Consider the following 72,089-nt stretch of genomic DNA (forward strand, 5'->3'; position numbering starts at 1 on the left):
CTTCACTCCTGCTTACTCATCACACCCGTGCATGTCAACGACTTTGGCGCAGTGAAGAACCTAATATTGTTCATTTCCGTGCTGAAGCCAACAAAATTCTCTTGGCCATAACCGAGGAGTGTCCCAGTGAGACCAGGATAAGGAGAAACCACTTAAGATAAGCTATTATCAAGCATAGCATAAGAGATTCTGCAGACGCTGGAAATCCAGAGTAACACACGCAAAATACCGAGGGAGCTCAGGCCGAGATGTATTCCCCTCCATAGATGCTGCCTGACTTGCTGAGTTCCACCAGCATTTTGTGTGTTGCTCTCTGTTTAAGATAATGCGTTGTGGTTTACAACTCCAGAATGTATGCCAATGAAACAGAAAGAATTGGTAAACTAATTGGAAAGCACACTAAGTCGTTTCCTCCCTGCTGAAGAACGCGATTGTCCTCAGATAATCAAGCTCTCCCGTGACTCAAGCAATTTACCTAGCCCGGGGTTGATCCCTGCACAGAGAAGAGTTGGCCGAGCGGGCGAACTACTTTGAACTTTGACTGCGCTCCGCCATAGCTTTCAGGTTCAAATAACCTGTGACTGCTCACCATTAAATGCCAACTCCGTTTGCTCTTGAGAAGGCAGTGGAGAGTTTGCCTCGAGATAAGCAGAAAGCCGTGAGATCTCCGTTTAGTATTAAGTCCGTGAGAAAGATAAGGGAGGTGGTTGGTGAAAATGGCAAACACGCTCCTAGTTATATGAAGCGGCCAAGCCACTATCTCTGTATCATATGATTTGATGAACATAACATTCCAATCATCTATATAAAATGAGAGTAAACTGGAAGAATTATATGAACATAAATAGTTGACCCCATACTTAGACCCGAATTCTGCAGTGCAGGTTAAAGGGGATTGCAATTAATGGACCTTGCGCCTATCTATCCTGCATATCAAATTAGGTAACACAGTAGAACTGTATATCCATAGCTATGTTAAAGTGACTTATATCATGCAAAAAGTAGAAGAAAACGATATTTGATTTCCCTAACTTTTAGGTAATAGTACATCCTCGTTTGTTAACAGGCATTTCTTTTCAAAATACTTAACTGAAAATGCTACACGTCTTATTGATATAATCAAATTATTATAGAAACCACCATACAGCTATTTGTAAAATGCAAGAGAAATTTAGAATCCTTCGGGAAGTGTAAGTAACAGTTTGTTACATCAGAAACCCGCAGCAGGTAGAAGAGACACCAAAATAATTTAGATGCCCCTTTAACCAGTGCCCATGTGCACCAACCCGTTACCGTGATATTGATCCTCTGTAGGTATCGAATATTTCCTTCTTCCAAATAAGCCCTGCTTACTACATTCCAAATTACAAGGACTGCTTCATAAACTCAGTGGAGCCATTGCCACCAAGATTTACAAACAGAGATAGGTACTGACCAGAGCGATTAACTCTGTCATTGACAACCAAATGATAATCAAGTTTATTTTCTTTGAATCGAATTGAATGCCATCGCACAATGACGATTCGTCCTGAAAACAGCATTGGATGAATATGTTCGAAGAATAATTTATGAACAATCCACTCACACGAACTTGATTTAAAAAAAGGGAAAAGAATCTAATTAACCTGTGACCGAACTCTCGAGCTAATTAACAGTATTAAATAAGTTCAAAGCAGAAATAAAGTTAACGTTAATTGACTTATATATAAATCATCACCGAATATTTCACCGGCTGAAATCATCCATTTGAAAAATGAATTATTTAAAAATAATAAATAATAATTTATCATTAACATAATTATTAGCAGAAAAATAGATATTAAAAAAACAATCGAATGTAAAAAGGCCAAATTCTCACACATCTTTAAACTTGCCAGATTAGAGAAACATATGATGAAATTCTAAGGTTCAATAAATATAAGTTTTAAAATATCTTGAACTATTCTTTCTGCTAGAGAAAAACAAGAAGTAATGATTAATGTTAATTGTGGCAAATAGACTGAAGATAATAACTCACATTCACGTTGTACCTTCCTCTGGGAAGGAACCCCAGTTACTCAGCACCAAACCTATCTGAGCACCTGTCAGCATCGATTGCACCAGACGTCACTCCCCTTCGAACCATAAAAGGATAGACAGGGGCGTTGCGCCAATAACCAATCGAAATAGAGGGAAAACGGCTGATTGACAGGTATAAACACTAATTGCCCGGTTCGGAAAAACCATTATGATGAGAGGGAGAAGCAGAGCCCAGAATGAAATTTCAAACTAATTCTTTCCCCACTTATATGAATCAATATAGTTTTAGGTACCCTTTATCTTGAAATATTAAAACATTATTAATGGCAACCGTAAAGAGATAGTAATGTAAATTCTTCCTTTTTTAAGATTAGTTGCTGAGACAACTTAAATTCCCAAATATGTTTTATAATGATATCCTTCCCTTAGTGTTGTAGTTTGGCTTGGCGTCGGTAGTAAGAGCTGATCGCCTCCCTCCTACTCCCCCCCCACTTCCGGGCTGTTGGCGTGCCCCAGCTGACTTCCGCTCGGGGTGCCCTCGCACCGCAGTCGCATCATGTTCGCCCGATCGCGGTGGCTGCCCCGGAGCTTCAGCCGCTTGGCCGCGGCCCTGCAGGTGAGCGAGTCGGAGGGCAGCAAAACGTCGACACGGATGTGGGGGCGGGCGTAAGAAGATGGGGGCTCTCACCCTCACAGGGGTCTCCTGTTTGACGGGGAGATAGGCCCAAAGCCTTGCTCAAGGACAGACATTGGGAGCGGGCAGTGTCTGTTTTGACCGGCTCCACACCCGCCGGTGAGATATTATTCACGGTAGCCCGAAGCCCCGCACCCTTCCGAATCTCTTCCCCTTCCACCATGTTGTAAGACTCCTTTATATCCTCCAAGCCTAACTTGCTCTTTGCCCCTTGATCCTGGGTTCAAGAGCTTGGACTTGTAATGAACTCAAAGGACGCAAATAAAGTCTTGAAGGGAAGAACAAAGGTGGGATTTACTTCATCATATGGAAGGCTAACCTTGCCATCGAAGCAATCAATATCTTCATTCACTTATTATCATCTATCGTCTTTCATATTTCCTGTGAATTCCTACGTAAGTTAGTAGATTAGGCTGTCATAATGTCTTTGGCATGTATAAGGAAACACGCAGGCTCCAAATAGCATTGGACGTTATATTCAGTTTTACATGATTGTATACATCATGGTAAAATGAAATTTCTTGCTTGTATAACGCCATATATTCATCATTATTATCGTCATCGTTATGTCCCGTGTTGGTGATCTTAGTGACCAGGACTGTTCTGGGCAAATTCTTCTACAGAAGTGGTTTACCATTGCCTCCTTCTGGGCAGTGTCTGACCCCAGCCAGTATCAATACTCTTCAGATTGTCATCAGTGGTCGCATAACCAACATTTGTGATCTGCACCAGCTGCTCATATGAGCATCCACTACCTGCTCCCATGGCTTTACGCGGCCCTGATCCGTTTGTGGGGTAGGGGTGCTTGGTGTGGCAAAGCAGGTGCTACACCTTGCCCAAGGGTGAACTGCAGGCTAGTGGAGGGAAGCAGTGCCTTTGGTGGAGACATATCTCCTCCCTACCACCCAAAATAAAATAGTGCACATGGTAATTAATACAACTACATGTACAAAGCAACAGATAGGAGCATAAATCTGAAGTAGTGCAAAAAAAAAAGGCTAAAGTGACAGGGAAGTTGATAGATGTCATGTTTGAACTTGGGTCACTGATGCACCGAGGCAGCAATGCCACTGTACTGATTCTACCTGCATAATTTGCATTGAAATAGTTAACTTAAACCAAAACCAATTTTCTTTTCCATGAGGTTCCTTAAGGTTGTTGCCTGGGGAGGGAATGGGGATAAGCTCCCACTACCTATTAAAAGCTCCTCAAGGTGCGTGTCTCAAATGGTCTTTGACAACGAATTCCAGATCCTAGCCTTCACGTGTAGCTTAGCTACTAAATCCGGTGGAAAATTTTCTACTGGCGGGAGAAGCGGCAAAGGCAGCTTACTGGCACCTTAAAACCAGTCACTTTGGACAGATGGGGTTCATCAGCCATAGATGGCAGCTCATTCAAGAGAAGAAAAAACTGATCTCAAACCTCTGCTGCCTCGCAGCTATCCACTCACGGGGAAGGCTTCAGAGTAAATCTTGAGAGAGATTCCAGAGCTGGAGTCCCTAATGCATTCCTTTCTTGACTGGCAACTCCTTTGATGTGACTGGTGCTAAACTGCACTGGTTTCTGCCATACCTTTGGATTTGTCAGTTGCACGAAGAGGAGGAGGCTGCAGCATGGGCAGCAGCTTGCTCTCCATATTGTACTGTCTTGGATGATGTACTAGCTTGCGTATTGTGTAGACAGCTAGGATACGGTATCTATGGTTTACCCCAGCCAATGGAGGGCCTCATTTCTGCTTGATTTGTAGAAGGGTTTATATTAATTTATTTTTGTTCTTGTGTTGCACAATATTGAGAATGATATGATGGCTTCTTGGGCTTCTGCTTGTGTTTGTCTCTTTGTCCATGAGCATCTGTCCGCTTGACAATTGACATTGGTGGTGATCACTTTGTGGGATAAACTAACTTGTAATTAGAAACCTTTATGACTGCATATTGAATTCTAGAGGTTTATGAAGTTCTTAATTTTTTTATGTGAGTATACATGAATAGCAAAAACGTAAGACCTATAAGCTATAATACCCTTAAGTAGAATTTGTGTTCTTAATAGAGGGACTATAAAGAATTTCCAAAAAGTCTTCAGTTTCTTTATTCTAAAGGCAATGTAGAAGTTCTTTCTTTACACACAGAGTACCATCTGCCAGGACATGAGGTAATTAGCCTTGTTCCAACTTGCAGTATCCACTGTTTTCTGAATTGCATACCTCAGAGACTTTCATTGCATAGGTTGATCCTAATCTTTAAATGGCTTCATGTTCTCATATTGCTCCCAGGTTCGGTGAAGAATTAAATCCTGATCCCAGGATCCATCTGTATGAAATTCCTTCTGTTCTTTGATCAGACCGTTTCACATGACAGTTCAGTCTAAATCCAATGCATTTAGGGTCTCTGTTTTATAGCAGCTGGATGTTTGGTTGACATTCCGTGTGTAGCATCCTAGTTATTGGTACTTGAATTGGTGGTGTACAGAGGATTGTGGAATTGCTCCTGACTCTTCCTGAGGGTCCAGTGGTGTCAATCCTCATTACTAGTTGTCTCTCTGTCTTGGTTTAGCCTCCATTAATTTTAGCTACCATGGAAGTGGCTAACTCCATGATTCCTCAGTGCTTCTGAGATCTCACGTGCCAGTGGAGAAGTCTGAGGTGGACCCCTTATTTCTTATCTCACAGCAGCCAGCTGGGCATACTATCTCACACACAAAATGCTGGTAGAACACAGCAGGCTAGGCAGCATCTGTAGGGAGAAGCGATGTTGACATTTCGGGCCGAGACCCTTCGTCAGGACTAATCGAAAGGAAAGATAGTAAGAGATTTGAAAGTAGAGGGGGGAGGGGGAAATGTGAAATGATAGGAGTAGACCGGAGGGGGTGGGATGAAGCTAAGAGCTGGAAAGGTGATTGGCGAAAGTGATATAGAGCTGGAAAAGGGAAAGGATCATGGGACGGGAGGCCTCAGGAGAAAGAAAAGGCGGGGGGGAGCACCAGGAGATGGAGAACAGGCAAACAACTAAATATGTCAGGGATGGGGTAAGAAGGGGAGGAGGGGCATTAACGGAAGTTAGAGAAGTCAATGTTCATGCCAACAGGTTGGAGGCTACCCAGCCGGTATATAAGGTGTTGTTCCTCCAACCTGAGTTTGGATTCATTTTGACAATAGAGGAGGCCATGGATAGACATACCGGAATGGGAATGGGTCATGGAATTAAAATGTGTGGCGACTGGGAGATCCTGCTTTTTCTGGCGGACCGAGCGTAGGTGTTCCATGAAACGGTCTCCCAGTCTGCATGGGGTCTCGCCAATATATAAAAGGCCACACCAGGAGCACCGGATGCAGTATACCACACTAGCCAACTCACAGGTAAAGTGTCGCCTCACCTGGAAGGAGTGTCTGGGGCCCTGAATGGTGGTGAGGGAGGAAGTGTAAGGGCAGGTGTAGCACTTGTTCCGTTTACAAGAATAAGTGCCAGGAGGGAGATTGGTGGGAAGGGATGGGGTGGATGAGTGGACAAGAGAGTCGTGTAGGGAGCGATCCCTGCGAAAAGCAGAAGGGTGGGGGGAAATGTGTTTGGTAGTGGGATCCCATTGGAGGTGGCGGAAGTTACGGAGAATTATATGTTGGACCTGGAGGCTGGTGGGGTGGTAGGTAAGGACAAGGGGAACCCTATCCCGAGTGGGGTGGCGGGTGGATGGGGTGAGGGCAAATGTACGGGAAATGGGAGAGATGCGTTTGAGTGGTAGAAATTTACCATACCCACAAATTCCTGAAGGCCTTTGGTTTTGTTCGGTCGGGGGAAATGGCGGACTGCGTCTACCTTAGCAGGCAGAGGGGTTGCCCCGTCTTTAGCAATCCTGTGGCCCAGGAAGTCGATGGTGTCGAGCCCGAACTGGCATTTGGCTGGGTTGATTGTCAGGCTGTATTCAATCAGTCGGGCGTAGAGTTGGCGGAGGTGGGACAGATGCTCCTGATGACTGCTGCTGGCTATGATGTCGTCCAAATAGATGAAAGCGATGTCCAGGTCGAGTCCCACCGCGTCCATTAACCGCTGAAAAGTCTGTGTGGCATTCTTCAGGCCGAAAGGCATTCAGAGGAACTCGAAAAGGCCAAAATGGGTGATGAGTGCCGTTTTGGGGACGTTGTCCGGTTGCATCGGGATTTGATGGTATCCCCAGACGAGGTCCACCTTAGAGAAGATCCATGCGCCATGCAGGTTTGCTGCAAAATCCTGTATGTGCGGCACAGGGTAGCGGTCCGGTGTTGTAGCCTCGTTCAGCCTGCGGTAGTTGCCGCATGATCTCCAGCCCCCTGATGCTTTGGGCATCATGTGCAGGGGGGAGGCCCATGGGCTGTCGGACTGCCGTATGATCCCCAATTCCTCCATCCCCTTGAACTCCTCCTTCACCAGTCGGAGCTTGTCTGGGAAAAGCCTTCGAGCACGGGCATGGAGTGGTGGTCCCTGTCTCAGGATGTGGTGCTGTACGCCGTGTCTGGGCATGGCTGCCGTGAACTGCGGTGCCAGAACCGATGGGAAATCCGCCAGGACTCTGGTGAAGTCGTTGTCGGACAGGGTGATAGAGTCTAGGTGTGGGGCTGGCAACTGGGCTTCACCCAGGGAGAACGTTTGAAAGGTCTTGGCATGGACCAGTCTGTTCCTTGGCAGGTCAACCAGTAGGCTGTGAGCCCGCAAAAAATCCACTCCCGGGAGCGGTTGGGCTACAGCAGCCAGTATGAAGTCTCTCATGAACTGGCTGGAGCCGAACTGTAGCTGCACCGTACGGGTGCCGTAGGTCCTTACTGTGCTGTCGTTTGCGGCCCTCAGGGTGGGACCCTGTGCCCTGTTGCAGGTGTCTTAACTCGTCGGAGGTAAGATGCTGATCTCGGCTCCAGTGTCGACCAAAAAGCGGCGTCCTGACCGCTTGTCCCACGCATACAGGAGGCTATCCCGATGGCCAGCCGCTGTAGCCATCAGCGGCGGCTGGCCTTGGTGTTTCCCGGGAACTCGCAGGGCGGGCTACAGCGGTAGGCTTCTGCACCCCACCGCTGGTGGTAGAAGCACCATTGTTCATTGGTCTCCTCACCCCTCCCTCTGGGGTTAGTGGGCTCTACTGCCGGGCCTGGTCTGGTCTGCTGCTGGGAGCATGGCCTGGTGATCTGTGCGACGGACGCCCCACTCTCCTTCTTGGCTTTCCACAGCAAGTCCGCCCGGGCTGCCACCTTCCGGGGGTCGCTGAAATCCGTGTCGGACAGCAGCAAGCGTATGTTTTCGGGCAACTGCTTTAGGAATGCCTGCTCAAACATGAGGCAGGGCTTGTGTCCTCTGGCCAAGGACAGCATCTCGTTCATCAAAGCCGATGGTGGTCTGTCTCCCAAACCATCCAGGTGCAGTAAGTGGGCAGCTCGCTCACGCCGTGAGAGTCCGAAAGTCCTTATGAGCAGGGCTTTGAATTCCGTGTATTTGCTGTCCTCTGGGGGAGACTGTATGAACTCCTCAACCTGGGACGCTGTTTCCTGGTCGAGGGAGCTCACCACATAGTAGTAACGTGTATCCTCCGAGGTTATTTGCCAAATGTGGAATTGGGCTTCTGCTTGCTGGAACCATAGGTGAGGTCGCAGCATCCAGAAGCTTGGCAGTTTTAATGAAACTGCATGAACAGATGCGGCGTTGTTCATCTTCGGCTCAAATATCGTTTGGGCCGTCAGGGTCACCAATTGTAGCGGTGTGCTACACGCAGCGCTGAAATAACAACACGTAGTCAATGAGCTGCAGTTGCAAAAGAGATTTATTCGAACTTCGCAGCCTCGCTTTAAAGCCTTCCTGATCCCGCCCTCCCCGGGGAATGCATATTCACAGTCCCGTCCCGCGCACGGGCTTTTCCCCTTGCTGGTGAAGCATACTATCTGTTGCTGTGCTTAGATCTTGGTATCAGTGAGTCACACTGGCTTTCTATTTTATTGCTGCATCTTTGTGAAAATGAGAGGATGTAACAGTGGGCATATTATCTCTCATCCTTCATGGCTGCTCGTGTCGTTCCAACCTGGAGTCGTGTCTACTTCACAAACCTTCATTGTCACAAATTGATTCTCAGAATTTTTGCTGACTTTGGAATATCAGGCTGTAAGGAAAGAAAACTCATTTTAGCCTTTTCAGAGAATTTGTGTTCAGGAGTAAAGAAATGTTAAAGCATGTAAGGGTCTTGATATACCTCTCTTGGACAATTATATCTGTAGTCTGTCTAAAAAGAAAATTGTGTATTTGGAATGGAGGGATTGTAGTACTATTTTATCAAACTGATTCTTGAAATGGGAGGATTGCATGACGAACGATTCATCAATTGGACCTTTACATCAAAGAATTTCAAAAGAATTAGAGAACATCTCATAAAGAAATAATGTTTTTACAGGGCTTCACAGTTTAAATGAAGGAGTGATGTTTGCCTGTTGCTGGGATGTGTAGAACCACAAACACGAAATTAGTGGACGGCCATTTGGAACTGAGTTGAGAAAAAAACTTTGTCCAGTAGATGGTGGATCGTAAGCATTCCTGAGGTCCATGGAAGCTTGTTGTGAGATGAGTGGTTTTGGGATGTAAGGGACTAGAGGGATGTGACGCTGTTTCTTCTGTTAACATTTTTTGTTAATTTGTTAATTTGCTCAATCATATACATTGACACCAATAGTTTTAAGGAGGTTAGAATTGGAGTGTTTTCAAGGTACACAATTTTGATAATGATGCATACAAAAGCCATGCCAGGCAAATGGGACTGGATGATGTATTTTGAATATAAAAAATATTTAAAATAAAATAAAATTTGGTTTTAATTTTCTTTAGTTTGAATGAAAGTGAGTAAAGGTGCCAAAGCATTTAGACATAACTTTCCCTTCAATGACACCCACCCACTATGTTTGAATTCAGCTTTATTAGCTTTGAAACTCTTGATCCAAGCAATGTTTTAACAGTATCATAAATTATGCATGTTCAAATATTACAATTTTTTAATATAATTTAATACTGCGCACTCCAGATGATAAAACAAACATCTTCAAATGCTAGAATCTGAAACTTAAAAAAACCAAAATATTTGAAATACGCTGCGGTAATGGAATAATTAACCATTAAAGGACTATGACAAACTGTTGATAAACAAAAGTTGCCCTTAAGTCGCGTATTTCTTTGAAACACAGATTGTTCAGTTAGTATTGTTTAGCATGTGTGGGGTTGATGATTGGCTTGAAATTTGTATTATCAGTTGGAAGAGTAGTTTGGAAGTAACAAAGATGTATTATAAGGGATAGAATGAAGCAATACCTCAAGCTTGGTGTATGATGAGCTTAAGTTCAAATGGGTTGTGAATATTACGTGTTCCTTATCTATTCTGAGAATAATCAGATATGAATAATACAATAGATTGTCAGACATATCCTGAAGTATCTTGTGTATGAACTTCATGTCAAGCTTGTATGGGCAGAGTGCAGGAAATGCATTCTGGAGGTACCTCCCTCTATTCAGGATAATGAATTTACCAACGTTGGTCAAGTTGAGGAGAATACAACTTTTGAATTAAATATTTCAATTTGTTCATAAGATTTTGCATAATTTTCATTTTGTTTAGGTAAAATGAAAGTGAGTAAAATTCCCTAAACATTTGGACATGACTTTCCCTTCAGTGACACCCATCTACTATGTTTGAATTCAACTTTATTAATTACGAAACTCTTGATCCAAGCAGAAAGTAGGAGTAATTGATATAATAGATATTATGATTTAATAGTATCATAAAGTATTCAAGTGTTGGCTCGTGGCCACGTGGTTAAGGCGTTGGTCTAGTGATCTCAAGGTCACTAGTTTGAGCCTCAGCTAAGGCAGAGTGTTGTCACTTAACCACATATTGTTCTGCGATGACACCGGTGCCAAGCTGTATTGGCCCTTGCCCTTCCCTTGGACAACATCGGTGATGTAGGAGAGAGGAGACTTGCAGCATGGGCAACTACCGGTCTCCTATACACCCTGCCCAGGCTTGCGCCCTGGAAACTTTCTAAGGCACAAATCCATGGTCTCTCGAGACTAACGGATGTCTATATTAGTTTTTCAATACAATTTGAATACTGAGTCACCCAGATGATAAAACAAAAATTTTTTAGTCTATAGGAATTGTTCCTGTGTTTTAGAAAACCTTTGAGTTTAAGAAATGATTTGTGTTTTAGAAGCTGTCCGTAATTGGGAAATTAACAAACATTTAAGATAGAAATTCTCAGAGTTTTAAATGTTTTTCAAGAATGTGTGGATTCAAATGTGTATCACTAAATAAATGAACTGTGATTTAACCTGCAAACACGAGGAAATCTGCAGACTCTGGAAATTCAAGCAACACACACAAAATGTTGGTGGAACACAGCAGGCCAGACAGTATCTCTAGGGAGAAGCGCTGTCAACATTTCGGGCCAAGACCCTTCATTAGTCCTGACGAAGGGTCTCGGCCCGAAACGTCGACAGTTCTTCTCCCTATAGATGCTGCCTGGCCTGCTGTGTTCCACCAGCATTTTGTGTGTGTTGCTGTGATTTAACCTACTTTGTTAGATGGAAAATCTTCTCATTGGTAGGGAGAGGGAACCCACCACAAATAGTGGGTATTGGCAGCTAAGACTTGCTGCGGAGAAGAAACAGGGAAGTAGAGTAGTTTTTGAAAACTGGGGAGTTACAGTATTATCCCCCTTTGCTTAATGGTATTGGCCCATAGCATAAAAAATGGTTGTGAACCCCTGCTTCATTGAGAGTATTCATGGCTATTTAAATCTGATAGGGCTTAAAATCTTTTGAGTTCAAAGTAAATTTATTATTAAAGTATACTATGTCACCATACATAAGCCTGAGGTTCTTTTTGTTGCAGGCATACCCAATAAATCCATAATAGAATGATAACCGTAATAGAATTACTAAAAGACTGCACCAACTTGGGTGTTCAGCCAGTGTGCAAAAGACAAACTTTGGATATACTAAAAGAAAGAATATCCCCTTTGGTTCAAGAGCTTGATGGTTGAGAATAACTGTTCCTGAACATTCTTTCTGATGGCAGCAGTGAGAAGAAAGCATGTCCTGGGTGTTGGAGTCCTTGATGATTGATGCTGCTTTCCTGCAACAGTGTTTTGTATAGAATGTTCTCAGTGGTGGGGAGGGCTTTACCTGTGATGGACTGAGCCTTATCCACTATATTTTTTTAGGATTTTCTGTTCAAGGGCATTGATATTTCAATTATCAGTCTGTGATGCTATCTGTCAATATATTCTCAACCAAATATCTATATGAGTTTGTCAAAGTTTAGATGTCTTGTCAAATCTTCGCAAACTCCAAGGGAAGTAAGGATGCTGCTGTGCTTTTTTTCATAATTGCACCTGTGTGCTGGGCCTCAGGACAGGTCCTCTAAAATAATAACACCAAGGTATTTAAAGTTGCTGACCCTGTCCAGCTCTCATCCTCAGATGAGGTCTGGCTCATGGACCTTTGGTTTCCTTCTCCTGAAGTCAAGAATCAGTTCCTTGGTCTTGCTGACAGTGAGAGGTTGTTGTGGCACCACTTAGCTTGACTTTCAATCTCCCTCCTATATACTGATTCATCACCACTTTTGATTTGGTAGCGGTATCCTCAGCAAACTTCAATATGGCATTGGAGCTGTGCTTGACCGCACAGTCATAAGTGTAAAGAGAGTAGAGCAGGGGGCTAAGCACACAGCCTTGTGCACGTGAATTGATAGAGTTCGTGGAGATGTTTTTGCCAACTTGGACTGACTGGTGTCTGCAAGTGAGGAATTTAAGGATCCAGTTGCACATGCAAGTATTGAGGCCAAGGTCTTGGAGCTTATTGGTTAGCATTGAAGGGATGATGGAATTGACTGCTGAGCTGTACTTGATAAAGAACATCCTGATATATGCATCTTCGTTATCCAGATGTTCCAGGGTTGAGTGAAGAGCCAATGAGATGGAATCTGCTGTGGACCCATTGCTCTAGTCTGCAAATTGGAGTGGATCCAAATTGTTTCTCAGGCAGGAATTGATATGTTTCATCACCAGTTTCTCAAAGTGGATCACTGTGGATGTAAATGCTACTTGACGATAGTCTTTGGGGCAGGTCACCATGTTCTTCTTATAATTGAAGCCTGCTTGTAACAGGCGGGCATCTCACACTGCTGAAGTGAGAGGTTAAAGATCTCAGTGAACACTTTAGACCTGTCTGGGGCAGTCTGTTTTTTGTGGGTTTGCCTTCATGAAGGCTGCTCGCATGTTGTCCTCAGAGACTGATATTATAGGATCATCAGGGGCTGTACGAGTTTGTGATGGTTCCTCCATGTTTTGAGGGTCACAATGAGCATAGAAGGCATTGAGCTCATCTGGAAGTGAACCCCTGTTGTCACCTATGTCACAACTGTTGAGCATCCTTCGTTGATTCAAGTTTAATTTGAAATTGCCATTTCACCAGTGAGATGACTTTCTGGAGATCATACTTAGACGTCTTGTAGCTTTCTTGATCACCAGACTTGAATGCCTCTGATCTGGCTCTCTGCAGATTGCAGATCTCATGGTTAATCCAATACTTCTGATTTAATAAAGTCCATCACAACCATGGAGTATTCATTCAGATCATAGATGAGTCCTTGCACACAGTCCAGTCCCCTGACTTGAAGCAATCCAGTAGCTGCTTCTCTGTCTCCTGTGACCACCTCTTTGTTGTCCAAATTTCTGGAGCTTTGCTGTTTTGCTGCTGCCTGTATTCGGGTAGGAGAAACACAGCCAAGTGATCTGATTTACCAAAATGTGGTCTGGGCATATAACAGCAGGCATTCCTTATCTTCGTACAACAGTGGTCTAGTGTTCTGGTGCAACAGATTATATGCTGATGGAAACTGCGCAGGGTTTTCTTTAAACAAACCTGATTGAAGTCCCTTACTATGATTTGAAATGCTTTGGGATGGAGTGTTTTTTATTTGGAGAGGATATTGTTCATTAACTCAAGCTCTTGATCATAGTTGGTCACTGGTAGTATGTAAACTGTGGTCAGGATTATGGAGGAAAACTCCTGAGGTAAATAGAACAGATGACATTTGACTGTTAGGTGTTCAAGGACGGGGAATCATGAGGTTGTCAAAACCACCACAATGGAGCATCACTGAGAGTTTATCCTGAAACACAGGCCTCCACCTTTTGTCTTCTCTGAATCAACAGTTCAGACCATATGGAAAATTGAGAAACCTGGTTTGATTGCTGTATCTGGCGTGCTGGGAGAAAGCCAAGTTTTGCTCAGACATAGAACAGAACAGTAATCTCTGATACAGCAATCTTGCCCTCAGATCCTCAATTTGATGTGGTGTGGGGGCACATCGCTCTGCGTTTCAGCCTGGCTTAGATTCTCCCCTTGTGCCACAATTCTGGCCATAGTGATGAATTTTCGTAGGAATAGTAAATAGTCTGTTAAAGGCTTTGAGATTGTAAAGAAAATGCAAGCAAGTAGATTGATTGTGACTTAGTTGAGGGACTGAATTGCTACTGAAGATTGATCGCAAAATGACCGAACTGGTATGAGATAAGGGACAACACCTCAATGTGGCATTCTCTAAGCAGCAACCATTAATTGAGAAGTTAACTTGTTTTATTAAGACCTAGGGTCTTTGGGATCTAATAAATTGGAAGTAACATTACAGTGGCCATCTCTTTGTAATGAGATAAGAAACAACAGGTCCACTCTAAGACATCTCCAACAGCCTCTGCAGCCTCAGCAGCAGGTTAAGAGTTGATTGTTATACTATGGTAAATGGAGTCTAGCCTTTAAACCCACAATTCCTGGTAACCTTCTCATCACGATTTGCAGCATTAACACAAGGGAAATTAGACTTGCAGTTATACAGCGAAAAAAATAGCCAGCTGATGGAATGGAGAGGGTGAAGAGGAGTATTTTATATATAGACCCTTTGGCAAGTGAGGTGCTTTTGTAATAATAGGACATCGGTAGAGTGAAAAACAAAATATATCATGGATATTGAAGGCAAACTATCACGAATCACGAGGGGTGCAAGTCCATAGCTGTCTCTGAAAGTGGTAACACAAATAGATAGGGTGATGAAGATGGTGAGTGGCATACCTTTTATAGGGTAAGTTGGGAACTATTGATCCAGCTGTATAAAACTTAGGTTAGGTCACATTTGGAGTACTGTGTGTAATTCAGGTCACCATGTGGAGGCTTTGGAGGGGTGCAGAATGGGACTATTTCGGATGGACGTTGGTGAGCATGGGTGGGTTGAGCTGAAGGGCTGCTTCTGGGCAGTATTACTCTTCAACTAAAATGATTTTTAAGTGGCTATAATGAACTATTTTTATATTGAGAATAAGCTCTATTGTTTCCTTTTATCTCTCTTTACAGGGTAATGGTTCACAAGGACCAAGAGGTGTCTCTGGTAAGTTTTATATTCTTGCATGTAAATGTGTCTATAGTTCAGTTACCTGCCATTCCTTAAGTTATGCTGATTCTTCATTTATAATATTTTGATATCTTCTCACCTACATAGTCAATGTCCCAACTCGTATTTTGTACCACTAATTAGAGTAAACAAAAACGTCAATATAGAAAGGTTTGCTGAAGTAAAAAATTGTGATTTAGTCTAGTTGAGTGAAATGGCCTGTTCTTCTCAAAGGTGCACAATAATCAACCAGTTCTATTGGCCTGGTTTAAAAAAAGAAATTTCTAGAAATGGTTAGCAGATCAGTCAGTATCTGTAGAAAGAAAACAAAAGAGTTAAAAACACAATACTGGAGCAACTCAGTGGGTCATGCTGAATCTCTGGAGGGAAATGGGCACTTGATGTTTTGTGTTGAGACCTTTCATGCAGGTGAGGGCTGAATCAATAGCAGTTAGATGGGGTGTGGGAATCTGCATTTACTGCGGATAAAAATGAAGTCTAGTGATCAGGAGTAGAAAGTGGGATCTGATGAGAGGGAGATAGAGGAACTGAGAGAAGGAAATTTTTTCCTTCAAGTGATAAGGTGGGAAGAGATATAGTCGAACTAGCTCTTGACAGAGACATGGTGTTTCTGATTGAAGATCCTTTGTCAGAACAAAGGCTCAAGTTTTACCTCCATCTTTTTATGTTGGTTGAATGTTCGTAATCAGTGTAATGGCACTTATCTGGGGTGTTAACTGACACCAGCACTGTGGTTGGTTGTGCTGGTCGGAAAAACTGGTCTTCTGTCTCACAGTATTTTCAAAAAGGACTGAAGATAGCAGGAGAATTCATTGACTTTTGGAAGGTCTTTAGAAAGTATGTCTCCATGTTTGCAGGTTATAAAGATCTGGAAGTTAGAAGGTTAAATGGTTACTTTTTAGTAAGACAGCTGGAAGTGGATATGGCTTCATAAGTTAAGCTTTTGGATTGAATATTTCTTACTGAATTTTCAGATGATGACTTGCATTGTAGGTTTTGATATTTTTCTTAACTCTTCATTCCTTTTTGATATAACTGGTTCTGAAATTTTAACTTCTATGTTGTACTGTTTGAGATATTCTGATAATCCGTAAGAATTTCCTCTTAGTTTCAGAATTAGTGTAATAATGAGTTGTGTAACGTTTCTGTCAAATAACTGAATATACTTGTATCCTATCCTAAAAATTGGGTGAAAATTGCTCCAGCTTTTGGTATTAAAAAAGATACCATGCTTGCGCAAGGTGTAATCTGAGCATGTGGCACAGGTGAATTTCTCTCCCTTTGTATTGGGAATGACAGTGAATAAGAGCCTGGCTACTGCACATTGCATTCTGAAAAATTCACAGTTTGAGCTTCAGCCATCAAAGTTGATGCATCTTCACAGGAAGAATTTATTAAAGGATTTTCATTTTGGGGAGAGTTCAACTTCACTAAGTCAGATGAAAAATTAATAGTTCAAAAATTAGAAAGCCAAATATGCTACTGTATGGAAATAAACTGAGGTAAAATGCATGAATGTTGTATGATGGGAGTGTGAGAGTGACCAAAAATTGACAGAATCAAGTTTTGTCATGTACCTTACCTAAAGGGGAATCACCACGATGGGGAGCTTTTACAGAGCATAAATCACTAGGTCTCTTGCAGTGTTGTTAACATTGTGTGCGTGTGTGGCATCCGTTAGTCTCGTGAGACCATGAATCTGTGCCTGGAAATTCTTGCTTCAGGAGAGTCCTCTCCAGGACGCAGGTCTGGGCAGGGTTGTATGGAAGACCAGCAGTTGCCCATGCAGCGAGTCTCCTCTCTCCATGCCACTGATGTTGTCCAAGGGAAGGGCAAAGGCCGATACAGCTTAGCACCAGTGTTGTGGCAGGAGTTGCCAGAACGAGTTTGAAGGCAATGTCGGACTGCCTTAGTGACTCCAGCTCCAGATTCATACTCGGGGTTTACTCCTGAAGCCTTTCCCATGAGTGGGTATGGCCGCAAGGCAGCGGAGGTTTGAAATCAGAGTTTTCCTTCTCTGAGATGGACTGCCTTCCCAGGCTGACGAGCTCCATCTACCCGAAACGCTGAAAGTATGGTAATATTCTAATAGCACTGGTCTCCATTATTTTCTAATCTTACTTGCAGGTTGCACTTATCTTTCTCTAAATCATAAGTGATCTCAAGTTGTATAATGCATTCTACTTCCATCTAAAATGTCGCAAACCTTTAATCACTTTACAAATGCTTGCTGAAATGAGTAGCCAAATATCCATTGACAGTTGTTTTCCATTTTTCATGTGTTTTGATACATGTTTGCCACAACTAAATGTGTCTTTTCTAGGTCTTTTAGTATGTCATCGATCCATTTATGATAAAAGCAGGCAGCTTCCGTAAGTACAAAAATATAGATTGAAAATGAAAGCTGTTGCTTTCAGTTTTAGTGATTTTTTTTCTATTTGTGATTCTATTTTTACCAACCCTCTTCCTCCCCTCCCCCATTCCAAATTTAAGATGTTCCTTCTGATCAGCTGCATTTGTCAGGCATTTATGAAGCAAACTCTGAACTGATTAGTTTATTTGTTATTAACTTTTGTCATGTGGTCTGCCCAAAAGGATATTGATCTTTTCCTTAGGTTTCTAAATTAAAGAGAATGTTTTTCCCTGTAATAAGAATGCTTTTGGATATTTTCCCTGTAATAAAAGCTTAGTTCTGTGTACTATGCACACAAAAATATCCAGATAATTCTTGCACTGCTACTCACATATTGTCCACTGATCCACTCATAAACAAGAGAAAATATTTACCAAAAGAAGCAAGCAGGGCAGGAAATACAAATTTCTAAAAGCAATTGGTACATGTATGGAATAACAAAATAACAATACTTTGCATGGCTACATTTGCATTAGTTACAGGACTTCCACTTGTAATCTTTGTATGTTCAGTCTGTTCAGAGATTGTGGAGAAGAATTTGGCAGGAGGATGGCTACCAGAATGACGAGACTCAGAATAGGATGTGTGGTAAAAAAAACAAAGTTTGTGTCCAGTCAGACTATCAGGATGGGACAAAATTGCAGCCTGTTGGGTGAATACCAGTGGATTAGGGATGCAGAATCAAAAAGGGTAGCAAATACAGTAACACACACAAAATGCTGGTGGAACACTGCTGGCCAGGCAGCATCTATAGGGAGAAGCACTGTTGACGTTTCGGGCCGAGACCCTTCGTCAGGACTAACTGAAAGGAAAGATAGAGATTTGAAAATAGTAGGGGGAGGGGGAAATGCAAAATGATGGGAGAAGACCGGAGGGGGTGGGATGAAGCTAAGAGCTGAAAAGGTGATTGGCAAAAGTGATACAGAGCTGGAGAAGGGAAAGGATGATGGGACGGGAGGCCTCGGGAGAAAGAAAGGGGGAGGGGAGCACCAGAGGGAGATGGAGAACAGGCAGAGTGATGGGCAGAGAGAGAGAAAAAAAACAAACAACTAAATATGTCAGGGGATGGGGTAAGAAGAGGAGGAGGGGCATTAACGGAAGTTAGAGAAGTCAATGTTCATGCCATCAGTTTGGAGGCTACCCAGCCGGTATATAAGTTGTTGATCTTCCAACCTGAGTATGGCTTCATCTTGACTGTAGAGGAGGCCATGGATAGACATATCAGAATGGGAATGGGATGTGGAATTAAAATGTGTGGCCACTGGGAGATCCTGCTTTCTCTGGCGGACAGAGCGTAGGTGTTCAGCAAAACGGTCTCCCAGTCTGCGTCGGGTCTTACCAAGATATAAAAGGCCACACCGGGAGCACCAGACGCAGTATACCACACCAGCCGACTCACAGGTGAAGTGTCGCCTCACCTGGAAGGGCTGTCTGGGGCCCTGAATGGTGGTGAGGGAGGAAGTGTAAGGGCAGGTGTAGCACTTGTCAAAAAGGCAATGTCATCTTAGTCATGGGAGATTTTAACACGCAGGTAGATTGGGAAAATCAGGTTGGTAATGGATCTTAAAGAGTGAATTTGTTGAATGCCTATGAGATGGCTTTTTAGAACAGTTTGTCATTGAGCCTACTAGGGGATCAGCTATACTGGATTGGATGTAATGAAATTTGAATCGGGCTAAAGTAAAGTCTGACTTAGCAGTATTTCAATGCAATAAAGAACTTACAGTGGTATGAGAGAGGAGTTGGCCAAAGTAAGTTGGAAGGAGCTACTGGCAGGGATGTCAGCAGTGCAGCAATTGCTTGAGTTTCTGAGAAAAATGAAAAATCAGGATAGATGTATTGCAAAAACAAAGAAATACTTAAAAGGCAAACCATGGCTGACAAGTGAAGTCAAAGCTAATGTAAAAACAAAAAAGAAGGCATACAACGAAGCAAAAATTTGTAGGAAGATAGAGAATAGGGAAGCTTTTAAAAACCTACAGAAGGTAACTAAAAGAATCATAAGGGGGAAAGATGAAATATGAATGCAAGCTAGCAAACAATATCAAGGTGGATAGAAACAGTTTTTTTTTCAAGCATATGAAAAACAAAAGAAATGAGAGTGGATATAGGACCACAAGAAAATGAGGCCAAAGAAATAACAACAGGGAACAAGGAGATGACCGATGAGCTAAATGAATATTTTGCATCAGTCTTCACTGTGGAAGACATGAGCAGTGTGCCAGGTGTTAAAAGATGTGATAGAAGAGAAGTGAGTGCACTTACTGTTACAAGGGAGAAGGTGCTCAAAAAGCTGAAAGATCTAAAGATTAAGTCACCCAGACCAGATGAACTGCACCCTAGGGTTCTGAAAGAGACATTGTAGAGGCATTAATAATGATCTTTCTAGAATCATTGGACTCTGGCATGGTTCCGGAGGATTGGCAAATTGCAAATGTCACTCCACTCTTTAAGAAAGGAGGGAGGCAGCAGAAAGGAAATTATAGACCAGTTAGCCTGACCTCAGTGGTTGGGAAGATGTTGAAGTCAATTTTTAAGGATGAGGTGATGGAGTACATGGTGACACAGGAGAAGATAGGACAAAGTCAGCATGGTTTCCTTAAGGGAAGATCTTGCCTGATGAACCTGTTGGAATTCTTTGAGGCGATTACAAGTAGGATAGATAGTGATGTAATGGGTGTTATATATGTAGACTTTCAGAAGACCTTTGACACGGTGCCACACTTGAGGCTGCTTAACAAGTTGAGAGCCCATGGTATTGGCGGACAGTTACTATCAGAGTTAGAGCATTGGCTGAATGGTAGGAGTGAATGAATGGGAATAAAAGGATCCTTTTCTGCCAGTGACTAGTGGTGTTCCATAGGGATTGGTGTTGGGACTACTTTTTATGCTGTATATCAGTGATTTAGATGATTGAATAGATGGTTGTGTTGCCAAGTTTGCAAAAAAATAAAGATTGGTGGAGGGGCAGGTGGTGTTGAGGAAATAGGAAGACTACAGAAGGTCTTAGACAGATTAGGAGAATGGGCAAGAAGACGGCAAATTAAATATAATGTTGGAAAATGCATGGTCATGCACTTTGGTGGTAGAAATAAAGGTGCAGTCTATTTTCTAAACAGTGAGAAAATCTAAAAATCTGAGATACATAGGGACTTGGGAGTCCTTGTGCAGAATACTTTTAGGGTTAACTTGCAGGTTCAGTCAGTGGTAAGCAAGGCAAATGCAATGTTAGCATTCATTTCAAAAAGTCTAGAATATAAGAGCATGGATGTAATGCTGAGGCTTTGTAAGACACTGGAGAGGCCTCACCTTGAGTATTGTGAACAGTTATGGGCTCTTCATCTGGGAAAAGATGTGCTGGCATTGGAGAGGGTTCAGAGGAAGGATGATTCTGGGAATGAAAGTTTGATGGCTCTCGGTTTGTACTCATTAGAATTTAGAAGGATGAGGGGTGATCTCGTTGAAACTTTTTGAATGTTGAAAGGCTGAGACAGAGTATATGTGCAAAGGATGTTTTCCGTGGTTTTGCAGTCTAGGATGAGAGAGTATTATCAAAATTGAGGAGTGTCCATTTAAAACGGGTGTGCCGGGTGGCAAAAACGATCAGCCACAACTGAATGGCAGAACAGACTTCATTGGCCAAATGGCCTAATTCTGCTCCTATGTCTTATGGTTTTATGAATCATGAACATTCAGAGGAAGCACAATGACTGCAGCTGTATGGAGAGATGTAATTTTTTAAGTAGCATGTAAAAGAGCAGCTGGTACTTTTTACGTTTATACCCACAATTGATATACATGACATTGTTTTCTTAAAACCCTAAAATATGATTATGCATAAGCAAATATCTATCAAAACCCTTTTAAAATAATTAATTTATTACAGGCACATGCGTCCAGCAATATAATTTGCACTCCTGATAAACGCTGTATCAAATTTGGGGTTGTGAAATATGTTGAATTTCATTAGTTGTGAGTGAATCTTAACATTGAACCACAATGTTGTGCTGACCTTTTAACCTACTCGAGGATCAATTTAACCCTTCCCCACATAGACCCCATTTTTCTTTCATCCATGTGTTTATCCAAGAGCTTTTTAAATGACCCTAATGTATCAGCCTCTTACCACTAGCCCCTGCCAGTGTGCATGCATTTACCACTATCATCCTCCCCTCACTATGTTTTCCTCCAATCACCTTACCATTATGCCCTCTCATATTAGCCATTGCCGTCACAGGGAAAAGCTACCAGCTGTCCATTCTATCTTCTTATACACCTCTATCCAGTCTCAGCACTTCCTCACTCGCTCCAAAGAGAAAAGCCCTAGCTAGTATATCCGTTCCTCATAGACATTGTGTCTAATCTAGGCAGTATCTTGGTAAATCCTTGAACTCTCTTTAAAGCTCCCATATCTTTCTAATGATGAGCCGAGCTGAACCGGTCACAATACTCCAAACCTGAATTGTATAATAGATCTGTACTTTTTATAGAGCATACTTCTAATTATGTTCATTTACTTGTAGTGAAAGTGGCTCCAAATTCAGCATCTTCCATATACGACACTTCAGAACCTCAGTAGTTTTCAGTAAGTATTGAATTATTTTATGTGAAGGGCTATTTTGAATATGGCAGAGGTCATCTGTGTACTCTGATCCACAGTTATTATTTATAAAAATCAGATATTCTTCCAGCCTTCAAAATGGGGAGCAGTTAATGTGACCTAAAGACAGTATCTGATCATTTGCTTTAACAAAACACACTAAATAAATAGTTTATGGTCATGAGTTGTTTTACTTAATTTTATGTATTTCAGATGTACTTTAGTTGCTTTGTTTAACTGCACATAGTTGAAAGTGTTTTTAAAACCTTTTTATATAGTTTCTCACTGTGTAGAGTCTTTGGCAGGCTGTTCTTGAAGGAAAATATTTTAATTTGGGTGTTTGACATACTGGGTTAGCATGTAATTGAGTATGTTTTGTAATTAAGTTTATTCATTCAGTTGTTTTGAATCTTCTGCATACAGCTTGCTTCTGCCATCAATGTTTGACTCCATTAAGATGGCGACAGGCTGAGTCGCAGAGGCTTCTACAGGGTGAACAAGGGGTGTTATTGTCTTTTTTAAAAATATATCTTATACGATTGCAAGACCCTGCTGGACATGAAGTACTGCATGTCTCGGCCATCAGTGAGTTGCTCTTTGGCAGTGAAACTGAACAAGTTGGATCATGCTGCTGCCTGTGACAGAGTCGCGTGAAGGGAATGTGCAGTCTAACAATGAGTGATCCTTTTAGTTGTTTTTCTTGTGATCACCAGAACCTGTTGGACATTGTTAATGTGGAATGCTGCAAGTCCAATTCACGGATTTATTGGTTGACAGCAGTGGAGCTGTTGACAGCATTGCCTTGGTCATAGCGAGGTGTTGCCTGTTTAAAGCCGCTCAGGAGAGAGGCAGCGGAATTGACGTGCTCCAATGCATACCACTAGAGATGGTGTGGCGTGGCATCCAAGCTGGAGTTGGTGCTACCCATCCAATGTTCGCTTGGCAGAAGACAATTGTGTTCGACTGCAGATTGCTGCAGCATTTATGGACTCAGGATCTTCGACTATGTTTTCTGTGTGTGACAATATTTTACTGATACCTTGTTTTGGGCTTGCTATTCATGTATGTTCGATTATACTTGGAAATTTATTTGTTGAATGATAACTTTAAAGAGCAAAAGTACATCAATCTGCAGAATTTGTAGTTAATGCACTTTTGATCTGTTCCTGGTTTACTGCCACAAATTAACAAAATAACTAATGCCACTGACAATAAATCTGATTCTGATTACTTTCACAGATGATGAAGTGATGACAGTGAATACACCAGCATTTGCAGAGTCTGTCACAGAGGGAGATGTCAGGTGGGAAAAAGGTACGGTATATTTTAGAGCAATATGAATGTTTGCTTCATTATATGTAGTGTTGAATATTTGAAAGATATTTAAGTCCACTAGATTCAGTGTTTGAAAGATCTTTAATATCTATCACTGTCAGATGCATTCCTTATACAATTCCACTGACCTTTTACACTTCAAAGGAATCCTAATATAGGCCTGAGAAATAACAATTTCTCACTAGACTTGTAATAGCCCAAGTAACTCAACATGAATTCAATAACTTCAGTTAAATAACACTTATAATTTGTATTAGAATTGGCCTCTTCTGGTGAAAGGCCTTCAGTCTTATATGATAACTAATTTTTCTTTAACTACCTGACTTTCTTGAGTATTTCCTGTATTTTATCTCATACTCCCGCATTGTTTAATTTGTTTACTGTCTCTTATATCCTCGCTCATCTCCTTCTGCTTGATATCCTCTAACCCAGGGATCGGCAACCCGCGGCTCCGGAGCCACATGTGGCTCTTTCATCTCTGTGCTGTGGCTCCCTGTGGCTTTGGAAAATAAATGACGAGTATTTAATTAAAATGTATTTTATGTTAGTTTGTTAGTTTTTGAAATGTAATTCTAAATTTGAAGATTATGTTAATCTTGTACAATCTAAATAAAACGTGTTTTTTGTCGCTATTAATATATGTCACCACTGCCAATGCCTGACACCCGCCAGTGCGCAATTTCTTTAATTTTTCGATCCAAGGTAGGCTAATTATGGAGAATTCTAAAAAAAGAAAAGTGACTGAAGAAAACAGAACGTTTAATGATACGTGGGCAGATTCATTTGCTTTCACTGCTGAAGAGACTGGTTTACTGGTATGCTTAATATGCAATGAGAAACTAGCAAACAACAAAAAGTCAAATGTCGCAAGACATTTCCAGGATAAACACGCAGCCTTTGCTCAAAAATATCCGGATGCAGATGAGAGACAAAAGCGTTTAGGAACTGATGCGGAAGGTTGATCTGAGCAAAAATCATTTGAAGAAGTGGATGAAGTCTGGAAAATCAACTACATATGCTAGTTTTGTTGCCGCTCAGGAAATAGTCAAGCACGGGAAGCAGTTTACCGATGGTGAATATATAAAAGAATCATTAAGATTTCAGAACATCTATTCACGGACTTTAAAAACAAGAGTGAAATTGTGCAGAAAATCAGGGATATGCACCTCTCTGCAAAGACTGCCAAAGACAGAACCATAAAAATGGCAGAAGACATCACAAGACAGCTAATTAAAGACATCGATTCAGCTGTGGCCTACTCGATTGCCTGTGACGAGTCTAAAGACAAAGGTGATATTGAACAAATAGCGCTGTTCTGCCGGTATGTAAACTCTGCCGGGCCACAGGAAGAAATGATTGAGTTGATACCTCTAAAAGGCCAAACACGAGGAGAGGACATTGGTAAGGATGTCTTGAATTGTTTAAGAGCCAAAGGAATAAAGACCACCCACCTACTGATGGGGCACCAAGTATGACAGGAGCACACAAGGGATTTGTGGTTTTACTGCAGAAATCGCTGGACAGAAAGCTGCTGACTTTTCACTGCATCTTTCACCAAGAGGCACTGTGCGCTCAAACATTTCCTCCGGAATGCACAGAAGTAATGGATGCTGTCATTCAGATTGTCAATAGAATAATGGCAGAAAGTTTAAATCACTGTCAATTCCGTTTGTTACTGGACGAGCTGGAAAGCGCATATTCTGATCTCCTGCTGCACAACAAAGTCCGGTGGCTGTTCAGAGGGGAGGTGCTGAAACGCTTTGTCGCGTGTCTGGAAGAAGTGAAAACTTTCCTGGGCAGCAAAGGGCTCACCTTTCCTGAGCAGGAACAGCCAGAGTGGCTGGAAAAGCTACACTTCATGGTAGACATGACAGCGCACCTGAACACACTGAAAACAGTTCTTCAGGGGAAAGGACGCACAGCCCTGCACATGTTGGAGGATGTTTTGGCATTCGAGCGCAAGTTGACTGTGCTTGCCAGAGATTTACAGAAAGGCCCATTGTCTCACTTCCCCAATTTGAGAGAGTTCAAGCAAGCTCACGACATGGTAAGTTCGGAGTATTTACATTTTGCAATCATCTCAATGCAAACATCATTTGGGAAACGCTTCGGTGAGTTCAGAAAGGAAAAAAAACACAGTATCCTTCCCGGTCACTCCCCTAAGCATCGATCCATCCCTACTGAATACGACTGCATTGGCAGGTGTGAGTCAACCTGATCTTGAGATGGAACTGGCCGACATAGCGGACAAAGACATATGGGTGTCCAAGTTTAGACGCTTGACAGCAGACCTTGAAGATGTTGCCCGTCAAGGCCGTTCTTGCTCAGAATCACAAATGGAGTGATATTGAAAACCTCCCCAGACCGGACAAACTTGTGTTCGAAACATGGACAGCTATCCCCGACATTTATGTAAACATTAAAAAGTATGCGCTTGGAGTCCTGTTGATCTTTGGATCCACATATGTATGTGAGCAGGTGTTCTCCAACATGAACTTTATTAAAAACAAACATCGTGGACGCCTCACAGATGACAGCTTGCGATCCTGTGTAAAGATGAAGGTGACGTCATACAGCCCTGATGTGCAGACGCTGTGCGCTGAGGTCCAGGAGCAGAAATCCCATTAACCAACTATGATAAATATTTTAATTCCCTATTATTTTATGTATATTCATATTTTTTTCATTGTTCAGTGAAATAGTCCTTTTATTTTTCAGGTTGGCAGCAGGCTAACGTTATTTTTGGTTTGCTGCTGGCGGACAATTTAAGTTTGGCGTTTTTCATAAATACAAGAAGGACTCAAATAGACATTGAGTATTTTACTTAAAAGTAACCTTCAACCCAACGTCTTTTTTTCGGAGTTCAATATGTTTTTGTTGCATGCAGAAATGTAATTTCGTTTTCTCTGCAGGAGTTCATCGATTTCATAAATGCAACACATTATAGTTTGTTTATACATAGCAGAAAGGCAAAAAAATGTTGTATGCAGTGTTATTTTATTTTAAATGTCAAACGGGTTTTGTGGCTCCCAGTGTTTTCTGTGTGAAACGGGTCCAAATGGCTCTTTCAGTGGTAAAAGTTGCCGACCCCTGCTCTAGACTGATCATTTGTAATTAATGACTTCACACCTAAGTCAGCTGGCACCCTCATCATTTTTAAATATTCAGTCACTTTTAGTCCCAGTTTATCATAGGCATTGACTTTATTCATACTGCCATTAAAGAATCATTATCTCTGTATATCAACACCGTTACCAGTTTTTGTTCTAATCTTGTATAACTTTGTATAATTAATGTTTAGTTCATGGTTTTCTCATGACTGTTGTCTCTACTACCATGTGCATATGTACTGCTGCAAGTAGGCTTTTCATTGCAACTGTGCATATACCAGAAAATGGAATTTTGACTTTGGTTATTGATCTGAAATGCAAACTTTGTCTTGTTGTTGTTCAACCTAATATTTTCTCTTCTTATTTCAGATTTCCAGCATTTGCAGTTTTTTTTTCCTCAATTAGTGGGAAGAGATTTTGTGGAAAATTTCTAACATGTTGGGATGCTGGAAGCTAATTAAAATATTAAATGGAAATAGTGAAATTTAGTCATATCTTTCCTTAAAGACAACTTCTTCATCCTCCTTTGACATAGATCTTTTAATAGTGTTCTTTGATTTTCCAACTGGTTGGCATTACCTATTTACATTCTTTCTTTTGCTGAAGAAGCCATTAAACGATTTCCCGGCTAAAATTGTCCTGTCCCCACTCTAATTCCTCTGTAGCTCCTGTGATTGGCTTCCTTCTCTTTCTCATTGGCATGCCTCCTCACAGTGACATCATTGTAAAAAATAATTAGATCTGCATGTAAACTAACGGAATTTTAGTTTTACCTTTGCAACAGCCTCTTCCATCTATTTGCTACATCTGATTTGTCAACTTGTCCGATAGCTGGCTGTGGATGAGCAGAAGTTTTCTCTACTGATAATCAGAACCAGTTTCTTTGGTATTTGTGACTGATTAATATAGGTGAAATCTTGAGTTCATTGTCATTATGCATTTAACTCAGTAATAAAAGTATATGGAGAAAATGCCATGGTGGGGCAGACAATTTAGTAAAAAAAATTACAAGGAGGGTGACCTTTATTATAAGAGGATTTAAGTGTAAAACTGTAGAGTACAATTATATGGGACCTTGGATAGACCACACCACATACAGAGTCATGTACTCTTTTTGTTCTCTTCCTAAACAGGATATATTTATTATGTGGGGATGCAACAGAGGTTCACAGATCAACTTGTGGCAGGGCAGGTCTGTCATTTGAAGAGGAATTAAGTAGGTTAGACTTCTATTTTCTAGTGATCAAAGAAAGGCGAGCTAACCCCATTAAAGCATGTAAAAATGTTTAGGGTTCTCCATTGGAGAACTTGGTAACTGGAGAATGATTCCCCTAGCTGTGGAGTCTGCAACTGTCTTAAAATGAGGTACAGGTAATGTAGAATTGAAATGAGGAATTTCTTCACTTGGTGAATGGTGAATCTCAAGAATTCTCTCTTACTGTGGACTATAAATGTCAGTCAATAACTGCATTTGAGATAATGAATTTTGAGATGTTAGAGGAGCCAAGGGGTATGGTATTAAGTTAGATTGGCCATGATCATATTGAAACGTGGAGCTGAATAACGTACACTTTCACCAATTTCTTAAGTTTCTATGTAACAAAGATCAAGAAGCTAGCATGTTTTCTTGGGATTAGAATTTACATATTTATCAATTAGTGTTTTAGAAGATTTCTAAGACTAGTATGAGGTTTTGATTTTACTTCAGAGAATGAAAGTTGCAATCTCTTTTTCCTCACAAAATATACATTAATTCCTGTTTGTCTTTGCAGCTGTTGGTGATGAAGTAAGTGAAGATGAAGTGGTTTGTGAAATTGAAACTGATAAAGTTAGTAATATTTTTGATTGTTCTTTATAACATGCTTTTCCCCTATTTTTTTAATTAAATCACTGAGATTTCTTCAGCATAACTGTCAGCTAGCAAGAAGTGTGTTCCTTAATATTCCAGTATTCTAGTGGGGAAAGTTTTAATCTATTCCCAGATTGCTTCAAGCCAAGAATTATGAAGGTTTGAATAAAGGACTGAGGCTCCTTAGTAGGGGTTCAGATGATAGAGCCAGTAGAATGATAAGGAATAAAGAGTCAATGTTTCATTTATCAGAGAGCACAAGCCAGTTTTTCTGTGAATTCCTGATTATCTGTGGATTTGCCATATGAGTATTTTATTGTAGTTTGTAAAACAATCTGCTATCTGCTATGTCTGTCATTAGTTTGGATCGTATTTCTGAACCGACTTCCCCCCGCCCACCCCCCTCATCTTGAATACTGAATGTTTCTGTTTCTTAATTGACTGCTAGAATTGAAAAGGTTGCGGAGAATTTCCTTGCTAACACTGAGAGTCTAGTTCCTGGTTAGGGTATAATTTCTGCAATAAATACTTTCTCTTTTCAGACATCAGTGCAGGTCCCTGCACCACATTCTGGTATCATTGAGGAGCTCCTGGTCCCTGACGGCGGTAAAGTGGAAGGAGGAACCCCTCTCTTTAAACTCAGGAAGACAGAAGGTGGAGTATCCTTTATATTACACAATGTTTTGAAAAACATCATAGGTTGACACAAAGTACACTGCAGATGCTGTGGTAAAATCAAGACAATACAAAAAAGCTGGCTGAACTCAGCAAGTCGGGCAGCATCCGTTGAAAGAAGCATTCAACATTTCATGTCCTGATGAAGGGTCGCGACCCGAAACGTTGACTGCTTCTTTCAATGGATGCTGCCCGACCTGTTGAGTTCATCATAGGTTGAAATATGTTTAAATTTTTATTTTTGCTTTTCTAGCTGGTGCTACGAAGACCAAGCCAGCAACCCCCTCTGCTGCTAAAGCAGAAACTCCAGTTCCACCTCCAACCACAGCACCGCCACCACCTCCCGCAGCCACAGCAGGGGCAATTCCAACCACGATGCCACCTGTGCCTCCTGTACATACACAACCCATTGATAGTAAACCTGGTAAGTTTTAAAAAACATTAGTAATTTCATACCTCAAAAATGTCATACTGCATTTTATATTGATATCATTTCTGAAGCAAAATGTCTTGCCATAAGACGCACAATGACATCCTATGCACTACCTCAGTGGGTTGTACACTCACCTGAGATTACAGGTTGTGACTTCAAGTTCCACTCAGTGTCCCAAGCATAGTCAATTAGAGTGACATTCTGGTGCAGTCCTGAGAGAGTACTATGATGTCAGAGGGCTGGGTTCTTGATAAAATGTTAAACTGATGCCCATCTCTCAAGTGGATGTTTAAAAACAAATATGACATTACGTCAGGGTGTAGCAGTGATCCAGTTTGTCAAGATTGTCAACCATCCTTCACATAACATCATTAAAGATCAAGATTATCTGGCTAGTTGTCACATTTTGTTGTGACTTTTGTGCAAAATAGAACTCTCATATTCTACTTTTCAAATATGATCACACTTCAAAAATATTTTGTCTTGGAATGTCCTGAGTTCCTGAAACTTGCTCTATTAATACAAATCATTGTTTTCCTTTTACAAAGTATGCTTTTGGTGTCATTCATCAAAGGAACAACACTGAACCATGTATAATGAGTTCACTTTTTTCCCAACCCTGTGCCTTATCCTACAGCATTCTCCTTACTACTGCTTTGGACTGCCACTGAGATTATGTACTCAAGCCAGAGTGAAGCTTGAATTCCCAACTTTTCAGATGAAGCAACTGTACTATTGACTGAAACAAGATAATGTAATAAAGCAGTAAAAACAAAAGGTTGTTAATTTTAGCAAATCTTTTGCTGTATCTAGTAGTACACAACACTTTCTTTGCAATCATGGATCACTAACTTGTAACTAGTGAATTTGCTAATGGCAGTATGGTTACAATTGTTTCTTTAAATGGAGTTTTGCTGTGTTATCTGTAAAATATGAGATGATATGCCCAGGATATAATTGAGGGTGTAGCATATACATAATTTCTAATATTGCCTTGTTGTACTGTTATTTTTGTTCCAGTATCAGCAGTGAAACCTACTGCAGCTCCTGTTGGACAGTTAGCTTCAGATGTTGGATTCAAAGGTGTCAGATCAGAGCATAGAGTAGGTATAATAAAGTGCTGTCATAGCAATTGCATGTTATATTCAGTATTTGGCATTGTATATAAATAGTATGAATGATTGCATTGTTGGTTAATGAATTGAAACTCTTAAATACTATTTTATCAGCTAGCAGATGAAATTTTTCCTGTGAAGCAGTTTCATTTTTTGTCGAATTCTTTGATATCCATGAAATTATTGCCTGACTAACTTGGAAAAGTGGGCTGTGCATTTATTCAGTGAAAGTAGCTCTCTATTCTTAGAGCATTATATCACAGAAACAGGTCCCTCAGATGGATACAGTAAACAGCTCCAACAGACACACAGGTAAAGTTCACCTGAAAGTTCTTCGAGGTCATCAACTGTATTCAGTGCTCTTGGTGCAGGCTCCTCTACATTAGGAAGATCTGATGTAGATTGGGGGAACCGCTTCATCGAGCACCTCTCCTCTTTCCCTTTCTCCCATGGCCCACTCTCCTATCAGAATCTTTCTTCAGCCTTTACCTCTTCCACCTATTATCTCCCAGCTTCTTGCTTCATCCCCCTCCATCTACCTTCCCTCTCAACTGGTTTCACATATCACCTACTAGTTTGTACTCCTTCCCCTCCACACCCCCCCCCCCCCATTTTCCTATTCTGGCTTCTGCCCCTTCCTTTCCGCTCTTGCTGAGCGATCTTGGTCCAAAAAGTCAACTTTTTATTTCCCTCCATAGATGCTACCTGACCTGCTGAGTTCCTCCAGCATTTTGTATGTGTTATACCATATTTCCAGCAGCTGCAGAATCTCCTATGTATTTCACTGACTGTCACATTAATGAGTTGTGGTAAAATGAAAACCACTGGACATTGAGGGGTAAACAATAATTGGAGAGAGACGTTGCACGTAGGAGGACAGTAATTGGAAATAGATTAGCCCAGTCACAAGGAATCACTGCAAGAGGTTTTCATGGCAGTTTTCTGGATGCATCACTTCATTTGCTTTATCGACTCGTTCTTCTGAAATAGAGTCAAAAATGGTGAACTTCTGTCCAGCATGTACTTCCTTCTTACTCAACCTAGCATGCTTTGCCCATCCCATTTCATGATAGTTACAGCAGAACATGGAAAAAATGCAAATGTGTTGTGCTTATAATTACACAAAGTTGAAGATGATTATACATTGTCTATGTGCATCAAAGCAAGGCAGTATTCAAACATGAGCAGTGCAGATGACGGGTCTCAGCCCAAAACATTGACTGTGTATTCCTCTCCAGAGATGCTGGCTGACCTGCTGCATTTTGTGTGTGTGTTACTCTGGATTTCCAACAGCTGCATTGTCTCTTCTGTTTATGGTATTCAAATATGAGCTAATAAGTGGCAAAAACATTTTTGTCATGCACCTTGCTGGTATTGTTTATTTCAGAGAAAGAACACATGGCATTGACACTCACTTGCACTTTTACTGCTGTGGTGGGTTCATTATTGACAAGGATCTAATTTTTCTGTCACATACATACTGTGTCAATGAGCCCACATTAACTGGGTGTCATGTGAGTGGCTTACGTCCTGATTTTTCCAACATTAACAAGGCTTAAGAGCATGATGGAATGCTCTTGTCCGGATAAGTACAGTACAAACAACGACCAAAAAAATCCCAACATCCAAGGCAAACTAAGCCATTTTACTGGCACCCCATTCATTCCTCTGTCCCTTTTCCATACATCACCCCCCACTTCCCACACCACACATTCTTTCACTCCACTAGTAACATAGTTGTGATTGCAGTGTATGTCATATATAAACTGCACTGTGGTTACTTGTATTAAGTTCCTCCAACAGCATTTCCCAAACTAGTAGAGCTGCTGCTCCAGCGACTTGAATTCTGCAGTTGGTGCGGAGTTTGCCAGTTGTCCCTCAGGCTGCTCCATTTTTCTCCCATTTTTCCAGGCCTTGCGGATTGATAGGTTATTTAGTCTTGATAGGTTTGTGCAGATCGGCAGAACCTGGTATGAGTTAATGAGAATGCAAGGTGCATAGGTTTCTAGAAAAAACAACAAATAGGATTATTCTGCAAAGTGGCATAGGCGATGATTCCTACATAATATGGAAATATGGTGAACCCACAGTGTCTACCAGTAAGAAGAGTTGGTCTGTAGTCACTTGTGAGCACAGCACCTCCATTTGTAATTTTTCCTCCTTTTAACGTGCTATCCTGACTTTGCAAACATTGTGCTGTTCTTTTATCATCACTGACTTAAAGTCCTCGAAGTTTGTAAATAAAAATACTTTGATTGATGGAAAGAACTAGGGAATTCAAGAAGGTTGTTGACCACCATTTTCTCACAGACAGTTAGGAATAAGCAGGAAACAGTAGTACAGCCAGCAAGGCTCACATCCTGAAATGATAAAGTCTCATTTCACATCCATGTGTCCTGGCTTCTATTGACTTCCTTTACAGTTCCCTTCATGCCCTTTGGCCTGCCAGCTTTGGTACTTAATTCCAGCCTTGCAGCCCTCCGCTTCTCACCTGCATTGGCCCTGCACTAGCTCTAAATTCTGGAATGCACCGTATCTTTTCTCTTTCGGGATGCTCCATAAAACTTATTTTACTAAGCACTTGATCATCTGCCTTAATGATATTATATGATGCAGTGTCAAACTTTGTTCGTAACATCTTCCTGGAATCAACGTGGAATATAATAGATCAGGAACGTTGCTATATTGCACGTGCAAGCTATTGATGAGTTAAAATGGAGTAATTTAGTAATTAACTTTCAAATTATTAGGTTAAAATGAATAGAATGCGACAGCGAATTGCACAGCGACTAAAGGAGGCTCAGAATACTTGTGCCATGCTGACGACATTTAATGAGATTGATATGAGGTAAGATGAATTCTGTACCTACAATCACCGTAAGTGGTGTAAGCATGTAGCTGTAATTGTCATTTATTTGATACGCTTATTTGTTTGATAAGAAAAACTAGTGTTTAATGTATGATTCACTGCTGTAATATGTTAAGCACAGGACATTTTCCTGCCTCTCGAATATTGGTTGTGAGATTCCATTGCACTATTCACATTGACACTCAGTACCAGTACGTTGTGACTCTTCAATAAGTGTTAGCCAGAACTGCTGAAACCTTTTTATGTTTTGCTTCTGGAAGCAGATGTAGAAAACTTGTCATCCTGTGTTGAAGGGCAAGAGTGGTAGTGAGTGATGTATCTATACTTTTACACCCATTACTACCCCATATTTCAACTCTTTATAGCCAGCTTAGCCTTTGCTGATATGACCTGCTGGGTGGGTGCTGTTGGGACACTCCATTATTTCTGTGGCCTGGTGAAATAGCTGAGGTTAACAGTTGTGGATTGTTCATCATGGTATCAATCCATGTTTTACCATTTCAGGCGCAACAGCGTTGTCTTCCCCAATTTTGCTGCTGTGTCCTCTTCTCCTCTTTCTTGACCTTTGTCTTCCTATGAGTCTTGTGGAAAGGTTGTATACAGAAGGTTACAGGGCAATATGTTGGCTTTAAATTGAAAGTAACTCTGCTGCATCTTGAAATGTAATTAGGGAATTTTCTTCCAATGCCTGTAAAACCCAATGCCAAACTGAAAAATAATCTCCACTTAATGACAAACATGTGTAAATATTTGTTCCTAAAGTGCTTTTTGTTGTCAGTTGCACAGACTGCCCCATGTTAATTTGAGAAAATATTTGTCTCTTGTGTTAGAAATAATGCTTTTAGCATTTCTTTTAAGGGTCTAATAAACCAGTTTTGGTTACAGCTCTTCAGGATCGTGTTGTGTAACAACCTATTTAAACGGATTAGTGAAGAATGCATTTTGTAAGACTAACATCTGCATGGAGACTGAAGAGAAGGAGGGAAGAGATGAAGGAGAGAGATAAACCCCCAAGGGAGAAGCTCAGTCTTCAAATAAAAGCAGTTTAATGATGAGGCAATGGAATTTTGATATTGTTAGACTAAAAGATTTTATCATTTCTGGCTCCTTTTCTTGTGTTCTTGCATCTTGGGGATGCATAATAGTGTTAGTTAAGTAATCCTAGATATAATGAGCTTAAGTGCAGGAAAACAAACAGGGTTAAGGGGAAAACACAGATATAGATGCCTGTTATTTGGTCAGTGAGCACACTATCCACTTTCACTGGCTTTTAACTCTTACATTGCTAGTTTTATTTGAAATATCTAAACAGTGAGAAAACACGTACTTTCTGCAGGGAACTGTGCCTTCTATAGACTTTGCTTTGTATGGAACACCTTTGCATCTGTTATGTGAAACAGCATCAAATTTTCCAATACTACATTGTGAGGCCAGCAGGTCCATATTTTTCTGCATTTGTAGCATGCTGGTTCTTTGTTGTTGCTTATGGGTGTGGTTAGAAATTCATGATTTATGCCATGGCCAAGCTGTGTATCTTTTTGGACACATGAAAACTGTCAAAATGAGAGGACTTTGTTTCCCAGAATTCTATTTCTATGTCCGAGTGAGCCAAGAGAGGATAAAAACCTCCATGAATGTTGCCTGGGATTTCCGCGCTGCCTCTGTCCAGTCCTCACTCCCTACGGTTTGATCTGAAATTTGTACATCCATTAGAAATTGTGCTGTGTACAAGTGGCATAAAAAATCTTATCAAAATTGTGTTTGACAGTTAAAATGAATAGGTTCTCAATATCATTTGTGTATGTCAGAAATTTCAGGGTTCATTCATAAGTGCCTTCCTTCCACTTGGGACTGTGTCATATAAAGAGTCTTTCAGGTAGTTGAGTTATATAGACAAATCTAGATTTTAATCATGACAGATCAATAGAATCAGGTACACCAACTAAGTCTCTTGTAATGGATATAGAGGATTAGTTTTTTTCCATAATCTTAAATGTAATGTGATATTACAGATTGCCATCATCAGTTGTCCCTCCCCCCACCACCATGACATTTTTCTTGCCTTGCAATGTGTCTATTTTGCAAGTATATAGTATTAAGTTGACTGAATGGTTTAATGATCGCTAACACTGTTCACTGCAGATGGTGAGAGAGGAGAAACAAAATCATAAGTTGTTGTAAAGGTGTATCATATCCGTTGTCAGAGTAATGACACAAGTTTCTCTTTGAGTCTGAAAATGTGAAGGGCAGTGCAGTTTGCTGTGGGGCAGAGAACACAAAAAAGCAATGATTCTGCTTGGGTGAGATGGAATGAAATTGCAGTGCTGGAGTCACTGTATGTTCATTGAAAGCCTTAAGCTAATTTCCATGCAGCCACATAAAGTGTCCTGAACAATTATAAAAGGCATTCACAAGATCACAAGCGGTTGTGGGCTCTTGGATTGTATTCATTAGAGTATAGAAGAATGAGAGGGCATCTCATAGAAACATTTCGAATGTTGAAAGGGTTGGACAGAGTAGATGTGGAAGGCTGTTTCCCTTGGTGGGTGAGTCCAGGACAAGAGGCCACAGTCTTAGAATTAGAGGGTATACATTTAAAGCAGAGATGAGGAGAGATTTTTTTAGCCAGAGGGTCGTGGATTTATGGAATTCGTTGCCACATACAGCTGTGGAGGCCCAATCATTGAGGGCGTTTAAGGAGGAGATTGATAGGTATCTAATTAGTCAGGGTATCAAGGGATATGGGGAAAAAGCCGGAAATTGGAACTAGATGGGAGAATAGTTTAGCTCATGGTGGTGTGGCAGAGAAGACTTGATGGGTCGAATGGCCTACTTCTGCTTCTTTGTCTTGTGATCTTGTGAATTGGCACTGTGAAAAGTCATTAGTGAAAAATAAAAGCTGATAATAAGTTTATTAAAATGTAGAGAATTTAGGCAGAAGATCTTGTGCAGCTCAGTGTAGCTTGAGACCACAAAATATTTCAATTCTATCTATTATTGTCTTCATATAACAAAGGACAAAACAAAATAAAAATTTAGCACCTCAAGGTGGGAGAAATTGCTAATATCTATGTAGGCTTTAGGAGTGACAGACCTATTTCTACAATATATATTCTGTTCTATCTTAGTTTGATAAACCTAAAAGTTTATTGAGAAGCCATTTCTGAGTATTTGTTACTTTTATGAGGTTTGAGGGAAGAAAGGAAACTGTCTAATTTCAATCTTTCTGCTGCACATGCTTGTAAACTCTTGTCTAACCTTTCTTTTGTAGTAATGTTATCCTTGATTCCTTTTTTCAAAAAGCTCATACGATTCACAGAGAAAATGCCATAATTGCTCAACATGTAATCAACATTTCAGATATAAGTAAGGATGGTCGCACGCAATTAATTTGAGATGTCTTGGAAATCTAATTGAATTCTTAAAAAACTAGGTACTCTAACCTAGTGGAATCGTTAATAGATCTGTATTTGTAATGTTTTCTTTTAACATGCTCCCTTCACTTTTGATTTGAAGTGAATTCTGACAATGTAGTTGTACCTAAAATATTGGCTATTCTTTCCAGAAATGCTTACTGCATAGTTTCACTGTTTCCACCTAGGTTGTTTGTAACAATGGCATTTTTCTCTCAAATTTGTTCAGTTCTAGGTTGGTTTCTTGTGCATCTGTTAAATTGGGTCTGTTCACTTTTCTCTACTGCATACTAACCTCTTAGCAGTTTTTTTTAGGAAAATATCCACATTTACTGACTGTCTATAAATATTTAACAGCACTCTCTGCTTGGGATTTTTGTATAAGAAACGTGGAAATATGGAGAATGTTTAAACTTAGGTTTGACCATCAAGTATATCTTATACTTGTATCTATATGTCTTCATGCATATCTTGTGTTAGTAGGGATTTGCCTCCTGTGATTTTGTAGCGGCTTACTCTGGTCAGCACTGTTTGTAGTTTATGTCATTATTGAAAGAAAATTGTTTTTCTTTTCTTTGCAGCAATATCCAAGAAATGAGAACTTTGCATAAAGAAACCTTCCTCAAGAAGCACAACTTGAAGCTGGGCTTCATGTCTGCATTTGTTAAGGCGGCCAGTTTTGCACTGCAGAACCAGCCAGTGGTAAACGCTGGTGAGTGAAAGCAATTGATGGGACCAAATATCGGTGCACATATTTGATTCAGTAATTTTAAATGAAGAACAATTGACATTAATAGTAATCTGAAATCTTCCCAGCTATTTACATAGCGATAAATGTAAACTAAAAAAAACTCTCCATTCTGTTAGTAAACAAAAAGCTGCCAGTATTTGACAATGAGAAACCTTGAGTGAAAGTGAACAGTGGTAATGTACTGATTCCTGATTAACTCTCAACAGGATATTTATAGTAAAAAGCAAATAAACGGTAGAATCTGGAAATCTATGGTAAAAGCAGCAAATGCCAGAGTACTGATGAATGGTGTTTGACTTGAAGCATTAACTATTTCTCTTTCCACTCATGTGCCACACCTGAGTTTTTGCAGCATATTTTTTTATTTCAGACAGCTATAATGTTCAGTTTATTGCTGACACTTGATGTGCAACCTGCACCATGCACCAGATTATTTTCATTATTTTTCCTGTTCATTGCTATAAAAGGAAATGTCAATCTTTAACATTTTTGTACTTTGGAAAAAAATGTGCAACTCTTGCTTTGGCTAGTGTCTTCAGATAAGGGGTGATAACCCTCTGCCTGGCCAAACTTAAGAAATCTCGTTTAGGTGGATACTGCACAACGTGTCCCTCGTCACAACTCAGTACCCCGAAATAACAAACAGTATACAATATGCAATTAAATGATTAAGCTTGATAATTCTTACTTTGACCGTGGTAGTAAAGAAATAAAAAAAAAGGGAAAAAAACAGGCCAATCTTATTAAACAATCTGTTGTGCAAAGTTGGAGCTCACTGATAAATGGATCTTCCACCATCGACCTCTTCCAATTGTCACTGCCCTTTGGACCCTCGCTCCAAGTCCACCCCATCTGGCGGTCTACCAGATCTCTCCAGTCTTCTTTCCTCATCTCTCCCCGGCAAAAAGACCACGAAAATCTCTCTTCCAGCTTCATAAGACAGAGCAACAATCTCCTGATTGGCTAACATGCATACCAGAGTCCTGTTACCTCCAGCCATAACCCAAACATTGCTGTGACAGAGAAACCGTTACCTCAGCAGTGAACATTACATTACCAGCGAATCCTTACAGCATGTTATACTCTCTCCCCCCCCCCCCCCCCACCAAATTTAGTCATGTCCTCATGACATTGAGATAATTCGCCAACCCTTCCTGCAAAACACAAAGCCCAATCCAGGTGCAAAAGGCAGTGACATAGCTCCCCAAAATGGTAGAGATTACGCCCTATTCCCCTGGTGCTACATAGGCCAGTCTATTGGGTGGTCTCCTAATTCTCTGAGACCTCCATACCTCCTCACCTAACTCTTCAGGCTCAGATGCTACTGGGGATACTTCTGGTCTACCTGGTGAGTCCTCCCCCGACACATCACTCATGCCCCCCTGCAACTCAGAGCCCTCTGTCCCGTGTCCAGGCCCCGCTTCCTCTCCTTCGGGGTCCTGCAGTAACCCAGGCTGCTTACAGATAGCCCCCCACTTCACCTGACTCAGCGGGAGAAGGGCCAGGAGTCAGTCACTGGGGAGTTAGTGAAAGGCAGCATATACCACACATCCGGGTCCTCATCCTCGGAATCAGTATCCCTCTCGGGTGAGGCCAGCCTAACCTCGCCTGTTGGGGGCTCTGTAGTCCCCCCCCCCCCCCCCTCATTTCTGAAGAGTCCTCTTACTAGGTGTAGGCTCCAAGTTGGGCTCTAGGTCTACCTGCACCTCTTGACCCAAAGTGGTTCCGATGGAGAATCTTGACAGGCCCATTCCCATCCTCAGGTTTCACCCGGAAAACTGGTAGGTTTGGTATCTGACTCTCCACCACATAGGGTGTGGCCGCCCAGCGGTCAGCCAACTTATGCTACACAGGTAGCCCCCAAATTCCTTATGAGGACTCGGTCTCCCGACAGGAGTTGGGAGAAACTCACCTTTTGATTATACCTCCTCTTATTCCCTTGATTCTGCTGGGCAGCCGCAACCCCAGCTAATTCATAAGCCCTTTTCAACTCTCTCCTCATGTCAGACACATACTTCAGGTAAGTCTTCAGTGATAAGTCGCCCTCATCAGTCCCAAAACAACAGTCAATGGGCAACTTTGCCTCGCACCCAAACATCGGATAGTATGCTGAGGCAAGGTTGCCCATTGACCTTTGTTTTGCCCAGTAGCTTCATTTCTCGTACAATTATAACTGTGAACCATATGCCCAGTATGTTGACTCCACCTGCTATTCTTGCTGATCTCCAGGGTCTCGAGCATGTCTAGCAAGGTCCATTTAAACCTTTCTGGCTGGGGATCACCCTGTGGGTGATAGGGCGTGGTCCTCAACTTCTCGACTCTAAGCATGCCCAGTAACTCGTGGATGAGTCTGCTCAAAATCCGATCCCTGATCGCTATGTTTTCACATGGGAAAGCCGTAATAAGTGAAATACTTCTGCTATAACACCTTTGCCACCATAGACACCCTCTGGTCCTTGGTAGAAAAAGCCTGAGCATGTCTGGTGTAGTGGTCCGTGATGACTAGGACATTTGCCGTGCTGCTGGCATCGGAAGTCCATAAACACCAGGTCCAGAGGCCCCGCACTCTGAAGGTTTGACAAGGGAGTTGCCTGCTTCCGCCGTATGCATCGAATGCATGACTTGCAGTTTTCTTTGACCTCAGACTTCATTCAGGGCCAGTAAAACTGGTCTCTAAGCAATTCATAGGTCTTTTCCACCCACCCCCAAATATCCAGAATCATCATGAAGTGATTTCAACGCTATCCTCTGATACTTCTCAGGCAGAACCAGCTGGCAACACCGGGGTCATCTGGGGGCGATGTGACCCGGTATAAGATCTGGTTCTTCAACTCCAACCAAGGCCATTCTCGTAGTAATGGAGGTATTGACGTGTGTTTCGTCCTCTCTACCCGAGCCATGTCTCTGTTTTTGACTGCTGGCCAAATGGTACCAATGCTCAGATCATCTCACTGAGCAGCAGCCACTTCCCCAGAAGTCATTTCAGGCAGCTGATTTGTCTTCAGAGCAGTCAGGTTACAATAAACGGGGGATGGCGTCATCAGAAGCCCCTGATTGATCCACCACTCGCTCCTGCCCCTCGTTTTCCTCTGCCTTCATGGTGATGGCAAACTGACACAGGGCCTTCAGCCCCGGGGCAGTAACGCTCTCCCACTCCTCATCCCTGACCATTGGGACAAAACATCAGTATCAATGTTCCTGCTTCCTGGCCGGTACTTCAGGCTGAAATCATAGGCAGACAATGCCGCCAACCACCGATGGCCTGTGGCACCCAGTTTTGCCGTGGTCAGGATATAAGTTAGGGGGCTGTTACTTGTCCTCATCTCAAACTTGGCCCCAAGAGTTGGTCACTCAGCTTATCCACCACTGCCCATTTCAACGCCAAAAATTCCAACTTGTGCGTGGGATAGTTTTTCTCAGAGGGCGACAGACTCTGGCTAACGAATGCAACGAGCCTCAACCCGGAACCTTGATCCTGATACAGGGCGCCCCCAAACCCTCTCGGCTGGCATCTGTGTGCAGTACATATGGTAATCAGGGGTCTGCAAAAGCCAGCACTGGCGCCTGAGTCAGCAACTCCTTCAGTGACTGAAAGGCCTCCTCACATTTTGCATCCCACCAACTCCCGGCAGGAGTACTCCCCCAAGGAGTAAAGGGCTCCAACGTGATAAGATACTCTCCACCCTCCTGGCCTTTTCTCCCCCTCCCTTTCATCCCCAAAGGAGGGAAACTACACAGAAGCTGATTCAAAGGTGACTAACTTTCGCGCAGCCTTTCACAAACCTCCAATAGTACCCACAGAACCCAAGGAACGAGCTCAGAGCACTCACAGTCTGGGGTCTTGGCCAAGTGGTAACCACCTCAATCTTAGCTGGGTCTGTAGCTACCCGATCTGTGAGACTATGTTACATAGCTGACAGACATTTGGCAGAAATGGCACTTGCCTAGGGAAAGTTTTAACCCTTCAGCTTTCAGTTGGACCAGCACCTTCCCCAGCCTCGCTTCATGTTCTTCCAAGATGGATCCAAATGCTGTGAGGCTATCCAGATATACCAACACTTCAAGCAAGTTCATATCCCCCACCATCTTCTCCATGACCCGCTGGAAGGTTGCAGGAACTCCTGAGATGCCCTGGGGCATTCTTTCAACTGGAAAAATCCCAGGGGACAGATAAATGCCATTTTCTCTTTGTCGGCCTCACTCACGGGCACCTGGTAATATCACTCCTCAAGTCCAGCACACTGAACCACTTCACAGCAGTCAGGCAGGCCAGCACGTCTTCAGTCCTCGGGTCAGTATACTGGTCCGGGATGGTGCACCTATTCAGATTCCTATAGTCCACACTCATCCGTACCTTCCCATTCTTCTTTCGGGCCACTGCTGTTGGGGACACATCAGGGCTCGGGACACGATGGTGATACCAGCTTCCTTCAACTTACACAAATGCTGCCGAACGTCCTCCACCTCTGCAGGAGCCAGTCGCCATGACCTTTCTCTGAACGGGGTATCCTAAGTCACCTGGATAGTGTGACTTGTGCTCTTGGAACAACCCACATCAAACTCATCAGTGGAAATGACATCTTCCAGCTTCAACATTTTCTCTACCAGCCTCCTCTTCCAACCTGCAGAAACCGGGAAGTCCCCGAAGTTGAATGACTCAGCGGTCAACTTTCCTCCTTTTTCCAATAGCTTCTCCCCAGCTTGTCTTACAGGGGCACTAGACATTACCATCACCAGGAACAAATGCGCTGGGGCATCCCCCACTTGAAGGTAACCTCTCTCTTCGTAGTGTTCCTGACGATCACAGCCATCCTGCGTTCCTGTACAACCGAGGGCTTCTGCAATTCGGGCCTCACCAGTACCTGGAGCAGGAAATCCTTGTGGTCTTCTGGAGCATCCACTAAGAGGGCTTCTCCCTCAGGCACTCTCGGAAGTTTGGGGGTCCCCATATCTCTCGCCACTTCACCAGGCTGTACCAGCATAGGCTTCAGCTGGGTGAACCACACAGTCCCTCGTTTAAATTTGGTATCTGGCCCAGTGCTGCCACACACTTCCTCAAAAGCAACTCGAAACCCCGGGTGCACTGACAATGTTCCCAGAAAGCTCTCGCCAGCTTTCTCCTTGCAGGCCCCCATGAGCCTCTTCACAAGAGGGATATTGGTCCCCACCAGAATTGAAACACCGCCCTTCTCAACAGAGTTCGGACAAACCAGCACCAATGTATCAGGGACCTCAGACACTCCCACATCGGCCTCCGAGAACTCCAACTTCACTGACAAATAACCATCGTATGGATAATCGCTAGTGCAATTAGTGGATAATCAGTGGTAAATGTTTCAGATACCGGTTGTAAAGCGAATGGTACAACAATGTGACCTGTGGCCCGGCGTCGAGTATGGCTTTAGCATAAATACCCTTTATTCGTAGTGACACACCGGAGCATGGACCAACTAAGCCTTCAGGAATTGGGCCTTTCGCTTTCAAGGGTTCCTTGGTACATTGCTGGGAATGTGTTCCCCCCGAGACACCAGGCCGTTTCCTCACTGGGTCTCCTCTAGGTTTTCCCAACGACTCTTCCTGCTGAGGTACCCGAGGGCTCACTCACTCTCATTCTGGTGTGACACCTGCTGCCAGCAGCCCTCCACATTGTTCGTCCCTTTGGGGAATCTGCACCCCTCCCCCCCCCGTCCCCCGTCAGCTCCATCATACGTAGCTGATAACAGCCAACATATCTCTGTTCTCAACTCCACCACAATCTCCTGTACTGCTCCCTGGGGAAGGCTATCTGTGGTCACTTCACCGCAGGGGACAACTACTGAGGACTTTACCCTGTTGACTGAGTCCTCCCATGCCTCCACTATGTTCTCCTCTTCCCGTACCTCTGTGATCAGCTCAACAAAAGATGGAGGGGGTGTGCGTCTTATGAGACTGTCGGAGACCCCAAGCAATCAGGTCTTGGGACTGGGCGCCCTTGATTAACTGGTCCATTCTTAACTGATCCACCTCAGCCGCCTGAATGACCCCCTGGCGCCTCAAACAACTTAGCTGCCTCTCTAGCCGAAAAATAAAAGCAGAAAGCTTCTCCCCTTCTCCTGACGTATGTTCTGAAACCCCACCATGAGCTCCATTTTTCTTCCAGTCGGACCAAAAGCATTGTCCAATGCTTGCAGATGATTGACAGCTGTCGCTACGGGAGACTTCAATCTGAGTTCTCACAATGTCAGCAGCCCGCCCATTCAAACTTTCAACCAATCTACGTCGTTTTCCACCATCAGAGCACTGCCACTCACCTAACAACTGAGAGGTCCGCTCCACCCAAGTCTTATACTTCTCCTCCCCTTTAGGGGTGGGTGTTAGTCCAGAGAACAGGTGGGGCCTGCCATAGCTGGGACATTGAATCTGATTTCTCCATTTATTCACCGGAGAAGTAAGGGCAGATACTAACTCAAAATTCTCACTCTTCACCAGGGGGCGTGGACTAATTAGACATTCCAAATTCAATCACTCTTTTCCCTCACTCCTCAGAAATGAGAGAACCCGGTCTTTGAAATCTCCGTGCCCAGCTACCTCAGCACTGGTCTGCATTAGAAGGAGAGCTGTGCCCACCATTTTATCAAACCTCACCTACAACAGCAACTTCAACAGTACTTAACCAACGAATTAACAACTCATCTAGAATACAAATATCTGCCTCACTGGTTCATTGCTCAGGATACCCGACGTAATCAATCCGGAACAAAGCCCCCACAATTGCAACTCTTGCTTTGGCTAGCGGCTTAATATAGGGAGCGATAATCCCTGGCCCAGCCAAACTTAAGAAATCTCGTTTTTGTGGATGCTGCGCGATGTGTCAAATGAATTTGATGACAGTAGCTACCCCACCCCCCAAAAATATAGAATATATTCTCTACCCATTTACTTGGGTAAGCTACTCCATTTTAAATCCTGTTCCAGGGTGAAAGGAGAGATGTTTTCCCAGACTTCCTGCTTTACACTAGAAATCAAAGACCAAAGCACAGGCAAGGTTTTTTCTGTGGTAATGAGTAGGGCTTCAAATATAGAGCCACAGGGGATAATTAAAGAAAATTTAAACACTAGCTTTGTTTGTCATGTGTTGTTTTGTGTCAACGATCAACTGTCTAGGTATGTGCTGGGGGCAGCCTGCTAGTGTTGCCATGCTTCTGATGTCAATACAACATGTCCACAACTTGCTTATTCTTAATAACCCAAGGTCAAGGAAATGGAAACTTTTGAAACCATGTGTTTGGGAAACAACACCAATAAACTGTCCATTTAAAAATTTAAGTATTTAGCTTGCATTGTAAGTATGAAGTTTCTTCATCAATTTGGCAAAACAGACCCCACAGTATTTTATTCCACTGAAATTCATTATTACTTCTAAATTCAACAATTATTTCAGTTCATGTCAGTGGTTCTATTTTTTTCTTTCTAGTTATCGATGATACAACCAAAGAAATCATCTACAGGGATTATATCGACATCAGTGTAGCTGTAGCAACGCCAAAGGTAAGCATTTATTGACTATGAATTGGTCGCTGGTATTCACAAGAAAAGGACAGAATAGCAGTTGCCTTCTGCTCATTCACAGATTTTATGCTGAAATGTTTTGGATAGTTCTTATTTATTTGTGCAGAATGAGCATCATTGAGTTTCTGCATTCTGTTGTTTTCCCTTGTACTATCTTAATGCACTATTGTAGTAAAATGTGGATGACATGCAAACAAAGTTTTTCACTATACCTCAGTATATCTGACAATAATAAACCAATTTAATATATTGTATGACTTGAGTTTATTTTTAACCTCGAAAGCTTTACAAACCAGTACCTATTACAGTACCAGTACAAACCAGGTTATCAGCTGCATTATGATCAGTAAGGATTCTGAGATCAAGATTGAATTTTCACAAATGACTTGCCAGGGATGGTGGTGGAGGCTAAAACATTAGGGGTATTTAAGAGCCTTCTGGACAGGCGCATGGATGAAAGAAAAATGGAGGGCTATGGGGTAGTGTGGGTTTAGTACTCTTTTTTTTTAAGGATTATATGAGTCGGCACAACATGGAGGGCTGAAGGTCCTGTACTGTGCTGTAGTGTTCTATGGTTAAATGCCATCACTGAGTTTCATTTCAAAATAAATATTCGTGCACAGTGAATTCTGGTTAATTGGGACATATTGGGACCAGTATATTTTGGCTCAATTAAGTAGCTGACCCAGATAGCTGAAGTTTAATAGAAATAATTAAAAATATACAAAAACAGCTAACTACTGTTTAATAAATTACCTACTTACATGAAATACACAACAAATTAGAACACTAGCAATGCTACTACAGTACTATAAAACCTCTGGTGAAGGGGCTCGTCATGTCCATTCTGCAGCAGCTCACTCACCTTTGTTCTCTGCTGGACGCTCAGCTGTCACCTGTGGCTTCAAGTAGTGGTTTGCATGTGATAGCAGCCACACCCTTGCACACTGTTTCGACAGGTGGACTAAACCAGGTGTGGGTAGCCAGCGGGCCTTGTACCCCCAATAAATAGGAACGTGCTTGTTCTAGAGTGTGAAGTCAGCTCCGACGGACTGGATAGATGAGATCAACAGTGAGATCCAACGGCCAACAAGGTGGTTCTACAACGCCTTGTGGAGAGCGAAGAGCATGGTAAGGCACAGGAGAAGTCATGGTTATCCACTGCTACCAAGGCAGACCGCAAATTTTTTGACACAGCTTCTACTACTGGACCCTGACCTCTGAGGTTGAGAGAGTGGAACTATCCCAGTGCAAGGGCCTTTCCTCTTTAAAAACTCTTGCACACAGGTTTCACTGTAGTCATGGGATACGACGGGCAACTAACACGCTGAGGTGTTCTCTAGTCTGACTGTAAATGAATAAAATTAGCACAGATACCTGGTGCAGATAATGGACTGCCTTCATACAATGCTTTTGATGATTGCATCCTCCAAATCTTCATTTTCATTGTAACATTCAAGATGTTTATTGATACCTTTAAATTCAAGTTCAGGGTTAATTATTATTCAATCATACAAGAATCCCATGAATGTAGCCAGGCCAAACAGCATTCTTCCAGGGCCAAGGTGCAAAATACAGTATTAACAGTCGTACACAGCACAAGGCAAATACAGCATACATTTTCATAGTTTGTTGAAGGAGTGAAATCGTTTTATTTTCATTCCCGACTGTGTTTGGCATCTCCAAGCCTGAATGCTTGAAACCGTAGTAGCCAAAACAATTCTAAATTATCTCACTACTATTGCTTGCCAAGTATCAGTTACAAAAATCACTGCTTTTTGAACACAGACACACGTAACCCTGGCTACTTAAAAACTGCTGACTCGAAGCATGGTGTGTCTAATGGCCACGCAAGGTCACGTGACTGACACTAGTTAGAAACTGTTCAAATCTGTCCTAACTAAGCAGCATAGTGTCCTAAATAAATAAAAGAAATCCTTGCTAACTTTTCGATTCTTTAAGAGTTGTCTCAAATAAGTGAATGCCCAGATTAACTGATGGACCAATTAACTGGAATCCACTGCACTTTGTAATTATTCTAACCTTGGGTATTTTGGAATCCAAAACATTTGGGTAACATCTTTTCTGCAGTTTATCCAATGATTAGTAAATATAAATGCTTGATGGTTTTCCTATTCATTAGTGATTCCACAGGATTTAATGCTTCAACCCTTGCTGTTAGTTGTGTATGTCAGTGGTTTGCATGATCAGTAAATTTGCAGATCGGAATCAGTGTATTATCACTTGTATGACATGAAGTTTGTTGGTTTGTGTATAGTACAGAGAAAAAAACTGTAAATGACAACATAAACAAATAGTGCAAACTAAAACTAATGAAGTATGTCCTGGATGGTAAGGGTCCTTAATGGATGCAGTCTTAAAGCACCACCACCTGAAGATGTCTTGGATGGTGGGGGAGGGTTGTGCCAGTGATGGAGCTGGCTGAGTCTACAGCCTACTGCAGTTTGGTTAGGGAAAAGAAAGCGTGTGGTATTCTTAAATTTTGTTAGTTTGGATATTGAATAAAGAGATTGCTCTGGCTTTAGAAAACTTAGATCAGATGTAAGCTGAAGTACTGCATGCAGTGCTACTAACCATATTGTGGGAAGTCAAATTCTAATGAAACATGTAGAGATAAGTGACAGGGACCTTAGGAGCTTTGATGTACAGAGGAATGTCTCACTGGAAGTGGAGACAGGTGGCAGAAGTAGTGAAGAAGGCATTTGGCATGCTTGCCTTCATAGGTTGAGGCTCTGAGCATAAAGGCAGGGCAACAGAAAAGATTTAGACTGCATTTGGAGTATTGGATGTAACAGTGATAGAGAGAGTACAACAGCATTTCACCACAACGTTACTAGAAAGAGGGGCTATAAACTTGGTTTGGTTTATTGTCAAGGGAACATAGCAGTTTAAGTGGTGACCTTATTTTTGTAAATTTGAAGGAGATTGATAGGTTTAATGGTGTTTTTTCCCCAGGGCAGGGGAATGTAGAACAAGAGACACATGTTAATGGTGAATGGGGAGAAAGGTTATAGGAGATTCACACAAAAGGTGTTGGTTTTCTGGAATGAGCTGCTAGTAGAGCAGTGGAGGCAAATATAATGTTTGAAAGGAATTTGGGCAGGTGTTTAGATAGGAAAGGATTAGAGATTTATAGTCTCATTACCGGTAAGTGCAAAGAGCATAGATTAGGCATGATGGTTATCATGATCAGGGCCATTTCTTCTGCAGTTCAGTTCTCTCATATGATGGTGCTGGAGAGGTTCCAAAGGAGATTTACCAGGATGCTGCCTGGAATGAGGAGAGACCAGGGAGGCTTTGTCTGTAATCCATGGAGTGGATGAAGTTAAAAGGGGATGTGATTGACATATACAAAGTTATGGGGGCCATACTTGGGGTAGGTTGTAGGAATCATCTCCCCATATCAGATTTAGGTTAAGGGGTGAGAGATTTAGAGATGATCTGAGGCATGCATAGCTGAAATATATTGCCTGTGAGAGTGCTGGAAGCAGTCACTAACAACACTGATGTGTGTAGACAAGGCACTTTAAATTGCCTAGGTATAGACGACTATGGGGATAAGTGCTGGAAGATTGTGGATCAGTGCCCAAATAGACTGTTTCTATTTTGTATGACTTAGTTTGAGAATGAGAAACCTGGCTTTGAAGCACATGTCTTGAATGCGAATAAAAGTAGTTACAAAGTTATGAAGGTAGAGCAGGACTGGAAAAATTATTTAAAAAGTGAAATGGTGGATAAGCTACAAGACTTGAGGATCACAATTCTCAACCAAAATGCATTTGATTATGGAATAAACTTGGTGAGAAGGACAAACTATCTTTGCTATTTAAAGAAGTTGAGGAGGATTTCAGATTTCAACAAAATATTATGAAAATTAATGATAAGATAACATTTGAAAAAGTTTTGGAAACCAGCATAAGGTTACGGGGAAAACAGACTGCGAGTAAACAGACCATTAATATTGAAGCTGATAGTCAGAGCTTTGACATATAAAACATAGATTAAAAATTTTGGTCCCTTAGATGGTAAGAATAGGAAATTGCCAAAATCTTACAAGTGTCCTCATAGTAGAATACATTAAGTACATCCCAAAAGTGCTGAAAAACCAAGGGCAGGTAGAACAATATATTTGGCAAAATAATGCAAATAACTTCAGGATATTTGGGAAGAGAATGGATAGGCTGATTTTGTTTTCCCTGAAGCTAACAAGGCTGAGTAGTAACTTGATAAGAGTAATATTAGCATGGATAGGGTTGCTAATTCTATATCTTCTTCCCATCCTGGAGGTATCACAAAAGAAGAAAGCTCATGTTTAAGGTGAAAGGAAGGAGTTTTAAAAGGGGATTTAAGGAGCTCTTGGAGGAGGTGGTGGAGTCAGACATAATTGCTATGTTTTAAGAAGCATTTAGACGAGTATCCACATTGGCAAGGAATAGAAAGATATGGACCAAATGTGAGTAAAATGTCATCATGGACATGATGAGCCAAGGTCTCTTAAATAAACTGCAGCTCTAAATGCTGGCTGATGCTCTAGATCTTATGAGCTGCTTTCTTTGGTCTTCAAAGTGGCTCCAGAAATAGAAAATACTATGTTTGTAATTGTTAAAGATTCACTGTCCTGGTGGGTTCCTGAAGAAAGCCAGAAGTATTATGTTGCTATTGAAGAAAGGAGGGGATACAAAAAGTAGGAACCTATAGATTAATTACTTTGCTGGAATGCATTATTAAGGATGTTGAGGCAGGATATTTCAAAATTATGATAAAATCAAGCTGAGCTTTATGAACATGAGATTGCATTAACACTCTTAATAGTTATTTTTTGAGGATGCAACAAGCAGGGTGGATAATAGTACATATTTGGATATGTACTATTTTGATAGCCGGAACAAATTCAGGAAGGTGCCTTTTTAAAGGTGATTACACAAGGTAAGAACTTGCTGGATTTGAAGTGATAGCATACGTGGAGATTTGATTAATGGAAAGCAGAAGTGGGATAAATATGTAATTTTCACGTTGGTATTATGTGATGTTGCAGGGATCAGTACTTGGCCCTGACTAAGGGAACTGATTTAATTGCTAATATATTTGGCTACTGCAAGTAGGTGTAAGAAAGCAAATTGTCAGGAGGTTAAGTGCCTAGAGAAAATTTTGGTACATAGAATAAAATATTGGGAATTGCATAGTATAGAAAAGTGGAAGATTGCTTAAATATATATAATAACTAAATATATTCTTAATAGAATTTTAAATATATAGATGGTGGTTGGAATCTTGAACACTGCCTAAGGGTTTAGGTGATGGCAGATATTTACAAGAAGCTTTGAGATGTGTACTTCAATCATGATGCAGAGCAGGCCACAGAACAAGGAAATGAGGTTAATAGAGTTAGTACTTGATGAAAGGCTTGGATGTGGTGAGCTGACAGTTGTGCCTATGTACTGTAGTCTCTGACTCGACCACTACCTGAAACAGACCTTGTATATTGAAGCTACAAAGGTTGTAGCAAATATTTAGGAAGGTCAACTTTCGACTTCATATTCCTTGCCATAAATGTCAGGATGTTTTGCCTCAACTGTTCATGGCATTGACAAGGCATCACACCACTTTTGAAGTTTTGGTCTCCTTATTTAAGGAAGGTATGCTTGCATTAGAGGCTGTATAGAGAAGATTGCTTTCTAGAATAAATGAGTTGCCTCATGAGGAAAAATTAGCAGATTCAGCTTTTCTCATTGGAGTTATAAAAAACGTGGGGTGATCCCGTTTGAAGCATCGTCCCCTCTTTTACAAGGCAGTAAAATGTTGAAGCAGATTCAGATCAGTCCTGATCTTACTGATTCTACCTGTTTATCCTGATGAACGGTCTTAGTCCGAAACATTGACTGTTTATTCATTTCAGATGCTGCCTGACCTGCTGAGTTCCTCCAGCATTTTGTGTTACTGCTTCTACTGTTTCTGATTTCAATGTCCCCATGTTCCTCTTGAAATCCAATAAACCTAGCCCTGCTTTTATTAAAATATCTTAAATCTATTGGTAGATTTGAGTTTCAATTTAATCATTACTGTATTAATAGAAATGGGCTTTGGTTTGCTCAGGCCAAAATACATTTTCCCTGATGTATGTGATCAGTTCATTTTCTTAAATTTCCTGTAAAGAAAGGGCTTGATAAATTTACTTTAATTATAGGCATTATGTAAGAACAGTGTGTAATCTTATTTTTTCTTCCATTCCATAGGGTCTGGTGGTTCCTGTAATTCGAAATGTTGAAACAATGAACTATGCTGATATTGAGAAAGCAATCAATGAGCTAGGAGACAAGGTGATTGTCAAAACATTATTATTGCTTGTTTGTGTTGAAGTACTATCAGGCACTGACCCCATTTACATCACCTTCAAATCATCATACAACACTTTCATGAAACACAAATTCAACCACTGAGCTCGTTTCTGGGAACCATGCATACACATCAAAACCTTGGCAAGGGTGCAGACAAAAAATAGTGAATAAGGACTTGCATAAGACTGAAGATGCTAAGGCGGTTGTTCTTTGTCTGGAGAGGATTCAGAGCTGTCCCGACAGAGTTCTCACTGGAAGTATCAGGGCCCAGAGAACATATTTCCAAATTGCATATTTCCTTAGAGCACAGTAGGCCATTTAACCAACTGAGTCTATTCTGACACACAGAACAAGCCCTTTTCCCCCACTAATTTCCCTGAAGCCTAGTCTCCCCAAGTTCCCACCAATATTGCCAATCAACTCTTCATTTTGCTTTTTTTCCTTTATATCTGAGACATGTAAAATTCATGATATTTTGATTTTGTTATTTACTTTCTGCTTCCCAGGTATGAAAATTAACTCTTGTTCCCTGACTCTTAAGTTTCCAGAAAATTTTAGATGCCTTAACAATTTGGTTTTGTGTCTGAATTGTTTCCGTGTAAGCCATGATATTTTGATCTTTTGAATAAGTGGGAATTGGAAATAACAAACCAAAGCCCTTTTAGAAGGACAATGAAATGTTTCATCTAGAAGTAATCATCTTTCTGAGGAGTAACGTACCTTTTACAGTATTGAAGTAAGTTTTAAAACATCAGATAGGAATTTGAATTTCTTTAAATCTTGCATTCATCGCACAACAATGCTGTGGTACCATTTGCCAGACGGAAGCAGCTGAAATAGTTTATGGTTGGACTAAGTTTTTGTATGGGGGGGGGGAGAAAATCATAGATGAATTCTATTACACTGTTGGAAACTTGAGTGATTCAAAGTGAGGTTGGATAAGATGAGAAAAGAATTTGGCACATTTGAACTACCTAACAGGCACAATTTGCACTGATCTAGGCACGCAAGAATGAGTTGGCTATAGAAGACATGGATGGAGGTACTTTCACAATCAGTAATGGTGGAGTGTTCGGCTCGATGTTTGGCACACCAATTATCAACCCACCCCAGTCTGCCATCCTGGGTATGCATGGTATCTTTGAGAGGCCAGTTGCAATCAAGGGTCAGGTAGGTAATAACATCATTAAAGTTGATCAGTTGTATGGTTTCAGATGGATTTCAAGTATTGCTTCTTGTGTTACAAAATGAGTTACAACTTGATGTCACAGATATAATGCATTTTTAGGATATTTGTAAGAAAGGTAAAGATTAGTTTCATTTGGCACACATACATTGAAACATACAGTAGTCTCAACCTTCTCCCATAGATGCTGTCTGGCCTGCTGAGTTCTGCCAGCATTTTGTGTTTTTATTTATTTCCACCATCTGCAGATTCACTCGTGTTGTATACAGTGGAATGCATTGTTTTTTGCATTGTTTTCAACGCAGTCCAAAGATTGTGCTGGGAGTAGCTCACAAGTATCGACACACTTTCAGTGGCAACACGGCATGCCCACAAGTCACTAACCCTAACATTAACTGCACATCATTGTAATGTGGGACGAAACCACAGCACCCAGAGGAAACCCACAAAGTCACAAGGAGAACATGCAAACTCCTTACAGTGGCAGGAATTGAATCTGCGATTGCTGATACTGTGAAGTGATGCGCTACTGCTCCATCCTGCTTTTATTTTGATCTCACTTCCCATTAGACTTGAGAGGCTTCAGTGGGTTTTTAACTAAATGCCTTGTCCTGGTGCACTCTTGTGGAAAGTGGTGTTATTTTACATTGGTTCTGATGTGTGTAGGAGTACTGGCCTGCACTGGAGATTGACTGTTGGCTGAGTACACTGTTAAATGATTTAGATACAACATCTCATGCTTGTCTCCCTCTTATTACAGGTGGTGATCCGCCCCATGATGTATGTGGCCCTAACCTATGACCACCGCTTGATTGATGGAAGAGAAGCAGTATTTTTCCTCCGAAAAATTAAATCTGCAGTTGAAGACCCTCGTGTGCTGCTGCTTGACATTTAAGCCCCATCACAATTATCTAAAGAGAAACACACATACTCAAAATGTCATATGCATTTTCATATTAAATAATTGTTCTACCTTTTTGATGTTTTAAAAGAAATCTAAATGAATGTTTTATGGACAAATTGCAATTCTGTTGGAATTGTTTATAATGGAAGGGTATAGCATGTCAGGGACTTTATAACTAATTTATATTGTGAGCAAACTAACATTGCAATCATTACTGATATGTTATATTGAGGGAGCAGCTGTAAGTAGTGTCATTCACAATTTAGTATTATGAAACTGGCAATTACAGCAAAAGAAGTGAGAATTGACTAGTATTGGAGCTGGAAATACCGAATTTATTAACTAATACTCATAGTGAGACATGTTGCCAAGGCAGATATCTAACAAATGGTACATTTGATTCAGGAATGTTTCACATCTGTGAGCATATTTCATCCTCCAGCATTAATATCTTTATCTTGATATAAAACATACTGACTGAAAGAGTACTGTTGCAATGTTATTTCCTATCCAGCTACGTAGGAGCAAATTTGTTGGTATAAGGTTGCTTTGGGAACTTTGAATAGCAAAAGTTTCATATTTATCACTTAGAGAACAGGGGACATGCAACCATTTGTTCTTAAATTGGCTGTAACACCAGGCTTTCAAGTATCTGCTTCCAATCTTGGCCATTGAAGACGGTTGATGAAAAGAATCAATCCCTGCCACTGTCTGTAAGGAGTTTGTACATTCTTCTTGTAAGCATGTGGGTTTCATCCGGGTGTTCTGGTTTCCTGCCACAGTCCAAAGACTTGCCAGTTGGTAGGTTAGTTGGTCACTGTAAGTTGTCCCGTGATTAGGCTAGGATTGCTCGGTGGTGCAACTCAAAGGGCCAGTATGGCCTTTTAGGAACACAGAAAAAAGTGGTTTTATTGAGATACAGTATCTCAATAAAACAAACCACTCTTGCCTAAACAATCCAATTTGGCGTCCTAAAATAGACAACAAATGCAGAAGGAGTACAACTAACAGTGCAAGGTGATTACTATTAATTTTAGATGGGTATGAATTTGCAATGTGGAAATGTGTTTACAGGTTTTAATTTGTTCTTCATTGATAGGTCTTTGTACTGGGCTGATTTCTTGTTCCCGCTCTCGTCACCTCCATAGCCCAAAATTGTCTAGCTTATGTCAAGTTACAAGCATTCATGCCACTATCTTACCAAATCTGTTCAACCTGATGTTAGTCCACATTTCCAAATGATTCATTATGGGACCAGCTTAATACAAATCCACTTAGTTAACAGCATATTCTGTTCAAATCAAACCCTGTTTCCGAGCACTGAATTTCCTTATCCTCTGAGAATTAAGCAGTCTTTTGAAATTTTAAACATACGCACAACTTTTATTTTAATCTCATACAATGTTGTGGTGAGCAGGTGGTATTAAGGTTAGCACAATATTAGGGTCAGTAAACTTAATCATCAGGTCGTGTATTATTTGGATAAATGTAGATCCTTCTGTAGAGAGGAGGATTTTTATTGACAGCTGCTTCCTGACATGAAATGTCCTTCCTGTATAAATGAATTACAGTAATACAATTTAATAGAATAGTGGGAAGATGGTTCCAAATGAGAATAAAGTCAACAATGTTTTTACAGAACAGTCACAGGAATGTGTGCATTTAGTATTGAGAACAAGCTGGATGTGGTGGGGAGGAGATTTGCACTTTGAAGGTAATGGTGCATTTTTTTCCGTTGAGTTTATTTTTAATATTAGGTAGTGAGATTCACATAATCGTACTACACTGCGTGTTAAGTGAAAAAAGGAGTCCTGTCCTTAACTTGTGTTTTGAGACGGAGATATACACCAGTACAAAATCAGAGGTGCTGTTCCTACAGATTTACATACATTTTCCTGGATCTTCGTGATAGTGACAATATTTCTTCCCTCAACCTGTACAGCTTTTAAATGTTCGATACATGGTGTGCACTGTGATTTCATATGTGACACTAGCTGACCTGTTTCCATCAGCACAGGGCATAGTTAGATATATGTATGTTGCTTTTTTAGAAGTTAACTGCACAGCGGTGCAGTCATTCGCAAGAGGGAAACATCTGTGATTGAGAGAAATACATCGGTTACCTACAAGTTACAGAGGAGAAATTTTCAGTAGCTTTATTCTGGGTGTGCTACCGAGCAGTCTTAAGTACTGTATTCCAACTGGATGCAGTTATGCCACAGTTTATTGTTGTGCAGCTTACATCTCTGCCAGTAGGTGCTTTCCCAGGCGTGACATTTATTGGTATACAGGATGTTTATATTTACTTTGCAGGGCAGTTATTTAAATTACAAAAAGTCTGAAGCATTTAACCAAAAACAAGGCAGTAAGTTGAAATGTTGAAAGGGAGAATTGGTGATGTAATGGTATTTGAAATTAATAAATGTGACTTCAAATCCTCTTGGCTGGTCTACGATCTGAGGGTGTAGGCCATTCTGAACAGAAGATGGTTAAAATTCATTTGCTCTTTTTACTTTACAACCTTCCTTTCATTTTGAGAAAATCATGGGTGTTTAAAGTTCATGTATATTTTATACGTGCATTGGTCTTCTACTCTTGGATTAAGGTTTTGGGATAGTGAGTGCTTGTGATTGCCATATGTTGAGATTACTAGAAACATAGAAAACCTACAGCACAATACAGGCCCTTCACCCACAAAGCTGAGAAATTACTTAGGGTTACCCATAGCACTCTATTTTTAGATTAGATTCAACGTTATTGTCATTGTGCCAATTAGAGATACAAAGCCAAATGAAATGCAGTTAGCATCTAACCAGAAATGCAAAGAATAGTGTTATTTACAAAATAACTGCAAATAAAAATAAGTGCTACAGCACACAATTATAAAAGTACTGAGACAGTACAATATGGGTGCAATACTGCTTTCGCGCTGTGATGTGAGGTTCAGCAGGGTCAGAGCCTCAGGAAAGAAGCTCTTCCTGTGCCTGCTGGTGCGGGAGCGGAGGCTCCTGTAGTGCCTACCGGATGGGAGGAGAGTTAAAAGTTTTCTAAGCTCCATGTACCCATCCAGGAGTCTCTTAAAAGACCCTATTGTATCTACCTCCACCACTGTCACCAGCAGCCCGTTCCACGCACTCACCACTCTCTGCTTAAAAAAAACTTAACCCCTGACATCTCTTCTGTACCTACTTCCAAGCACTTTAAAACTGTGTCCTCTCATGTTTGCCATTTCAGCTCTGGGAAAAAGCCTCTGACTATCCACACGATCAATGTCTCTCAGCACCTTATACACCTGTATCAGGTCACTTCTCATCCTCCGTTGCTCCAAGGAGAACAGGCCGAGTTCACTCAACCTATTCTCGTAAGGCATGCTCCTCAATCCAGGCAACCCTTGTAAATCTCCACATCCTTCCTGTAGTGAGGTGACCAGAACTGAACACAGTACTCCAAGTGGGGTCTGACCTGGGTTCTGTACAGCTGTAACATTGCCTCTCGGCTCCTGGACTCAATCCCATGGTTGATGAAGGCCAATGCACCGTATGCCTTCTTAACCACAGAGTTAACCTTCACGGCAGCTTTTGAGTGTCTTGTGGACACCAAGATACCTCTGATCCTCCACACTGCCAAGAGTCTTACCTTTAATACTATATTCTGCCATCATATTTGGCTTACCAAAATAAACCACTTCACAATTATCTGGGTTGAACTTCACCTGCCACTTCTCAGACCAGTTTTGCATCCTATCGATATCCCGCTGTAACCTTTGACAGCCCTCCACACTATCAACAACACCCCCAACCTTTGTGTCATCAGCAAATTTACTAACCCATCCCTCCACTTCCTCATCTCTATCACTACCTAGTCTTTTGAACCTTTTGTAAGTTTTTCTTCTTGACTAGATTTACAACAGCCTTTGTACACTATGGTTTCTGTACCCTACTATCCTTTCCCTGTCTCATTGTAACGTACCTATGCAGAACTCCACGCAAATATCCCGTGAACAATCACATTTCTTCCGTACATTTCCTTCACAATTTTTGCTTCCAAGTTCGGGCTTGATAGCCTCATATTTCCCCTTACTCCAGTTAAATGCTTTCCTGACTTGTCTGTTCCTATCCTTCTCCAATGCTATGTTAAAGGAGAGAGAATTGTGATCACTGTCTCCAAAATGCTCTCTCACTGAGAGACCTGACACCTGACCAGGTTAATTTCCCAATACCAGATCAAGTACAGCCTCTCCTCTTGTAGGCTTATGTACATACTGTGTCAAGAAACCTTCCTGAATACACCTAACAAACTCCACCCCATCTAAACCCCTTGCTCTAGGGAGAAGCCAATCCATATTTGGGAAATTAAAATATCCCACCATGACATCCCTGTTAATACTATGCCTTTCCAGAATCTGTCTCCCTATCTGCTCCTCGATGTCCCTGTTACTATTGGGTGGTCTATTTTAAAAAAAAACACCCAGTAAGGTTATTGACCCCTTCCTGTTTCTAACTTCCACCCACAGAGGCTCCATAGACAATCTCTCCATAACTTCCTCCTTATCTGCAGCTGTGACACTATCTCTAATCAACAGCGTGACGCCCCTATCTCTTTTGCCTCCCTCCCTGTCCTTTCTGAAACATGTAAAGCCTGGCACTTGAAGTGACCATTCCTGCCCCTGAGCTATCCAAGTCTCTGTAATGGCCACAAAATCAGCTCCAAGTACTGATCCACGCTCTAAGCTCATCCACTTTGTTCACAATACTCCTTGCATTAAAATAGATACATCTCAAACTATCATGACCACATCCCTTCTCTATCACCTGCCTCTCCTCCCTCTCACACTGTGTCTGGGCTTTCTCTTTTTGTGAGCCAACCACCTCTTCCTCTCAGACTAGATCAGTCTGTAAGAGGCAGAACATCACAAAACCCTTTTGCAAGAGCAATCGGAATCAGCCTATTTAGATCACTTAGTTTCACATGACTGCAGTTACAACGGAAGGTCAAAATGCAACTGACATCACATTTAATGACTTCAGGATGTGTGCAAAATGGACATTGTCATTCTGGAAATCTGAGTGAAGAGATTCTCAAAAGATTTATTAATATAACTATCAGATTTATTGGAGTAAAAATGGTCGCGATAAAGTCGTGATCGGTCCAGCTCCTTCTATGCTATCCATCTTTAAAAGTTGTAATGGAGCTCTTAAGCTCTGTACATCAACACTGCAGTATGCAGGAAGTCTTAAGGTCTCTGTCATTATAGCAGTAAATGGTATACCTTTTCAGAAATCATTTAAAAATATTAAATCTGTGTAACTATGAGGAGATGGAGGGCGTTCTCCCCCCCCCCCCAAACCCGCAGTTAAACAAGTTTTCCCTAGGTAACCGTTCATCATATTTGTGGATTAAACAAACTTTAACTTTATTGTGTTCACTGGTTTGCAATTGGATATAATCTAGCTATAGGCCAAATGCTGGTAAAATGGGATTAGAAGAGATAGAGAGTTGATACGTGTGGATCTATCTATACCTCTACAAGACATTGGTGGACCACATTTGGAAAAGATTCTGCAGATGCTGGAGATCCAGAGTAACACACACAAAATGCTGGAGGAACAGAAAAATCTGGATTTCCTTTCTAATGCTGATGAAAGGTCTCAGCCCAAAACATCAATTTAGCTGCCTAACCTGCTGAGTCCTCTAGCATTTTCTGTGTGTCACACTTGAGAGTATTGATAGTTAATAGGAAACGTCATTAAACTGTAACAGGTGCAGAAAAGATTTGCAAGAATATAATGAGGACTGGAGAATTTAAGTTATAATGTGAGGCCAGATAGGCTAGGACTTATTTCATGAGTAGGAGGCTGAGAAGTAAACCTTATAGAAATTAATAAAATCATGAGGGGTTTAGCTAAGGTGGATCATCATACTTGTTTTTGCCCAGGGACGTCTAAAATTAGTTTCCGTTGATATAAGGTGGAAGCAGAAATTTTTAAAGGGACCATTTGCTCAAGGAAGCTGGTGGGTATATGGAACCAAATTGTAGAGACATAAAATCACAGTACTTACAAAACACTTGAATAGATTGGTACATGGATTGGAAAGGTATGGACCAAGCACAGGCAAATGGCAATCATTCATCTTGGTCGGTATGGACTAGATGAGTGGAATGGTGTGTTGTGCATGTGTTTGCTCTGGATTTCCAGCACCCACAAAATCTCTTGTGTTTATGGGTTGTTTCTGTGCTTTATAACAATGATTCTAAACCTTAAGTTTCTGGTCGTGCTCACCTAGTTTGTCAAAACTGGCTTATCTGCAGTTAAAATGCTGCATTTGGTCAACGTGCCTTGGTTTAGAGTGGCAACAAGTTAAAGTTCCTCAATTACCATCCAGAGCTTTATCTCGGGGAAAAAATGTGTAGACTTCAGTCACGTGAAACTATTAGAGGATGCACGAGGCAAAAGTAGGTGAGCGCGGATAGAAACTGGACGAAGTGGTTCCCTTATTTTCTACGTTGCTTTCTAAATCGGTTAAAACCAGGCGGAGGAATAATTCTTTGCCCTTTTTCATGTAGGAGAGTGCAATGTTGGAACAGCGGCCAGTGCACTAATATAACAACTTTTTTCAAGAGTGAATCCCAACGGCATAGCGGTCAGTGTGCTTTATGTAAAGAAAACGCCTTTATGAGGCAGAGGTTGCTTGGGTTTCGCCATTATAACTAGCGGCATATTCAGGCATTACGCAACTGGTAACCGAACCTGGAAGTTGAGACTTCTGGATGGACGCCTGGCAGCGAAACTGCTTCTTGGACTCAGCAAAGTGCAAGCTCCTGAGGGATTTCTGGCAGGTTAAACACGCCCGTGAGGAAGAGAGGTAAAATGCACCGGTATTTTAACTGGCATTTTTAGATGGTTTAAATTTCATTATTTTCATCATTAAAGCACCTTAGCAGCTTTGGTGGACTGCAAAATGGGCGTGGCCGCCGCTGGGCTCTGTCGACGACAACGTGACGTCATGGAGGGTCGCGCCCATGGGCTCGTTTTTGCCGAACCTGGACATCTTTCTTTATCCCCGGGCACCTTTAAGGAATCGAGTGATAAGTCAGGAATAGGACCACCGAAGATGTGCTTTCGATATGAGGCACGGCTGAAGTGTGAACTAGCCTTTGACATACTCTTATATTGCGGAATGTTTTAAATATATTAAGGGTTGAGATTAACTGGCACTGGAAGAGTTCGCAGAGCTTTTTTAGGTAATCATGGGAATGAATAGGGTGCAGCCTGTACAAGTACCTCTGGGTCTTCCATCAAGTTTCATATTTTTTAAGTTGGAGTAGATGAGGTGGTAATTGTTCATCTCTTCTAACTGGCTCGGAAAGAATAGGATGAGGCTGGGGCGAAAGGTAATTTGGTTAGCACCCAAGTTTGTGAAGCAAGACTCAAGTCCTCAGCGGAGTGGCGATATTATAAAAGAATAGAAAACTACAGCTCAGAAACAGGACTCACTTAGTTCATGATGAACTGTTACTGCCTGGTCCCATCGTCCCGTACCAGGACCATAGCCCTTCCTGCCATCCTGTCCATTACTATTCCACTCTATCCCAACTTCTTTTAAATGTTGAAATCAAACCTGCATCCAGCACTTCCTCTGGCAGTTTCATCCTACTTTTCCATCGCCCCCTGAGTGAAGCAGTTTCCCTCTTGCGTTCCTTAAGTGTTCACCCTTCACTTCTAATTTATAATTTCACCCTCTAGTTCTAATTTCACCCTCTAGTTCTAATTTCACTCAAACTGTATGGGGAAAATGCCTGCTTGTATTAATCCTATCTATAGCTAAATCTCCCCTCATTTTCCTACACTCCAGCAAATAAAATTCACCAGTGGGCAAATCCAAAAAGGAGCACTGTCCATCATCAAGGACCCCCCCAACCCCCAACCATCTAAACCAGGCTCTCGCTGCTGCCATAGGGAAGGAGGTACTGGAGCCTCCGGACCCACCACAACAGGTGTAGGAACAGATATTACCTCTTGAGCTCTTGAATCAAAGGGGATAACTTCACTCACCCCAACACTGAACTGTTCCCACAAACCTTTGGAGTCACACTCAAGGACACTTCATCTCATTCTCTATTTATTGTTTATTTATTATTAGTACATTTGTTTTCTGTTTGTATTTGCAGTTTGTTGTCTTTTGCATATTGGTTGTGTCTTGAGAGCATTTTTTCATTCATTTTATTGTGTTTAGTTGTATTTAGTATGAAGCTTGCAAAAAAAAATCTGAGTAGTATATGGAGACATAACAGCATGTCCTTTGACAATAAATTTGCTTTGAACCTTTAACCCATTCAAACTTTCCCTGTAACTCAGGTCCTCAAATTCCAGCAACATCCTTAAAATTTTTCTCTGTACTCTTTAAATCATATTGATAGCTTTCCTGCAGGCCGGTAACCAAAACTGAACACAATACTCCAAATTTGAAATCACTGATGTCTTATACACCTTGAACATAAATTCCCAACTCCTGTGCTCAGTACAATGATTTATGGCTCCCTTTACCATCCAGATTTCAACCAAAGATTGAGAAATGGGAGCAGTTCACTTAATGTCAGTGACAATAAACCTGATTGAGATTCAGGAGGCCATTTGACCCATCGAGCCACTCTGCCGTTCATCATGGTCATGCCTGACCCCACTCCGTGTCATTTTTCTGCTCTATTCCCATTTCCTTGGATTCCGCTAATACCTATAAATCTGTCTAAACTCAATCATTGAATGAGACTCCACTACTCTCTAGGGTCACTTCCCTTGGAGGGGCAGCTGGGTCCTGATACTCCCTGAGATGTTATTGAAGTTCCAAGATTTGTGGATTGGATTGTAGTTCATATTTGCCTCTTTTAGGTCTATGGGTTTTTTTTATCATGTTCTCACCCATTCTTTTGTTGCTGATTGGTGGACTGGAGGGTTTGGGTGATCTATTCATTTCTGTGCAAGAGAGGGTTTGGGGGTTTGGAATTTGGAGTTTTTTTTTTCTTTTTGTGTTGCGGGAAAGAATTAATGTCTTTCATCTACTATGATTTTCTGCATTTTATGACTATCTGGAGAAGACAAAGCTCAGAGTTGTATTCAGCCTACATACTTTGATAAAATTGGATAGGGAATACTGGAGCTACTGTGTGTCACTCTTTGAGTGAAAAAATTGCTCTTCATTCCAGTTCTAAATGATGTACTCCTTATTCTGAGATTGAACTCATCAGTTATGGGGAACATTCAGTTCATAATACCCTGTTGAACCCTGGAAGAATTTTGTATTTCAGTGAGATCACCTGTCATTCTTCAAAGCTCGGGAGAAAAGGGATCCAGCCTACCTATTATGATTATCATTGCCTCTGCCCACTGCTCTCTGACTCTTTGATCATGATCTTACCAAAACTTGTTATTATGGCCACATATTCTTTCTCATTGCAAGTTTTTACCAGAACCACTACTCATTCTGAGCTCCTCTCTCATTCCTCTGAGGTAGGGTTTTGACCCAAAACCCCTCACCTTCCCTTCCCCCAGTAGTTGCTGCTCATCCTGTTGGGTTGCTCCAGCAGAAGCTTGATAAGATGTTGATCAGTCTGTTCTTGGAGTATTGTTTTGAGGACCTTGTCTAGGGAAGGATGTGCAAGCATTGGAGAGGGTGTACAGGACATTCACAAGGATGATCCTGGGAATGAAACGGCTAATGTGTGATGAATGTTTTTTATGGCCCTGAGCCTGTATTCACAGGAGTTTAGAAGAATAGGGTGGGGGATCTCATTAAAATCTATTGAATATTGAAAGGACAAGATTGAGTGGGCATAGGCTATTTCCAGTAGTGGCAGGGAATGGTGTGGTTTAGGGCCAATGGGCACAGCCTCAGAATACAAGGACATCCCTTTAGAAAAGAAATTAGGTGGACTTTCTTTAGCCAGAGGGTGGTGAATCTGTAGAATTCATTGCCACAGACAGCTGTGGAGGCCAAGTCATTGAGTATGTTTAAAGCAGAAATTGATAGTTCTTGATATGTAAGTTTAAGGTTACGAAGAGAAGGCCAGCGAATGGGATTGAGAGGGATAATTAATCAGCCATGATGGAATGGTGGAACAGACTCAGTGAGCTGAATGGCTTAATTCTGCTCCTATCTCTTATGGTCAGATTGTGTGTTGCTAAGAAATACCAATTTTAATTCCAATTCCTGTTCTGACATGTCCGTGGACTCCTCTTGTGCCAAGATGAGTCAGCTTAGAGGAGGCTATCTGGGAGGCTTCCAACTTGATGGCATGAACACTGATTTCTCCTTCCAGTTTTAAAACATCCCTCCCCCTCCCCTCTCCTATTTCTCACTCTGTTCTCCTACCTTCTATCATCTGCCTACTACCTCCCTTTGGGTCCCCTCTTCCCTTTTTCCTATGGCCCACTCTATCAGATTTCTTCCTCTCCAGTCCTTCACCTTTCCTACCCACTTGGCTTCATCTATCACTTTCCAGCTAGCCTCTTTCCTCTTCTGCCACCTTTTTATTCTGGCGTCTTTCCCCTTCCTTTCCCATCCTGATGAAGGGTCTCTACCCACAACATCAACCGTTTGTTAATTTCCATAGGTGTTGCCTGACCTGAGTTTTGCCAGCTTTTTGTGTGTGTTGCTTTGGATTTCCAGCATCTGCAGACTTTTTGGTGTTTATGAAACACATTAGATTTTTTTTTCTTAAAAAAAACTCCTCACATTTTCCCACGTTTACTCCATAGATCAGCTAACCATGACTTCCATTTCATAACGCCATAAGGCCTCTGTACAATCTTATTTAGCAATTTTGTTTGTCCAAACGTGCCGAAGAACACAGGACCAGAAACTGTTTTAGCTAGAGAACTGAAGACCTACAGTTTAGAACTAGCTGCATTTTCTGCCAAATTGCTTAGAAACAATTACAACTCTGGCAATGTCAAAATTTGCACAAGTATTTCCTTTTTCTCTTGCAAATTCTCCTTTCTCAATTTTTATTTCTCTAATCGTGCAACTTGACCTGACCTGTTAAAATGGTGCTGGTGAAGCTCAGCGTCTATTTATCAAAGGCAAAGAAAACCACTAAATACTTTATTAACAACACCTTTTCTGGTAAACGATCATCTGTAACTTCCCTTTTGGATATGAGCCTTTGAGCTGCCTGTATGTCCTGGAATTTTTGCACTGTGAAGTCTTGAAGGTATGGTGTGATTGTAGCTTGTGAGCTGAATTAAGGTGGCCAGGCCCAGGCCTGACTGCAGAGAATGAGCCAGGTTCTGGCCATTGCTGGAGTGGACTTGGAGGCAATATGATGACGCAGAACAGAGTTGAGGTAGAGTCCAGGCCCGAGAGTGAGGAAAAACCTGAGAGCAGGGCTCAGGTCCAAGAGCAAGGGATGACCCAAGGTTTGGACAATATTAGCGCTGTGCCAGATTGAAAAGGTCATGGTGTCGTGGCCGGATGTGAAGGGTAGGCCAGTTCAGCTTGCTGCTCAACGTTTACTCAGCTCTGCGTTGAACTGAGGCTGTGGCCTGCTCCTGAGTCAGCTGCATTGATGCCAAGCTTTGTGTCTGTTGACTCACTTTAATAAAATTCAATTCTGAATACTATTTTCTTTATTGTTTGCATGTTTTGTTTTTTTCTGTACATTGGTGCTTGACACTTTTTTAATGGGTTCTATTGTGTTTATTTTGTGGGTGTCTATAAGGAGGTGAATCTCAAGGATGTAAAATGTACTCATAGAACCATAGAACATTACAGCACAGAAACAGGCCATTTGGCCCTTCTTGGCTGTGCCGAACCATTTTTCTGCCTAGTCATAGTTTGATAATAAATGTACTTTTAAGTTTGAACTTCAGCCCTGCATTTCACACCTTTTCACCAGCCTTTCTTTGTGGTCTTGCTCCCTAATGACCCTCATTTCACAGCTTCTGTTACAACTTTCAAGTTAATCCTTGTCTTTATCCTATCAGAGATGTTCTGTTCCTCCAGTTTCTCATTCCTGCAATTCCTCTTCCTGAACCGTTAACTGTTTCCCTTCTACAGGTGCTGTCTAACCTGAATATTTCCAGCATTTTCTGATTTCATGTTCACCACCAGTTTACTCTCATTTTCTGTTTTTCCTTTCAGTATCACTTTCATGTATCCTTTGCTAAATTCTGAAACAGGCTTACTATTTCTATTCTTGTCAAATTAATGTTACAATTCTGAATGCTGTTGTCTCCCCTGTGGGTGTAGATGGTTGAATATGGCATTAGTATAATTTGCATTCCTCTCACATCAGCCAGTGTTAACCCAGTGCAGTGTGTAATCGCATTGCTTCTGAAATAAGACTATAAAGCATAAAATAGGAGCAGAATTAGGCCTTTCAGCCCATCAAGTTTGCTCTGCCATTCTATCATGATTGATTTGTTATCTCTCTCAACCCCATTCTCCTGCCTTCTCCCTATAACCTTTGACACTTCTACTAATCAAGAATCTATCAACATTCACTTTAAACATACCCGATGGCCTCCACAGCTGTCTGTGGCATTTTGGCTAAAGAAATTCCTCGTCATATCTGTTCTAAAGGGAATCCTTCTGGTCTAAGACTCCCCCCACTACAGGAAACATCACCTCCATTCCCACTCTTTCTAGGCTTTTCGACATTCGATAGGTTTCATTGAGATCTCCCCTCACTCTTCTATGTGTTAATGAAATACATCAACAAGGACAGTCAGTACACTACCGTCCCAAGAATGAAGTTTTCCTCCTTAACCCTTCCCAAAAACATCTCAAGTGTACACAGCTGTGAGGTGAACTCAATCATCTGTGTACATTTTTTTAAAAAAATGATTCGATATATTCAAATGAATCCTTTTGTCACTGGAGTCCAAACAGCTCCATGCACACAATGAACTGGCAAATAAAGAAAGGGTCGCTATTCATTAGGCCCAATATAGAGATGAATGCTCCATTTGCATGAGAATACAAGTAGCTCTTATATGGACATGTGGTATGAACAATATGTTGTTTTAGCTTTTTCAATTGCACCTCTTCAGGTTCCATTAGCTCGGGGGATGGTAATTAATATGGTCATAGCAGCTTAAGGTGTTTTTGATACTAATTTATTGATTTACACATCTGTGTTCTTTCAAAAATTGGCACCAAGATGGAATATTGCATAAGCCATAACCTTTTTAAATAAAGAATCAACCCAGGGATTGTTTTCATGTGCACTTCTGTAGGAAGGATCTGGTTTTGTTCCTACCAAATGGAATACATACAACAATGACGATGAAATTGTTTGGTGTTAACTCTGAACTCTCGTGTTATGCAAAATTTAATTTTGTTGTAATGAGGTGAACTCTGCCCTTTTATCTCTCGTGTAGCTGAGTGTCCACCCAAAGCACACAAGATGAAGGCATCACTTCCGTAATACAGTGGACAACAACCCTTTATCCTAGATGCAGATGTGGCTCCATGCCAAGCAAGCAGACTAAAGGGGCCTGATTTGAAAGCATGGTACAATGGGTTTTTGCAGACATTATCTTTTTCATCCCTGCAACCTTGAGTTCAATTTCAGATAAGAAAAAGATCATTGTTTTGCAGCAACCCACATTCTACGCAGGCGAACCGGCTCACAAAATGGCGTGCGAGTCGGCAGAGCCCAAAATGGCGCTGGGCCTCCTTCACCAGCAAGGGGAGAAAGCCCTCACGTGGGAAAAGACTTTTGTTATGCACTTCTGATGTCTTTTCTCCCCGGAGAGGGTGGGAACCGAACTGCGTAAAAGCCAGTGCTGTGAAGTTTGAATAAACTAGTCTGGAGTGCAACTTACAGACTACGTGTCGTTATTTCTAGCTCTGTGTGTAGCACATCGCTACATCGGTGACCCTGATGGTCCAAACGGGATTTGGACCAAAGATGATCGACTCTTCAACTGTTCACGCAGTTTCGCTAAAACTGCCAACTTTCTGGACCATGCGTGTGGTTTGACCAAGCAGAAGCCCAGTTCCAGATTCAGCAGATATCTTCTGATTTCACGCGTTACTATTACGTGGTGAGCTCCCTTGACCAGCAAACAGCCGCCCAGGTTGAGGATTTCATACAGTCACGCCCAGAAGAAGGCAAATATGCAGCATTCAAAGCGCTGCTCATTGGGACCTTTGGCCTCTCATGGCATGAGCGAGATGCCTGCTTGCTGCATCAAGACGGTTTGGGAGACAGGCCATCGTCAGCATTAATGAATGAGATGCTGGCCCTGGCTGAAGGACACAAGCCCTGCCTCATGTTTGAGCAGGCGTTCCTAGAGCAACTGCCCGAGGACCTACATCTGCTATTGGTCGATGCAGATTTCAGTGACCCTCGGAAGGTGGCGGCCTGGGCAGTCGTGCTGTGGAAAGCCAAGAGGGAGAGCGGGGCGTCCATTGGACAGATTACCAAGCCATGTGCCTGACAGCAGGCCAGACCAGGCCCGGCAATGGAGCGCACACAACCCAGAGGGTGGAGTGAGGAGACCAATGAACAGTAGTTTTTCTACCACCAGCGGTGGGGCACAGAAGCCCGCTGTTGTCGCCCACCTTGCAAATTCCTGGGAAACGCCAGGGCCAGCTGCCGCTAATGGCTATGGCGGCTGGCCACCAGGACAGCCTCTTGTACGTCTGGGACAAACGGTCAGGACGCCGCTTCTTGGTTGACACTGGAGCGGAGATCAGCATTTTGCCCCCAATGGGGTACGACACCCGCAACAGGAAGCCAGGACCCACCCTGAGGGCCGCAAACGGCAGCACAATATGGACCTACGGCACCCGCACAGTGCAGCTGCAGTTCGGTGTCAGCCGGTTCACGTGGGACTTCACACTGGCTGCGGTGGCCCAACCACTCCTGGGGCCAGACTACTTGTGAGCTCACAGCCTGCTGGTTGACTTGCAAGGGATACGACTGGTACATGCCGAGACTTTCCAGACGTTCTCCCTGGGTGAAGCCAAGTTGCTGGCCCCGCACCTGGACTCCATCACGCTGTCGGACATCAAATTCACCAGAATCCTAGCGGACTTTCCATCAGTTCTGGCACCGCAGTTCATGGCAGCCATTCCCAGACACGGAGTACAGCACCACATTCCAACCCAGAGACCACCCCTCCACCCCCCTTGCATGAAAGCTCCCCCCAGACAAGCTCCACCTGGTGAAGGAGGAATTCAAGAGGATGGAGGAATTGGGGAACATACGGTGGTCCGACAGCACTTGGGCCTGCCCCCTGCACATGGTGCCCAAAGCATCAGGGGGCTGGAGACCGTGTGGCGACTACCGCAGACTGAACGAGGCTACAATTCCAGACTGCTACCCTGTGCCGCACGTACAGGACTTTGCAGCAAACCTGCACGGGGCCAGCATCTTTTCCAAAGTAGACCTCGTCCAGGGATACCATCAAAACAGCACTCATCGCCCCGTTTGGCCTGTTCGAATTCCTCTGAATGCTGTTTGGCATGAAGAATGCCACACAGACGTTCCAACGGCTAATGGATGGGTTGGGACATGACCTGGACTTGGTGTTCATCTATTTGGACGACATCCTCATAGCCAGTAGTAGTTGTCAGGAGCATCTGTCCCACCTCCGCCAGCTCTACTCCCGCCTGAGGGATTTCGGCCTCACAATCAACCCGGCCAAATGCCAGTTCAGTCTCGATACCATCGACTTCCTGGGCCACAGGATTACCAAAGACGGGGTAACTCCTCTGCCCGCCAAGGTAGACGCGATCCGCCACTTTGCCTGGCCCAACACAGTCAAAGGCCTGCAGGAGTTCGTTGGTATGGTGAACTTCTACCACCGTTTCCTCCCCCCAGCAGCCTGTATCATGCGCCTTTTGTTCACCCTGATGTCGGGTAAAGGCAAGGACATTACTTGGGACGAAGAGGCTGCAGCCACTTTCGTTAAAGCCAAGGAAGCCTTGGCAGACGCCGCGATGCTGGTGCACCCCAGAACGGACTGTCTGACCGCCCTCACGGTGGACGCATACGAAACAGCAGCCAGTGGGGTGCTGGTAACCCCTGGTATTCTTCAGCAAGCCCCTACGGCCACCCGAACTCAAGTACAGTGCTTTCGACCGGGAGCTGTTGGCACTGTATCTGGCAATCTGGAATTTCAGGTACTACTTAGAAGGCAGGCCTTTCACCACGTTCACGGACCACAAACCGTTGACCTTCGTGTTCACGAAGGTGTCTGATCCCTGGTCGGCTCACCAGCAGCGACATCTGCCCTACATCTCCGAGTACACGACGGACATCCAGCATGTCTCGGGAAAGGACAACATTGTGGCGGACCCACCCTCCAGACCAGCTATCCAGGCCCTGTCCCTGGGGGTGGACTATGCAGCACTGACGGAGGCGCAGCAGGCAGACGACGAGATGCCCAGCTACAGGACCGCAGTCTCGGGTTTGCAGCTGCAGGACTTCCTCGTAGGCCCAGGTGAGAGGACCCTCCTGTGTGACATGGCTACCGGCCAATCTCGCCCCATCGTCCCGGCAACCTGGCGGCAGTGAGTTTTCAATTCCATACACGGCTTGGCGCACCCATCATTCAGGACAACCGTCCAGTTGGTCTCCAGCAAGTTCGTGTGGCACGGACTTCGCAAACAGGTCAGCGAATGGGCCAAAATATGCATGCAGTGCCAAACAGCCAAGGTGCAGTGGCACACCAAAGCCCCACCGCAGCAGTTCGAATCCACCTACCGGAGGTTCGACCACATTCATGTGGATATCATAGGGCCACAGCCAGTGTCGTGAGGAGCGTGGTACCTCCTAACTGTGGTAGACCGGTTCACGAGGCGGTCCCACTCACCGACACCACCGCTGATTCCTGCGCCCAAGCACTGATTGCAACCTGGTAGCACGCTTCGGGGTACCGGCCCACATTACCTCCGACAGAGGCACCCAGTTCACCTCCAGCTTGTGGTCGGCTGTGGCCAGCCTGTTGGGAATGCAGCTACACCACACTACTGCCTACCACCCACAGTCGAACGGACTAGAAAGGACTCGAACATCCACCATCATAGTCAGCTCTCATGGCCCGCCTGAAAGGGCCTAACTGGGTGGATGAGCTTCCCTGGGTCCTGCTTGGAATCCGCACAGTGCCCAAAGAGGATCTGTACACCTTGTCGGCCAAGCTGGTGTACGGTGCACCCCTGGTCATCCCAGGAGAATTCATACCCGCCCCAAGGGGGCAAGAAGAACCCGGAGCAGTCCTGGAGAGACTACGTGAAAGGCTCGGCAACCTGGCCCCCGTACCAACTTCACAGCATGAACAGATCCTGACCTGCGTACCCAAAGACCTGCAGAACTGTAAGTTTGCATTTGTACTGTTATGTACCCTGTAACTGGGTTAACAGACCAGCAGAAATGGAAAGATACATTGGAGTCTGGTGGTTCTGTAACTAAAGGTGTTTATTAGTAAACTAAGCAAAACAGTATCAAAAATGCAAATATACATATAAAACAGGTTAGCAATGATAAATACAGAAGTGCAGGAATAAGAATCAAAACCAAGCTCTATCAAAGTCTAGGGGTAAGTGAATTGTCATGAGAGAATACTGAGTTCAGTTCAGTTCGTGTTGAGGTAGTTGTTGTCGTTTTGCAATGTTGGGGAGAGAGAGAGAGCGAGCGAGAGAGAGATGAGCAGCTGCAGCAGGCAAACCTTCTGTCGTCTTTTTGTTCCGTTGTACCGTTGGGGTCACCGGTTATGACCCTTCCGTTCCAGGCTAGACCGGTCTTCAGTGATGGACTCATCACCCAGGCAAGGGCGGACACACACACACACACACACACACACACACACCCCCCCTCCCCCCCCCCCCACTGGTCTGACTTCCTCCACCGTGCTCCAGACCGATCCTCCAGACCCCACCTTCCTGTGGGTGCACAACACTCTTTCAGTGTCCACTGGTGTGTCTGAGGGTGTCTCCCTAGACCCGTCTTTTATCTCCCCTTGATGGGGTATCCTTGTAGCAAAAGGTAAATAATCAGTGAAGAAGTCATAATACATAAATCATTCGTCTCTCTTATCTGTAGCAGATGCCTCTACCTCTGTTCTTCATCTCATTAGCAGCATAGTTCCCCGGGGGGGGGGGGGGGGGGGGGTCAGCGCTGGACCCCATTTCCATCTGGTTTGTTCAGCACACATAACACCCCCACCCTTCAAAGAACTATTAGCAGGGGTGAAAATTACCTAGTAAGGCACATTACAGGATCTAATATAATACAGAAATAGTCATTAATCAACAGGTAACACAGATATGATTTCAAATTAACACCTGGATAAACAGTCAGCAATTACATTGTGTGTCCCCTTTACATGTTGTGCTTTAATATCGAATTCTTGT

General features: G+C 42.3%; 1 protein-coding gene across 1 annotated transcript; it reads left to right on the forward strand.

The window, feature by feature from the left end:
- The first annotated feature begins 2,515 nt into the window (after nucleotides 1-2,515).
- Nucleotides 2,516-56,166, forward strand: dlst (dihydrolipoamide S-succinyltransferase). Its single transcript, XM_059962198.1, has 15 exons — nucleotides 2,516-2,635; nucleotides 15,112-15,145; nucleotides 17,493-17,541; nucleotides 22,106-22,167; nucleotides 23,422-23,496; nucleotides 28,400-28,455; nucleotides 29,019-29,130; nucleotides 29,405-29,575; nucleotides 30,605-30,687; nucleotides 33,450-33,547; nucleotides 37,563-37,693; nucleotides 45,186-45,259; nucleotides 51,535-51,618; nucleotides 52,639-52,806; nucleotides 53,583-56,166. Exons 1-15 carry the CDS (start codon nucleotides 2,576-2,578, stop codon nucleotides 53,715-53,717), a joined length of 1,392 nt encoding a protein of 463 aa, XP_059818181.1. The 5' UTR covers nucleotides 2,516-2,575; the 3' UTR covers nucleotides 53,718-56,166.
- Nucleotides 56,167-72,089: the final 15,923 nt, after the last annotated feature.

This window comes from Hypanus sabinus, chromosome 2, assembly GCF_030144855.1.
Source record: "Hypanus sabinus isolate sHypSab1 chromosome 2, sHypSab1.hap1, whole genome shotgun sequence".
NCBI lineage: Eukaryota > Metazoa > Chordata > Chondrichthyes > Myliobatiformes > Dasyatidae > Hypanus > Hypanus sabinus.

Bases quoted from the DNA above. Each gene is read 5' to 3' on its own strand.
- dlst (XM_059962198.1), top strand. From the start codon at position 2,576: ATGTTCGCCCGATCGCGGTGGCTGCCCCGGAGCTTCAGCCGCTTGGCC. The intron at 28,456-29,018 runs GTTAGTAATATT...TTCTCTTTTCAG, and splicing joins GTGAAATTGAAACTGATAAA to ACATCAGTGCAGGTCCCTGC. The intron at 45,260-51,534 runs GTAAGCATTTAT...TCCATTCCATAG, and splicing joins TAGCTGTAGCAACGCCAAAG to GGTCTGGTGGTTCCTGTAAT.